A 72,089-nucleotide genomic window follows, 5' to 3' on the forward strand; every position below is an offset into this window, starting at 1 on the left:
AGTATGTTGATTTTATGCCGCCTGAATTACCAAAGAATTTACCATCAAGGAGGGATATCGATCATAAAATTGAGTTGCTGCCTGGTACGTTTGCTCCTGCACAGGCTCCTTATCGTATGACTCCTAAGGAATTGGCTGAATTGCGTAAACAATTGAACGAGTTGTTGGAGGCTGGATTGATTCAGCCATCTAAGGCTCCATATGGTGCCCCCGTTTTATTTTAAAAGAAACAGGATGGGACGATGCGAATGTGTGTAGACTACAGGGCGCTGAACAAAGCAACTGTAAATAATAAGTATCCGGTTCCATTGGTGCAGGATTTGATGGACAGGTTGAGTAATGCATGCTGGTTCACAAAACTTGATCTTAGCGCAGGCTACTGGAAGGTTAGGATAGCAGAAGGTGATGAACCAAAAACAACATGTTTAACTACATATGGTTCATATGAATTCCTTGCAATGCCATTTGGGCTAATTAATGCTCCGGCAATATTTTGCAACTTAATGAATAATGTACTGTTTGACTATCTTGATGACTTTGTTGTTGTCTATCTAGATGATATTGACATTAATAGTCGAACATTGGAGGAACATGTTAATCACTTAAGTCTGGTTCTGTCTCAGTTTAGAAAATACACACTTTATGTTAAGATGGAAAAGTGTGAGTTTGCTCAACAGGATATAAAATTTTTGGGGCATCTTTTTAGTAAAAACCAAGTTCGAATGGATCGTAAGAAAGTGCAAGCCATTATTGATTGGCAAGAACCTCGTCATGTGAAGGATTTGAGGTCGTTTCTTGGCTTGGCTAACTATTACAGATAATTCATTGCTGGTTACTCAAAAAAGGCAGCAGCTTTGACTGACTTGTTGAAGAAGGATACGAAGTGGGTTTGGTCTGAACGATGTGATGAAGCATTTTAGAATTTGAAAGAAGCTATTGCATCTGAACCAATACTCAAATTACCTGATTTTTAGTTACCATTTGAAGTGCACATTGATGCGTTAGACAAAGCAATTGGTGGCGTATTAGTGCAGGAAGGTCATCTTGTGACCTTTGAAAGTAGGAAATTGAATGATGTTGAACAGAGATACTCAACACATGAAAAAGAGATGGTTGAGGTGGTACACTGTCTGCAGGTTTGGAGATTTTATCTCGTAGATACTCGATTTGTAGTAAGAACTGATAATGTAGCAAATACATTTTTCAAGACAAAGAAAAAGTTGAGTCCTAAACAAGCAGGTGGCAAGAATTCCTGGTAGAATACGATTTGTGTGGGAACATAAACTAGGAAAACACCTCCAGGTTGGTGATGCGCTGAGTAGAAAAGAAGTATTTGTTGCAGTATATTCAATTCCAAAACTCAAAACTAATTTCTATGATCAAATCAGGTTGTGTGCTGCAAATGATTCATTGTATGTTAAATGTATGGGTCAAGTGCAAGATGGCACAATGAGACGGTAGTGGATCGAGGACGATCTGCTCTATTTTAAAGGGGGGAGGATCGTTGTACCAAATCAGGATGGATTGCGCAAAGACTTAATGAAAGAGGCGCATGATTCTTGCTTTGAACATCCAGGTGTTGAAAGGATGCTAGCCTTACTGTCTCGTGTTTATTTTTTGCCAAAGATGGAAGATGATATAGAGGCATACGTCAAGACTTGTCATGTTTGTCAAGTTGACAAGACTGAACGTAAGAAGGAAACAGGTTTGTTGCAACCTTTTCCTGTTCCTGAAAGGCAGTGTCTATCCGTAAGCATGGATTTCATTTCTGGATTCCCTAAGGTAGATGGCAAAGCATCTATCATGGTGGTAGTTGACAGGTTTTCAAAATATTTTGTTTTTGTTGCTGCACCTGAACTATGTTCATCTGAAGTTGCCGCTGATTTGTTCTACAAATATGTGGTTAAGTATTTTGGTGACCCGGCTGACATCGTGAGTGATAGAGATACAAGGTTCACTGGTAGGTTTTGGAAAGCTTTGTTCAATATGATGGGAACTGAGTTAAAATTTTCTACTGTGAATCACCCACAAACAGATGGACAGACGGAAAGAATTAATCACTTGTTGGAAAAATACTTGAGGCACTATGTGACAGAGAGTCAACGGAATTGGGTGACATTGTTAGACACTGCGCAGTTCTGCTATAATCTACACAAGTTGTCTGCAACAGAAATGAGCCCTTTTAAAATCGTTTTAGGCACACAACCTATGACGCCACTAGATGTTGCCAAATCTAAAAATCAGGGAAAGTGTCCAGCAGCATACAGGGTTGGAAGGGACAGACTTGAAATGTTATCTGAAGCACAGGATAGCTTGCGCAAGGCTCAGCGGCGCATGAAGAAGTATGCTAATCAACATCGTCGCTCAGTTGAGTTCAATGTGGGTGACAAAGTGTTACTAAAACTTACTCCACAAATCTAGAAACAGATTGTAAGTTAGAATAGACATCGGGGATTGATTCCTAAATATGATGGTCCATTCGAAGTGGTGAAACGAGTGGGCGAAGTTGCTTATAGATTAAAACTGCCAGAAAGGTTGAAAATTCATCCCACTTTCCATGTGAGTTTCTTGAAACCTTACTTTGCAGATGCAGATGATCCGGACAAAAACAGGTCAAAGACGGCTCCTCAATCAGTACCTACACAGTATGATGCTAAAATTGAGAAGATCCTTGATCACCGGGTTTTGGGCACAAGTAAGAAGACTACTAAGAAAAAATTCTTGGTTCATTGGAAAGTCAAGAGTGCAGCTAATGAAGTTTGGGAGAAGGTGATAGACTTATGGCAGTTTGATGCTCAAATCGAGGACTATCTTAAAACAGTCTTGATGAGGACATCTAGTTCAAGTGGTGCGGGTGGTTCGTTAGACCCGTAAACTACTTGATCTAACTACGTGCAGATATGTCAAGGACTTGGGCATTGATCTTGACATGAATGGGGGCAAAACAGTGCAACACAGGTTCAAGGTGCTTGGGTGTTGGCAAGGCAACCTGAACATGCAAGGCTTACGTGCGGGCTACAGTCATCTGCAAGGCAGTGTGTTGGCTTGACAAGGCAAAGATGTGAAGACTTGACGATGGCAGGAACAAAGGCATTTCAAGTGAATTGCTGAAATAAATTAAGTGTTGGAGGACAGCTAAAATATTCTAAGTATTGGAAGCTGACTGAAATATTCTATGTGTTGGAATGTAGCATGAAATAGTCTAAGTGTTAGAATATTAATATTTCATGTCGATAAGGATGTAATTAGAATTAGATTATATCTGTTAGAAATATAGTTGTTGGAAACTTAATTTGAATCATGTGATGACAAGTGTCAGACAGGTGTCATTTGTAACTGCCGCATGTAACTGCCATGTGCAGAAGTTTTATAAGGGTGGAAATTCCGTTTAAAGCTGGAGAGTGTGTTTCTGGCCTTAGACAAATTCGTGAAGCCTTCCCTTTGTATTAATTATAAGATTGATAAAGGTTGGTACGAGTTCATGTACATTCTGTCTGTTGTTTAACTTTGTTGTTAAAGTGTTTCTATACTTGGTCAAATTTGTTGGTGTAAGATAGGCTGAGTGTTGCATACGTTTGTAAGACTGCCTAGGGTGGTGTTCGCTAAAAATAAATCGACCCTCTTTCACAAGTCATATATATAGATGGAGATTGATATAGCACAAAATACAAAGTGTTCAAGCCCGTCTCTTGATCGGATTGTTGTAGGCTCGATGTCCTCACTGGTCGCTCGTGCTCGGAGCTGCATCACGAAAATTAATATAGAGTATAGTATGAGTATGAAAATAATAGGTACCTCGTAGGACGATTGAGCAAAAAAGCAAAGTAAATATGAAATTTGAGAAGCTAAAACATACCATAAACAGGTATGAGAAATCTAGAATGTATGCACACAAGTGTACTAACACAAAAAAGGAGAATAACTAACTAAATCTTCCCGGGCTCCAATAAATCCGAAGGTTACACTCGCGTGCAAGCTAAAAGTAAAACGCAAGCAGACTCCCATAAGCCTGACATGTACAAAGAAGAGTATAGAATGGATTCGGAGGACCCAACAAAGTTTCCATGATTTCAACAACTTTCTGTGGACTTGAATCGAAAAATTCATATGATTGAAGCTCATCCAGAACTTATAAGAGTTAAGGACTTGAACCGATTTGAAGATTGAGGATCAAGAACATGAACCCAGATTTGGAATAAGTGATTACTTGAACCACCATGAAGAAATCCAAGACTTGAAGGCGAGGACTTGAACCATGCCTTGTAGGGTGAATTTGGGGACTTGACCCAAGAAAAGTGGCAAATAATGTAGAAATAGGATGGGGGGCAACCGATCATCATGGGTAGTACCTTCATTCTGAGTTATATCGATAAATCATTCTAGAACAAATCATATCCAACAAGAACCAAATAGTCGCTTCCAGTCAAAGAATTAGAGACACCAGAATCCACAAAAAAAGAGGATTATGAATATATGGTTCTAAGAGAAAGTCACTTCCTATATAAGGCCAAAAATATTAGACTTAAATCTGGTACATCAATATACAGGGAGCTAAGTTGTCCTAAGCAACGTCGGGGAGATTATAAGGCCTAACGACACAAAAGGACGCGAGTCTACGAAAATTACTAGCCCAAGTTGAAACTAATGTGACACTTTGAAAGTCTATGACCTAATCTAGAGTCTCACATGTTGAAAAAAGACTTAGAACACTGTTTTAAGACCTAAACAAGGTATATAAATCATTTATGAAGTTTTAGAGTCAAAACGTCAAGGAACGTCCATGACATCAGGTGAATTATGAATTAGAGGTTAATGTGCCTTAGCATGTTTCATGGGGTTTTAGGAGTCAAAATTTAGTGAAATTTGGTAGAAAGGGTTAAAATATTTATTAGAGTGTGTTTAGGATCAAAAAGTCTTGGTAAGAGTCTCGAAGGACCACATTGAGGGTCCTTGGAGAGGACCCTTCCAAAATGCCTAACATCTATCAAATGACAGTGGCTACCTACGAGACCAAGCGATGGTCCGTCGTCTGGTCGACGAGGCATCGATAGCCTCCGTAGATAATTCCTTAGCCACTTTCAAAAAGTGTCCAAAAACAAAGTCTCTGACACCATCGATGGTGTGCTGTACATAGGTCAGGGCCTGGTTTTAGGCTTTCCAATTTAAAGTTAGTATATTAATTAGTTAGTTCCTTAGGTGGTTAATTAGGGGTTTCTTGAAGGTTAATTATGTTAGTTAAGGTAGTATACAAGAAATAACCCTCATTAAACTCACCTAACACCCCACCATTTCCAAACCCACATCTCTCTAACCTCTCTCTTCCCAAACTCAAAACCTCCATTGAAGAAACACTAGGGGTCCAATTTGAGGATAAATTCACCAAGTATTTCATTTTAAATTCGTTGCAAGATAAATACATGGTATGACTTGTTTCACTCTTGGGATTCCTTTAAATGGAAGCCCTTCCAAAGATGATTTTCAACTTCACCAAAACTAGGGTTTCAATCTAGACATGCTTTCTCTTTTCAAAATTAAATTGTTAATCAATTGTGATGAGTCATCGTCTTTTATCATTGTTTAACAAAGAACGAATGGTCAATTGTTGTTAATCAATCATGATTGCCCCTTCGAACCCTTGTCTGTTCCCACACTCATTATGTCTTGAAACTCTATAGAAATTATGAAGGATGATAACTATATGAATTGGTATAATAGAAATTGGTATGTATTACTTTTGAATTTACCGAAATTATGCATTTGCTATGTATTCCTTGGTAATTGAAGTATGGAGGCAATGAAACGGTGAGAAGGTATGAAGATTGTTCTTTCTTGAATCCAATTGTGGAGTATGAGTGACTTAGATTGTAATGCTTCTATATATAATGGGTGGTTCTTATGTTGATAGCAAGTATTCCTCATCCTAAACCCTAGACTATTGAATTGGTTATGTAGTATACAAGTATGTTATGATATGATTATCATATGATTGAAAGTAGTTTCTCATGATTATAATGAAGTTTTGAGTGAAAGGTTTACTCAATTGTATGTGGTTTCTAAATTGAAAGTATAGTTCTCACTTATGAATACTATGAGTTATTATGATGAGTTTTTCACATAAGGGTCTAGAAGAGACTAATGTGATCTTGTATGATGAGTATGATGATTACTAAAGGGAATGAATGCTTAGCACCAAAAGGGCGTGTAAATGAGATGGAGGTCTCACGTTTAGTAGTTCGGCCTCCCAAATGGGTTTCTTCACGTTTAGCATGTCCAGATTCCCACCATACGTGTTGTTTCAAGAGATGGAAACCTCCACGTTAGTAAGTCAAGGTTTTTGGTAACAATTTTCTTTACCCTTAACTATGTGCCCACATAGGACTATATCTTAGTGGATCCACCTAGATAGCTATGTAAGATTGGTTACACCTTAGGCTAGTGTTAACCCGCTCTTTTCGATGTGGGAAGAGAACACCAGATTCCATGTTGCTCACATGGTCTCATATCGGTTATTGCACTATCTTCCCTAATGTAATACGATAAATGAATAAGTCAAGTATGTGAACTGTTATTAGGACTTGTCTTATAGGTTACTACATAGGGTAAGGAAGGGTATGTGACCTCTCTTACTCATTGAACATGTGAGATCCTAAGGGATGTTCTTGGTAGTGGCATTATATGAGTTAGTTTAGTTAATGATATGTTAGTCAAGTTATATGTGAACTTATGAATGAAGTATGTTATGATAAAGTATGAGATTTTGTTGTATGCATGTAATAAATGACTTAAGGTGATGCTTTTTGTTTTAGGTTGCTTATGTGTTAGGTTAACATCATGTATAATTGACTTATAATGTTCCATATATCACTACAAGAAAAAAGCCATTTCGCAAAAAAAGTTTTATTGCAATAAATTGTATATTGTTGGTAAAAATACTTTTGGCAACAATAACAAAGTTGTTGCATGTTGTTACAATAAACGCTGATGTGAAATTTTTTTTGCAACAACAATATATATTGTTGCCAAACACTAACTTAATGCACCAAAAAGGGTTGTTGCCCTATTTTAGTAAAATTGTGGCCTATAAACTTTTTGCAACAAATTCTAGTGTTGCCATAAATTAAATATTTTATACCATCAACATTAGTTATTGCAAAAACATGGCAAAAAGTTAGTTATAAAAGCATTTAGCAAAAAATTATTTTATTGCCATAAATCAAATATTTATTTATACACCTTTGCCAATATTTATGATAGTTTCTACATACACAATACACATTTCTTTTTATTTTTTCTAAGTGATATATAAATAATTTAATTTAAAACTACTATACAAATCAGAAATGGTCAATATACATAATCGTTGCACTAGATACTTACTACATATGTCCTTACTTGTTAAAGAAAAGTGGAAAAAAATAAGCAAGGTTGTTATATTCTATTTTTTCTAGTATTTTTTTTTTAAAAAAAATCTTCTTCCAGTAGAACTTGTATTGTAACAAAGTTGAGTTATGCATGTTAATCCTGCAAATAGAAAAATAAATATAAATATGTTTCTACAAAATAAGTTATAAAATAAACAAAAATGAATTAAAAAACAGAACATATCACGTGATAAAACACACTACTAAACATTTCAAAATACTCAGAACTATAAGCATAACTCGAAAAGTTAGCCCCAATATATATGAACATCCCCAAACTATTAGGTGTTGTAATAATTAAAATAAGAAATTACCTGACAAATTCATGACTTATCCAACAAAAAAGAGTAACAGTCGACAATTTTAGAGGCATTACAAAAGAAGAGTCCAATAACAAAGCCAATAAAATATAAATCTAATTTTTACCAAGATTCACATATGTGGGGAAGTACGATAAGAATCATAATAGAAATTTGAAGCCTTAAATTAATAATCATGTTGAGAATTGTATCAAGAATGTAAGCAAGTTAACATAATGCAACTTAGAAATTTTATATGAAACAAATGCCTATAATACGACACTAAAAAAATCAATAACCTAAATATGATTCAGCTTATCTTTAAATAAGCTGCCAGAAGGAACCACGTTGTGCAAGGTAGCACAAATTTATTCTATCAAAATAGTATTAAGGAAAACATGTCAGTTATTAAAGAATCGACGGACCCAAATGGTGCGTGAAATTCAATCACATCCCTCTCTCCGCTGAAAACTTTTAATTAGTTTTGGTTGTCATCTGGCAATGAACACTGATAGCTTATATTATTTTTTATTTTAATTGAAAACTTATTTCTCCCTCGTTTAACTAAAGTTATGTAGTAACCTATTTGTAATTTCAAAAATAGCCAAACATATCATACATGTACTAAGAACAAATAAACGAACTTGAGTTTGGTATTAAGTATATGCAAAATCCAAATTCCAATCAAGAACACAAAACCAAAGTACCAAATACTCGTTCCTAACCAAAATAATACCATCAATAAACTAATGCAAGAAAAAAATTAAAAAATCCCTCCAATCCCACTGTAGGTTTGTCCTTAAGTAAAAGGACAAATTCAGTAAAAGTATGTATATTGTGTCTTCCTGTTGAATGAAAAGAAAAAATATACTACAGGTAATGTGGAAATCAAACCCCTAATCCAAGGGTAGTATACAATAAAGCTTTTATAGCCTCAAAACTTTTGCTTCAAAATTCCAAACAGATTTAAGAGAAATGCACTAAAGGAAGTTCTGAAGCCACATCCTATACAACACAATAAAGACGAAAAGCATACCTGATTAGCGCTTTAGGCTTATCTGACCTTATAGAATTCACATTGTTCCCCAGCATACGTATGTGCACCAATATACAAAGTAAACCAACACCGTAACTAGACAAATGGCAAACAAAATCTTTATTAACACCAAACATATGCATGTGCATGAAAGAATCAAGTGACCCAATATCGTAACTAGTCATTGAAACACAAAATATCTAATAATATGCACTAAGTATATATACTAGAATATTTGGTCATTGCATTGTATGAATGTGGTTATTTGTTCTTAACAATATCACTTTTTGAAGAAAAAAAGATCCAAGTAAGAGTTACTACGTTCACAAATATTATTAACATTAGAAACTACAGTAGACCAATATATTAATCAAAGGAAAGCTAGCTTAATAGATAAGGGTTACGTTAAACTGCAACATCACTTTATCAGATTATACATTAATCCCGAAGAGATCGAAAAGAACTATAACTTCTACAAAGACAACTAATTTACCGTGCTGCAATTTCATTAGAATAAGAGACAGGCTGAAACTATGCCGACACCACCAATCACAAGGGTGAGGAACTGTAATTTGTCATTCAAGTGTACATGAAAGAAACACAAATAATTTAGGAGTGTGAACTTTCACAAAGTCAAACAATCTTAATTGAGAGGAGTGACAAACAAGTGGGTCGAGTCGAATATGAGCCGATTAAAAATGATTTAAACAAAATATATTAAATACTTGACTCGACTCATTTTTTAAATAGATAAAATCATGCTACCCAATGGATACCCATATTATAATATGTATCTTATTGAAAGTTTGAGCTCCTTGCCATCCCACCCCAGCACCAGCCCCTACCCTCCACTTCTGAAAAAAATAACTTTTTAAATTTGCTTTTTTAAGAATACTGAAGTGCTGAAAACTTCAGCCCTTTTTTTTAGCCAACAAAGATGACAAATTGCCAATACACTGTAAAAAGGGCTTCTGATTGAATGGAGCTCCAGGTACTTGGCCATACTTATTCATAAGCTTTCAACATTTCATCTTCTTCCGCTTTCAATGGCTCTTTGTTATCAATGGACCGACTAGCAATGATGATCTTGTCCCTTCAATTTACAGTCAACCACTTATAATTCTCCTTATTGTGTTCGATCTTTTTTCTGCAGATTTGAAGTTCAATTTTTTCGAATACCACTGAATACATACAATTAACTATTGAGTTAATTTTTAGTACCCCAAATACTTGTATCAGAAGGAAGAATAATAGCTTTCTTTATTTCATTTGAGTTATATTAAATGTTAACCAAATGTTTTTTTCAATTTCTTTAAGACAATACCTCTAACTAGAACTTTCTTTTCGTGCAACAATTGACAACGAAAGAGTTTAGCATCCCTTTCGATAATTATGTTCATTTTTTTGAGTAAAGTCCCAGATAACTAAAGGTTATGTTCATGTCCATCATCTTTAGAGATTACTTAATCAGTTTGCTTATATTACTTAGTTGAACTCCATCTAAACACATAAAATAATATATTACTTTGAAGGCAGAGCAGTCTCATCCAATGCACGTATTATTAACTTGTTATTTTTGAAACCTAATTCTTAATAACAATTTCTGGATGCCTGAGATTACTACTCATAAAGGTTATGTTCATATCCATCATCTTTAGAGATTACTTAACCAGTTTGCTTATATTACTTAGTTGAACTCCATCTAAACACCTAAAATAATATATTACTTTGAAGGCAGAGCAGTCTCATCCAATGCACGTATTATTAACTTGTTATTTTCGAAACCTAATTCTTAATAACAATTTCTGGATGCCTAAGATAACTACTCATAAATTACAGAAATTTTAAATTCATCGTTGTACACTTGATAAACACACTATCATATTGATGGAAATCATGCTTCTCATTCTAGGTCTTACTAATTTAATTAACCACAAGAGATTTCAGATTTTCTTAATCTGCTTGTCTTGCCTATCATATCACCCAATTGAGTACATAATATACACGAATACATCTTGAATCAAACACAAAGGTGGTTGATTTCATACTTACCTCATCAAAACGAATATGAATGTAAATATTGATGTTGCAAGTTGAACGATTGCAACATAACTGATACTTCGAAAGTACATAATAAGACCCACATTATTACTATTGAAACTATTGAGGAAGGATCTTACAGTTTGAAGACATAATTCTCATTTGGAGAAGACATCACTCCTTCAGACCTAACTTGAAGCTCATGCGACTGGAACACTGAATCTAATGAGAGAACTAATGGTCGGCTTTGAATTTAAAAAAAAATAAAGGTTGTGCGAGAATAAGAGGGAAAAATATTTGGGGAAATACTGTAAAAGAATAAAAATGAGGGAATTTTTGCCGAGATAACGTTTGCTCAAATTTGAGAAAGAATAATTATTTTTGCGAACAATAGAAATATTTTTTATAATGATAAATATTGTTGTTTTTAATGTATTAATATCTTTACATTTAATTGTGTATATTACCAACTCAAAATATATAGCCATAAGATTAAAATATTTTGTGACAAGAACAAAACTTATTGTTACAAGTTTGATGTATCCCAACCAAAAAATTAAGGTGTTGCCGTTTATTAAATTTAGCCAACAACTTTATAGTTGTTGCTAGAAAGTTGTTGCCAATTTTATGTTTTCTTGTAGTGTATGTGCATGTTGTGTTATTGAACATAAATCATGGTTTTGACTAAATTGTGTCTTTTCTCACGCATTAATGATTTTATGCATAGTAGTCATACTTAGTACATGTGTTTTGTACCAACCCATATTTCTATGTTTTCTACAATTATGTAGGTTCCGATCATTGAGTTCTTAAAAGGCCAATCGAAGAAGACTTGGAATCTTTTCTCCAAGTGTTTCTAAGTCCTCATGTTCGGGGATGTCACCTATTTCTACATTCTAGCTTTGAAGTTGTACTGTCCAAAAGGCATTGTTCATCCCTATATAATTTGGATATTGATGTAAGCCTATATTGGCATGTTAACTTTCTATTTGCCATGCCAAGTATTTGTACTTGTTTAGATGGTTCAATATGAGATGTAGTATTAGACTAATTTTTATGTTTCGATTACGTTGTTTAAATGAGAAGCCTATGTATGCTTCATATGCGAGGAGTCTAAGTAAAATCCACATTTAGTATGTGAGAGGTCTATGTAAACCTCACTATATAACTTTATGTATAAATTTTTTTAATTTTCCGCACTTTTAACCTATGAAATGTAATGATGAATGCTAATAGGCTAGTCTTAGTCCTCTCCGAGGACAACGACGTTTGTTACGTCTAGGGGGTGCTCCCCAGTCATGACAAATTTTGTATCAGAGCATGAGGTTAAATGATCTTAGGAATGATGTCTTACTAAACCACGTCAAGTATAATCTTTTTCATGTTTGTGAAGCGCGCCACAATTATGAATGAAAGGTTATGTGATGTTTAGGAAAGTCTCACTTTGTTGGTATTCTTGAAGTCGTGCGTCTAGAGTTTTAACTCTACATTTCCTTCTCTTCTAATCTCTTTCTTGTGCTTATAGTAAACGAATACAAGAAGGAACAACTCTCGAAGGGTTGAAGATAATGAAAATGAGGTGGTTCCCCTCCAGCTCCTCAAAACCCTCAAATTCCTATCGAAGAAGGAGTTATGACTAATGTGGAAATTAGGGCGGCTACTTAAAGTTTGACCCAAGTTGTCCCCAATGCTAGCACAACTGTATCAATGATAAGGGATTTCACAATGATGAATCCCCTAAGTTCTTTGGATTCAAGGTGGAAGAGGATCCGCAAAGGCTCATTGATGAAGTGTTCAAGGTACTAGATGCTATAGGGGTTTCTTCTCAAGAAAAGGCGGAACTATCCTTCTACAAACTCAAGGATGTGTCTCAATTTTGGTATGAGCAATGGATGGATCAGAGGCCGGTTATAGAAAGCCGGATTACTTGGGGAGCTTTCAAGACAACTTTTATTGATAGGTTCTTTCCCTAGGAAGTTAAGGAGAGGAAGATGCAAGAATTCATCAACTTATGTTAAGGGGGTATGTGTGTGAATGAGTATAGTCTAAAGTTCACTCAACTATCCAAGTATGGTCCTACTATTGTGGAGGATTCTAGAGCCAAGATTAACAAATTTGTGTTGGGGGTGTCCGACCTTGTGTTGAATGAATGTAAGTGGGCTATGTTGATTCCTAGCATTTATATCTCTCGTCTAATGGGTCATGCCGAACAAATTGAGGAGCAAAAGCTTAAGCAAATTGGTAGGGAATCGAAGAGGACAAGGGTCGATGATGAAAATTCTTCTTGGAATTGAAGAGGACAAGGGTCGATGATAGAAATTCTTCTAAGGATAGATTTGAGGTACAAGATAGGACAAGGTTCAAGAAAGGTTCCCCAATAAAAATCCTTCTACCATTTCGAGCGTAAAAAAGGTAAAGTGTCTACACCCAAGCCTAAAGAGGATAAAGGCAGTGGTCCTTATGTGGATAAGTCTCCTTGTGGTAAATGTTTCAGGAAACATTAATACAATTGTCTAGTTTGTACAGAAAATTTCTATGGTTGTGGAAACAGTGGTCACATGAAGAGGGATTGTCGTATGATGAAGGCTCAAGGTAGAGAGAATGCTCAAGCACAAGAAAGTGCTCCCAATCCCGATGCTCTTAAGAAGAATCACTTCTACGCTCTCCGCTCTAGTTATTAAGAAGAGGAGCCTTGCGATGTCGTCACCGGTATGTTACAAGTGTTCTGTATTAATGTCTATGCTTTACTTGATCGTAGTGCTACATTTTCATATGTAACCCCTCTAGTAGCTAACAAATTTGATATTCTACCCTATGTTTAATTGTACTATTTTGCGGTTACAACCCTGGTGGGTGACTTCGTGGTGTCTAGAAGGGTCTTTAACAGTTGTCCTATATGTTTGCTTAATAGAGTTACTTGGGTGGATTCCGTAGAATTTGATATGGTCAATTTTGATGTTATTTCGGCAATGGATTGGTTTCATGCTTGTTTTGCTTTCATTGATTGTCAAACTAGATTGGTTTAGGGGGGTAACACAATTCCTAGAGGTTGTATAATTTCTTGTCTAAAAGCTTGTAAAATGATCTCTAAAGGGTGTTTTTATTATATTGTAAGATTCAAAGATCTTGAGTCCGACATCCCTCATATTAAGTCGGTCCCCTACTGAAGGACTTTTGGGAAGTCTTTCCCGATGACTTGCCTAGAATTCCTCCTGAACGGGAAATTATTTTTGTATTGACTTATTACCGGATACGAATCCCATTTAGATCCCTCCTTACCAGATGGCTCCGGAGGAATTAAAGGAGTTAAAGCTTAAACTCAAGGACTTCTTAGACAAGGGTTTCATTCAACCTAGTATTTCACCATGGGGAGATCCTGTGTTGTTTGTTAAATAGAAGGATGGGTCCCTTAGGATGTGTATTGATTATCGCTAACTCAATAAAGTCACCATTAAGAACATGTATCCTCTCCCTCAGATTGACGACTTGTTTGATCAACTCCAAGGGATAGCTACATTTCTAAGATTGACTTTAGGTCGGGTATCACCAATTTAAGGTGAGAGGTGAGGATGTACCTAAATCGGCATTTCGAACTAGATATGGGCACTATGAATTCCTAGTGATGTTGTTTGGTCTCACAAATGCCCCAACGTCTTTTATGGACCTAATGAATAGCGTATTTCGAAACTACGTAAATTTCTTTGTGATTGACTTCGTTGACGATATGTTGGTGTATTCGAAAAATAAGGGTGATCATATGGTCATTTGAAAGTGGTATTACATGTCTTGAAGGAATACCAACTATTTGCTAAGTATTGCAAGTGTGATTTTCGGCTAAGATCGGTTGCTTTCCTTGGTCATATAATCTCAAGAGAGGATATATAGGTTGATCCAAGAAAGACAGAGGTTGTTAATAATTGTCCTAGACCTTTGACTCCAACTGATATTAGAAGTTTCTTTAGTTTAGTTGGGTACTATAGGAGGTTTGTGGAAGGGTTTGCGTCCATTGCTTCTCCTTTGACTATCTTGAACCAAAATAGTGTTAAATTTGAGTGGTCGGAGGCATGTGAAAGAAGTTTCCAACTTATGAAAGATAGGCTTACCTCTACTCCAATGTTGACCTTATCGGAGGGTACCAAAGGCTTTGTGGAATGTTGTGATGCATCCCGAGTGGGTTTGGGTTGTGTCTTTATGCAAAATTGGAAGGTAGTAGCTTATTCCTCTAGACAACTCAAGGTGAATGAGAAGAATTACCCAACTCATAACCTTGAATTAGCAGCCGTGGTGTATGCCTTGAAAATATGGAGGCATTACTTGTATGGTGTCCACGTGGATGTATTTACCGACCAAAAAAATCCTTCAATATGCGTTCACCCAAAAGGAGTTGAATATCGGACAAAGAAGATGGTTGAAATTATTGAAGGATTACAACATTACTGTTCTATTTTCCCTCGGCAAGGCCAATGTGGTTGCAAATGCTTCAAGTCGTATGACAATGGGAATTGCATCTCATGTTTACAAGGGTAAGAAAGACCAAGTAAAAAATATTCATAGTTTGGCTCTGTTTGGTGTTGGTTTGAAGATTATTCAAATGGTGGTTTTGGGTCCACCATAACTCTAAATTGTCTTTATTGGTTGAAGTGAAGTCTAAGCAACATCTTGATTATTTATTGATGGATTAAAAGGAATTAGTTCTTACTAAGTTAAATGAGTCATTCTCCCAAGGAGCGGATGGTGTACTTAGGTACCAAGGAAGATTGTGTGTAGCAGATGTGGATAATTTTAGGAATAAAATTTTGGAAGAAGCACATGGTTCCCGATACTCTATACATCCGAGTGCCACCAAAATGTACAGTGATATTCAATTAGTGGGATGGTTTAAAAAGGGACATAGTGGAGTTCGTGGCCAGGTGTCCAAAATGCCAACAAGTACACGTCGAGCACGAAAATTCGTGTGGTTTCACTCAAGTAATGAACGTTCCTACTTGGTAGTGGGAAGAAATTAATATGGACTTTGTTGTTGGATTGCCTCGAACCTAGAGGCAAAATGACTCAATTTGGTTTATTGTGGATAGGTTGACAAAATCCGCTCACTTTAACCCCGTCAAGTCTACTTATTTGGTAGAGGATTATGCAAGAATATACATTGATGAGATTGTGAGTCTACATGGTATTCCTTTGTCCATCATATGGGATAGAGTTGCTCAATTCACATCTCAATTTGTTGAGATCTTTCCAAAAAGGTTTGGGCACATAAGTGAAACTTAGCACCGCTTTTCATCCCCAAACGGATGGTTAGGTGGAACATAATAATCAAACCCTAGAATACATGTGGAGAGCGTGTGTGATAGATTTCAAAGGAAATTGGGATGATCACCTACCGTTGATTGAGTCTCCAATAATAATATCTACTAGCCGAGTATTTCGATGGCACCTCTTGAAGCACTCTATGGTATGCGTTGTAGGTCTCCGGTTCGGCGATTCAAGTTTGGTGAGTCTTCGCTACTTAGTCCCGAAATAATTTATGAAGCCTTAGAGAAGGTTTGGATGATAAGGTATCGTTTGAAAACAGCCTATAGTCGGAAAAAGTCCTATGCCGACAATAGAAGAAGAGATCTAGAATTCATAGAAGGGGATAAGATGTGCTTGAAAATTTCACCTATGAAAGGGGTGATGAGATTCGGCAAAAAGAGGAAGCTAAGTCCCCGGTGTGTGTGTCCCTATGAAATATTGCAACATATCAGAAAGGTTGCATAGGAGTTGAGATTACCTACTGAACTAGCTTCGGTCCCATGTTTCCATGCTTAAGAAGTGCATTGGTGATCCCGTGTCCATACGTCCTATTGAAGGGTTAGGTGTGGATGAAATTTTTCCTTATGAGGATGTTCCGGTGGAGATCCTTGATAGACAAGTTAAGAAGTTGAGGAACAAGAAGGTGGCCTCCGTAAAGGTGTTATGGAGAAACCACCTAGTTGAGGAAGCAACGTGAGAGGACGAGACCGACATGAAGTCCCATTATCCTCATCTTTTCCCTAACTAAGGTTAGTTATTCCTAATAATAATGTAAATAATGAGTAAATATGAATTTGACTTGTTTCGCAAAAATATGTACATTTGTGGTAAAAGGTTCATGTTAAAATGAGTTTTCATGTGAAAATGCTCTTTTGCTTTATTTGCACTTAATTGTGTTTTGTGTATTTTTACATTTATGAAATAGTATTGATCATGTTAATATGTGGTAAGAAGTTTTGGAATAGGTGACTTGATGATCATTTTGAGCTCATGTTGATGTTGAGAAGGAAATTCATCATGTTCTGACGTTGAGCTCTTAGATGTATTAAATTGTCACTTGAGTTGTTATGTGTAAATGGCATGTTGTTAAGTTGATTTGAGTTGTGACTCATTTTATCATATTTTGTTGTTGGTTGGGCTTCTAGTATTGAGTCTATTATTTCCCTACAAGATATTTTAGTGTCATTCGTGGTTGAATGTTCGTAAGGGAGGGATAATGTAACACTCCGAAAGTCTAAGACCTAATCTAGAGCCTCAAATGTTGAACAAAGACTTAGAACACGGTTTTAAGACCTAAAACAATGTATATAATCATTTAACAAGTTTTAGAGTCAAAACATCAAGGAACGTCGATGACGTCCGATGAACTATGAAATAGAGGTTAGTGTGCCTTGGCATGCTTCATGGGGTTTTAGGAAACTGAATTAAGTTAATTTCGGTGGAAAGGTGTTAGACATGTATTAGAGTGTGTTTAGGGTTGAAAATTCAGGGTACAAATCCTAAGGATCTTTCAAAAATTCCTAAAAGTTGTCAAATGATTGTGGCTACCTACGAGACCAAGTGACGGTCCATCGTCTGGTCGATGAGACGTCGATGGAATTCGTAGGTAATGCCTTATAAAGTGTCCAAAAACCAAGTCTCTAACACCATTGATACTGTGCACTACAGGGGCATGGGCTGGCATCGACTTATCTACGGACTGTAGGTCGGGGTCTTGTAGGTCGGGCCTGGTTTTAGGATATCCAATTTTAAGTAAATCAATTAATTAGTTACTTACTTAGGTGGTTAATTTAGGGTTGGGGGAAGGTTAATTATATTATTTAATGGAGTATATAAGGCATAATCCTCATTAAACTCACCCAACACCCCACCATTCCCACCCCCACATCTCCCTAACCTCTCTCTTCCCAAACTCAAAACCTCCATTGAAGAAACACTAAGGCTCCAAGTTGAGGACGAATTCACCAAGGATTTCATACCAAATTCGTGGAAAGATCATCACAAAGGTATGGATTCTTTCACTCTTGGGATTCCTTTCCCCAAGAGGTCATCCCAAAGATGATTTTCAACATCCCCAAAACTAGGGTTTCAATATAGACATGGGTTCTCTTTTCAAAATGAAATTGTTAATCAATTGTGATGAGTTTTAGTCTTTTATTGTTGTATAACTAAGAAATAATGGTTAATTGTTGTTAATCAATAAAGATTTCCCCTTTGAACCCTTGTCTTTTCCTGCACTCATTATGTGTTGAAACTCTATAGAAATTGTGAAGGATGATAACTATATGAATGTGTAGAATAGTAATTGTTATGTATTAATTCTTGAATTTATCTTAATCATGCATTGGCTATGTATTCCTTGGTAATTGAAGTATAGAGGCAATGAATGGGCCAGAAGGTATAAAGATTGATTTTTCTTGAATTCAATTGTGGAGTATCAGTGACTTAGATTGCAATGCTTCTATGTCTAATGTGTAGTTGTGATGTTGATATCAAGTATTTCTCATCCTAAACCCAAGATTATTGAATTATGAGAAAAGACATAGTGACACCATCGAAGTTGTCCCATATTTGCATAAAGACGTCTAAACTTTTAAAGTGTCCTATCACCCCACTAAACAACTATATATAGTTGTAAATTGGCCATTTTTACCCATTAACTCATCTGGGTTGTTTACACGCACGTTAGGCGCATCATGGACCATTTTTTATTTTCATTTACATGTTTAAAACAGCCACATGTCGTTTTCTTTCTTTAATATTAATTATTTAATCAATTTTTGTATCTTCCCCAATTTAAACTCATAAATAGCCTACCGCTAGCCCTTAAATTTTGATTTCCATGGCAAGAACAATATTGGTACTCTCTTTTTGACGACTTCATCATCTTTCTCAAGAAAATAAGGTAGTAATTCATCTTTTTTCTTTTTAATTTCCAGTAGAAATGTTAATTTGAAGTTTTTCACGGTTGAATATATTCTCAATTTTGTGATTAGTTTTTGGTTGAAAATGTCAAATGCAATGTTGAATCGTTTTTGTAATGATGAGAATGATCCGATGTTGCGTGTGAAACTGCGATGCAAACATGGTGACTTACTATCAATGCAAACTTCATGGTCGGAGCATAACCTAGCTCTAAGATTTTGGTCTTGTCCACTTTATTGTGTATGTTTATTAATTCTTTTATGGAGATCTTTTGTTTATGTATTTTTCTTTAATTTGGGTTTTGCGTATTTTAGGAGGATGTGTGCAACTTCTTTAGATGGAGGGATCGAGAAGAAGTTGATATACGATCCAACTACGTTATTCCGAGATCAGCAAAGACAATTAAGGAGTTGGAAGAAGTATTGACATCTTATGAAAGTCATGTTGAAAGTAACCAAGTCATGATGAAGGATAAAAAGAAGGGCAAATGTTGTAACTTGAAGCTAATCGTCTTGATCATTATTATGTGTTTTCTATGTTTAAGTCTAACCAAGAATGTGAAGGATGGAAGTTGTAGGTGTGTGCAACCAAAATTGCCATAGACATCTTTAGTTACTTTCAAATCATTGAAATTGTAGGTGTGTGTACCTAGAAGCTAATTGTCTTGATCTTGCTAATTGTAGGTGTGTGTAACTTGAAGGATAGAATTTGTTGAATGTTTAAGTTATTGTTGTTCTTTGTTGTCGAAATTGTTATGATTTGAACAATTCATTAGTATATTTTGGTCTCTTATCTACATTATCGTGGCAACCATTTGAGAAACTTCACAAATATGTCAATTACAATTAAAAAGTCAATAACTGAACTAACTAAAAAGAAGACTTCATGACCGAGTTTGATTCCAAGCATTCAAGTTTGTTTGATTACATGCAAAACTGAATTTGTTTCCAATAAAAAACAACACAAAAATATGGATAGTTAAATTTTGTTTGTCAAAATAAATAAGACAACATGAAAATGACCTATTTCCATGGCACAAAAGTCTTTCTACTTGAAGTTGTTTGGCCTTGTCTATTAGCAGCATTAGCAGCAGCTACAGACCTAGTTTTGATAACCTTTTCATCCTTCATTCTTTCCAGGTTGCTACTGGTAATAGTTGTCTTCCCCTTCCATTTGAATCCACGTACTAGTGTGTAGCCAATATCACTAGTGACAACATCAGCCCTATTTGTAAAATTTGTACCAGTATTGATGACTCTTCTACTTGGTAATCCAGGATGCTTAGTCAAATAAATACACACTCTAATATTACACAATTAGGTTTGCAATGACAATTTTAAACTTGCATTGATAGTTGTAAACTTACATTGAGAGTTGTAAATCCTTCTTCAGCTTGGTATATGCCAACACCTACCAATCTTGGCCTTTTAAAGGTCTTGTTTGTCCTCCACTGGTGTCCTCATGTTCTTCTGGTCTCTTCCCTCTACCTAGGATTCCTCCACTGTAGTTTGCTTCAGAACTAGTTTTACTATGTTGAGTCATTTCTCTTCCTCTACTTAGTCCTTCATTCACATTTCTTTCTTCAGCCATTTCTCTCCCTGATCCTTCTCCTCTACCTCTACCACTACCTCTACCTATACCATTTACCTCTATGTTTGTAGTATTTTCATGTGATTGAGTTGGAACACCTCTGCCACTTGCTCTTCCTCTTGTTGCTCTTCCTGTGCCATTTCCTCTACCACTTTCAGTAGCCTGTATATTAATATATCAATACATATACATCTACACATATAACATACATTTGGGAGTAACAAATAAAAGTACATGTGTCTGAGAAGATGGTTCAGATGACTGACTTGGACCAGTACTTCTTGCCTTAGAACATGGTTTAGTTGATTGGCTTGAACCAACTTGGTTTCTTGCAGGACATCCTCTTTTATTGTGTCCTTGTGTGCCACATTTTCTACAAGTCATTACAACAGCTTTTTTGCTCAACTTTCGAGTTTTTCTGCCTTCATCTGCTTCCTTTCTTCTTACCTTACCTGGTCTTCCAGGCAATTTTCTGATCTTTGGTGGCTTTACAATTTGATTATTTGAGGTTGGAAACATTTTCATGTTATTCATTGGCTGAATAAAATGGGCATATGTGCTGAGGTAGGTTTCCTTGCTATAACAGTTAGCTACATAATGGATTGGTTCCAAGTTTTTGTAATGAAGGGCAGCAACACCATGAGGACAAGGAATTCCCCTGAGCTGCCAGGATCTGCAACTACGCCTCCTATTAACAATGTCCACAGTGTGTGTAATTCCATGGTGTTTAATCTCAAAACCTGTTTCTACATTCCAAGTCAAGTTACATTGCATAGACTTTTGAATGTTTTCTTGAAAAATCTTCAAAGACATAGGAGATATATCAGTGATCCAAGTGTTTGAGAACTCTCCCAATTCACCAATTCTTTTCATCATCTTCACCCTTATCTCCTCAAGCATTGTCATGATGGTTTTATACCTTGCAGGAACTATCCAAGCATTAAAGCTTTCTGTTATATTGTTGTCCACAACATCACATTTGCTATATTCTTCAAAATAGTTCTTGCACCATGTATTCAATTTATACCATAAAATACTATCCAAACCTTCTTGTCCTAATTTCCTCATTGTCTCTATATTGTCCTTCATCTCAGCTTCAAATGTGTATTTAGCAATCCTCCAAAACACTCTTTTTCTTTTAACACCTTTCAAATTTTTCGACCAATTTGCAAGAACATGTCATGCACATTTTCTATGTTCCAGAAGTGGCAATTAAGTATCCATAGCGATTTCTAGTCCCTAACAACCAAACATAACAGAAAAAGAATAAATTAAAGTGCAAAACTCAACAACAATAAAATAGTAAGATGGATATCAGTAATTACCTTTTGCATATCACTAATGATGGATAGTTGATGCCCTTCTCCAAGTTCAAGATCATTGTTCACTAGTTTAAGAAACCATGTCCAGGTATACTGATTCTCAACCAGAACAACTTCCCAAGCAATAGGGAGCATTTTGTTGTTTCCGTCTCGACAAACTGCCACTAACAACTGGCCTTTACACACACCTTTGAGAAAACACCCATCAAGACCAACCAACCTCCTAGCACCTCCAAAAAATGCTTTGTTTAAAGAATTGAAGCAAACATAAAATCCTTCAAAAATTTTCTGTCCAGTTTCAGAATCTTCTCCAACCTTCACTACACAATTAGTACCTAGATTACTCCTTAATATTACATCTCTATAATCAAAAATCCTACCATACTCCACAATGTGATCACCCATTTAGTCCTATCCCTTCTCACTGTTGTCCAACCAACATTAATATCAAACTCCTTTCTAATAATGTCATGCAACCAGACAATGCTGATGTTTGGCTGTTGAGTTATTCTTTCTTTGTATTTGGTCTCCAAAAAACTTTGAGTTGCACATGTAGTTATGAGTTGATGTCAATCATTTATGGATAGGGTTGTATGTTTAAACAATGAAATCTCCACTAGTTCTATCCTTACTTGCACAAAACAACCAAGGACAACACTCTTTACAACATCTCACTCTAACTCTGCCAAGCTCATTTACATATTTTTCAATTTGAATATGTTCTTGGATTGCATATCTTGTCACTGCCATTCTAAATTCTTCACAGTTCCAAAAACCAGTCCTAATTCCCAAACAATCTTTTCAGCAGTTGTATCAAACACAACTCTATTTGGGGTTTTCTTCCACTAAACAGGTTTATGCACTACTTGATCATCCTCTTCACCATCTCCCCCCACCTGTTTCATCATCTATTTCAAAGCTAGGAACTTGATCACTTAGATAATAAGGTTCATCACCTCCTAGCTTACCAACTAAGCTTTCCCGAATACCATTATTTGTCTCATCATACCCTATATCTGGACCTTTCTCATTAACACTAATATGATCTGAACTAGTTCCCCTACTTGTCCTTTGTGACCTTTTGAAATGCCTCTTGGTTGCCCTTATATCTAAATACTCTTGATGAACATCAGTGTCAACCTCAGTATCTTCACTACTATCCCCTTCAAATCCTAATTCATCTTCCACTTCATCATCAGTTGGATCATTATCTATTATAGGATAATTGGATGAAGGAGGAGGCACAGTAGAAGGATATGGTGGAGGCACAGTAGAAGAAGGAGACACAATAGAAGGAGATGCTGGAGGCACAGTAGAAGACTGAGCTTCAAATAGAGTGCTGGAAGTTTTAGAAGGACCAGTTGTAGGGATGGAAGGAAAAGTCAAAGTAGGAGGCTGATTATTAGGGTTAGAAGTCTCATTAAAAGATTCCTCACCTACCCCACTTTTAGTCACATGGGGCACAAACTCCAATTCAAGTGGGGCCTGATTAGCTTCACTAACCCCATGAAAAGCATACACCTCCACTGTATCCCCATAATTTATCATATTGAAAAGGTCAAATATAACCTTATCATTATCAACAAGGACCAATAACCCATCCCACTTGATGAAAAAATGACAATCTATTGCATAACCTAGTTCCTTTATGTAGTCCCTCAACTCAAAATAAGACATCCTATCAACATCTACATCTAGGAATTCTGTCACATGCCCCCCAATATATTTAGGCGGTGGACCAAATTCTATTACCCCCCCCCCCAATGATACCATCTTAAAGTTATCAGAGTAAAAGCCATGCTGAAAAAGCATGTAACAACAAACACAATTCAAACTGACATTTCTATAACTAACTCTAACAAGTTGTACACAACAAACATAATCACTAACAAATAACAACATCAGAAACACTATATAACAAAAGTAGAAAAAAGCACTAACATTTAGCTCTAACAGTAATAACAGAACAAAAACACTAACAATAGCAGTTGATAATGCATAAATTGAAGTCTACAAATGTATACGAGACAAATAATAAGATTCGAACTAAGTGGATAACATCTAACCCTAATCTAAAACACAATCACAAAACCCTAATCACTAACAGTCGCACTAAGTCAATAACACAATACCCTACACTAACTAAGTTGATTACCCAACATACTCAAAAATATCCTAACAATGGAAACTGTAGGAGGTCGATTCTAACACTTCTACACTATAATAATCCATAAAATCAGAATAATTGAAAAAAATTGAAGTTTTTATCATATGTTTTAGAACCCTAACATGTTAGACCTTCAATCTCCAAGAATCTTCACAAATACACATCAACAACGATCAACAATGATCAACAATGAGATCGTCAACAACAACACTATCGACAACCGAAACACTATGTATTTCATTTAATTTTAGGGAAAAGTTGAGAAATGAATTGAAAAGGAGTTCACGAATTTTCTTAAAAAAAGGGTTGGGTCAGGTTACCTAGAGAGTGAGCAACACGCGCACAACATAGACGATGGAATGGGTAAAAATGACCAATTTACGATGATATATAATTTTTTAGTGGGGTGATAGGACACTTCAAAAGTGTAGGTGTCTTTATGCAAATATGGGACAACTTCGATGGTGTCTTTATGTCTTTTCTCTTGAATTATTTATGAAGTATGCAAGTATGTTATGGTATGATTATTATATGATTTAAAGTAGTTTCTCATGATTATAATGAAGTGTATAGTGAAAGTTTTACTCACTTGTATGTGGTTTCTAATGTGAAAGGATATAACTTATATCACTTATGAGTTATTATGATGAGATGTTCACATAGGGGTCTAGAAGAGACTAATGTGATCTTGTTTGAGGAGTATGATGGTTACTAAAGGGAATGAATGCTTAGCACCGAAAGGGCATGTTAATGAGATGGAAGTCTCACGTTTAGCAAGTCCAGCCTCCAACATGGATTTTGTTCACGTTTAGCAAGTTTAGATTCCCACTATATGTGTTGTCTCTTGAGATGGAAACCTCCACGTTAGTAAGTAAAGGTTTCTAGTAACAATCTCTTTGACCCTTAACTATGTGCCCACATAGTACCATATCTTAGTGGATTCACCTAGATATCTATGTAAGATTGGTTACACCTTAGGCAAGTGGTATCCCCTCTTTTTGTTTGGTGTAGGAGGAGATCATTGGATTCCATGTAGCTCTCATGGTCTCATGTCGGTTATTGCACTATCTTCCCTAATGTAATATGATAAATGAATAAGTCAAGTATGTGAATTTTTATTAGGGCTTGTCTTAAAGGTTACTACATAGGGTGAGGGAGGGTATGAGACTTCTCTTACTCATTGCACATGTGGGATCCTAAGTGATGGTCTTAGTAGTGATATTATGACTAAGTTGACTTAATTATATGCAAGTCAAGTTATATGTGAACTTATGACTCAAGCATGTTATGATAACATATTAGATTTTGTTGTATGCTATAATAAGTGACTTAAGGTGATGCTTAACTTTTGGTAGGTTTATGGGTAACTATTCTTGGAATTGCATGTGTTTTTTACGTTGCTTATGCGTTAGGTTAACATCATGTTGAATTAACTTATAACATTCCATATATGTGCATGTTTGAGTTATTGAACATAAATCATTGTTTTGACTAAATTGTGTCTTTTCTTATGCATTAGTGATTTTATTCATAAGAGCCATAATTAGTACATGTGTTCTGTACTAACCCATATTTCTTATTTTCTACAATTATGTAGGTTCCGATCATTGAGTTCCTAGAAGGCCAATTGAAGAAGACTTGGACTCTTTTCTCCAAGTGGGTAGGTCCTCATGTACGGGGATGTTACCTATTTCTACATTCTAGCTTTGATGTTTTATTGTCCTAAAGACATTGTTCATCCCTTTATAATTTGGATACTGATGTATGCCTATATTGGCATGTTGACTTCGGTATTAGCTGCCCATGATTTGTACTCGTTCAGATGGTTCAATATGAGAAGAAGTATTAGACTAATTCCTATGTATTGATTATGTTGTTTAAATGAGAAGCCTATGTATGCTTCATATACGAGGAGTCTAAGTAAAGTCCACATGTAGTATTCGAGAGGATATGTAAACCTAAGTGTATAGCTACATATATAAAAAGTTCTAATTTTCCGCACTTTTAACCTATGAAATGTAAGGATGAATGCTAAGAGTCTAGTCTTAGTCCTCTCCGAAGACGCCGATACCGGTTATGTGTGTAGGTTCTCCCCTATCATGACAATTTAGGCCAAACATTCTCTAAAAATATCTAAAAATTACAAATAAGGTACAACACACGGTGAGCATGATAACCAAGTACAATAGACATGTTTCAACTGCCCGAAAACTCGATAAGTAGACTAAAACATGGTTTCTAGGAATTTAACATGATTAACCACCAATTAAAACGCAAATACAAACAAATCAACATACAATCACTTAATCATGTTCATTCAAATGAGAGATAAGTCGTAGTATACTTGCAGGCCAACCGCACGCGCTCCATATCACATTATCGGTGCTTTTCTCGTCCGCATGACTTCAAAACTCTACAACACAATAAAAAATAGAATCACAATGTCAATATGGTCGTTTTGACCCAATAATCATATTTTTCAGAATCAGATAAAAAATTTGATCCAAAACGGTATTATGGGACCTGCACTTGGGATTTAAAATTGAGTATATGAAAAGGTTCATTTTACTCCCACTAACCTGTCCCGAGGTGGAATAAAATTCAGGACTAAGAATAGCTCGGAATTAGCCCATGAATTTATATCATTATTAAAACTAAAGAAGAAGAGAGGACACAACTAAAACTCAAATTATTACCAGAAACGGAGGTCCCCACCCCACAGACCTCAAGCAATTCACTCTATAGACACACCAATTTCGAGTTACTAAGCCTTTCAATCACCCAAAATAGAGCTAAAATAAGAGAGAAATCGTGTTCAGTAAATGAGGGTTGAGTGCTTTTTATGACCAGTCCAAAGTTCATAAGAAGTGGAAGACACTAGTTTAGAAGGCAGTTTTTTCACTATGTAAGCCGCAGTTAATAATGCAACTCCCTAGAAAGGGATAGACAAATTCGTTGTGTCATCATTGATCTTTTCATGTATAATTATGTCCTATTCCTTGTTTTATTACACCATTTTGTTAAGGTTTATAAGGAGTATTTTATTGTCTGATAATACTCTTTCACTACACAATTCTTCAAATTGTTTTGACAAATATTCACATCCTCGATCAGTTCTTAATGCTTTCATGCTTTATCTAATTGATTTTCAACCTCATTCATATATCCTTTAAAGCACTCAAGTTCTTCAAATTTATGAGAAATCAAATAGACATAACCATAGCGCGTAAAATCATCAATTTATGTAATGAAATATCTAGCACCAGGCTTTGCCTTACATTAATTGGACCAAATATCAGAATGAATTAATTGAAGTGGGAACTCTACTCTCTTAGACTTCAAATGGTTTATGTGCTTAAGCAAAACAATTTTCACAAGTTGGAATTTCAATTTTGGTGAAAGAACCTAAATGTACTTCTTTTTACACTATATTCATTTGAAAATGTCCCTATGTGATCTAATCTTGATGTCATGTAATAAAATAAACATCATTGTTACTTGAATAACATGTCATTACACAACAGTCAACATAATCGTCATGAGTCGAAAGGATTACAATATAAAATGATAAAGTTATCATAACGTAGTCCAAAACTATATTAAATATTACGCAGAGTTTTTCTAACACCATTACGACTAAAAACAAATAAAAACCAACGTGTAAAAGCATAAACACAAATACTAAGTTTCACCGAATCTGAGGAGCATATAGGACGTAAGACAACATCAAGTAGCGACCACCATGCAAGTCCACTTTGCAAGGGCCTATACCTTTAACGTCAAGCATAGGATTATTTGTTACGTAGATCCACCTTTATTCAGATGAAACTCGACGAAACTCCATAAACGCCTCTCTATCATGACTCAAGTGGTCCGTAGATCATGAGTGTACAATCCACATAGGATTAGATTCCATTAGTAAAGAAGTTCTAGAAACATATATAGGACTAAATGATGCATTTAGAATTGTTACCTTTTTGGGCTCGGTACATTCATTAGCAAAATGCCCCAATTCTTTTAAATTGTATATTAAAAAAAAATCTAAAATTGCCAACATATTTTACTAACAACTTAATTTGGTCAGTATTCTGCTAAAAAATTATCAATATATTTCTAATTAAATTATATTTTATAGCTTAATAATGAAATTCTAACATATTAACAACCAAAATCTTACTAACTAAGTATTTTAGTTTGTAAATACTGCGGGAAAAATGGCTCCAAATTTAGCAACATTCTATCAAAGGATTACCAACTGAAATATTAATAACACACACCTTTTGTTTGTAATAATATCAAAGAAGTATATCGGTTGGTAACTATGAAAAAATTTATTTATATAATTTATTAACATACTACCAACGAATTACTAAACAAACATATACAAACGACAAAATTGTATTGCTAAATTTACCAACCAAAGATAAATATGATAGTAAATTAGTAACAAACAGTAATTTGTTGGTAATCTTGCCAACCAATACTTAATGAGTTGAAAATTTTGCCGACGAATAAAGATTGTAGTTAGTAAATTACTAACATAATTAAAATAGTTGGTAATTTAACTGTACATCATTAATTCATTTGTAAAATTTACAAACATATTAATTATGAATTGGTAATATTCCATATGAATGTTTAGTTGAATATTAACTATTACAAACTGTGATAAAATTTAATGCTAGATTATTAATTACTAACTTATATTTGAATAGTTGATAAATTTACCAATTGAAGTTAGTTTTTTTGGTAAATCAGCATCTAGTGTTGAGGCTTTCATATTCAGTTTGTGTCGTTAGACATTTTAACTTTTAATTTTTAGCCAAAACTTGACTTTGGTCACTATTTTTGGTAAATATGCTCAAATTAGAACTCTCTCAGTGTCATTAGCTTTGAAGGTCATTTTTTAATCTAACGGGAAGGTTGATTTAAGTTTTGAGCTTTTCGTTTCTTTTATGTACTGTTAAGTGTTTGAAATCTTATATTTTTGTTAAAAATTGACTTTGGTCAATATTTTTGTGAGCATGCTCAGATAGGCATTTCATTAGCGTAATTAACTCCAAAGGACATTTCTTTATCTAATAGAATGATTGGTTCGGATTTTGACGCTTTCATTCTAATGTATTTTGTTAGGTATTTTAACTTATAAATTTTGGTCAAATTAGGTCAATATATTTGATAAACATGCTCAGATGAGAATTTCGTTAGTGGAGTTAGATCCAGAAAGTCATTTTTGATGCAATAAGATAAAGTGTTCAGGTTTTGAGAATTCCATTTTTAATTTGTGTCGTTAGGTATTTTAACTTTGAAATTTTAGCCAAATGTTTACTTTAGTCAATATTTTTGGTAATCGTTCTCGACTTGAAATTTTTTCACCACGATTTTCCATATAAGTTAAGTTTTGATCTCATAAGATAGGTTGTTCTGGTTTTGATATTTTTAGTTTATGTTGCTAAAATTTTTACTTTAACTTTTGCCGAATATTTGAATTAGGTCATTTTCGGGAAACATTCTGAAATTTTAGTTTCGTTAGCGCGGTTAGCTCTGTAAGGTCATTTTCCATCATATAGAATTATTGGTTTGGATTTTGAGTTTTTATCTTAAGTTTGTACCGTTAGGCATTTTAACTTTTAACTTTTGACCAACATTTGACTTTGCTTAATATTTTTGTAAACATGCTTTGATGACAATTCTATTAGCGTGATTAGCTTTGGAACATCATTTTTTGTATATCATAGGATGGTTTGTTAAAGTTTTGATGCTTCCATTTTTAGGTTGTGTTGTTAGGTGTTTGAAGTTCTAAATTTTGTTCACAAAATAGATTTCGTCAATATTTTGATAAATGTGCTCAAATGAAATTTTTAGATTTAATGATATGTGTCGTAATGAGATTAATTTAACTTGTTATCATTGATTTGCACTGTTTCATTCAAATATGATTTAAAAAATTGATCTAAATATTTTTGGATTTATATTCATGCTCTTAGATTTTTAAAGGCAGTAACTTATTAAATATTTTACTATTGAATAATAATTTAGTTAATAATATTTTGAACAAATTGTCAATCAATTACTAACCTAACATTGAACTTGAATGGTGTATTACTAATAAACTAACATTCAATTAGTAAATTCATTTGAAAAATAAATAATAATACTAACATATTAAAAAAAATACCAATAAGGGTTGTGGTGGCGGTGTAAGTGCTCCTTCATCCTTAACCAAGAGGTCTCGGATTTTATTGCCCTTGGGTACATAGATTTCTTTTTAGCAAATGTGGGACCAAGATATATCAGGTTAGATTCCCCTTGGATACGGAGTAACCTTTGTAAGGGAATGTGGGACTTTTCGGGCTGAATTAGGATTTAGTTGGGCTCTAATGTGGGTTGATATATCGTAATTTCACTGTACTTTCAGTGCTTTTTCCTTAAATTTAGTTTGTGCCTAAGGCCTTGTTGTAGTAGTTTTAATGTATTTTTCTCTTTGTTTGCAGGAAAACTTTCTAGAATGAAAACGCGGAAGAACTGTGCTGAAATTGCACAAGTGATGACCTATGGAGCCATCGACGGTCCATCGACCCCTCGACGTTCCGTATGTGGCAACTGACGTTTGAAGAAAATGCTACTGTAGGAAGATCGGGTTATTCTGACCAGGTGTGGGGATACAGAAGCTATAGACGAACCGTCATCTCCATGACAGACCGTCCTGCATCCATCATTGCTAACAGAAAGTAGCCTAGTACCCGTGTTGAAAAGATTCTAAGTGTGGAGAAACGAAAGCCATTGACGGTTCGTCGTGCACTCAACGGACCGTCATCCTAGTCTATCGATGGTAATAGTGAGTTGGAGAAGAAAGCAGCTGAAAAAGATTCTAAGTGTGGAACGACGGGAGGCCTCGACTGTCCAGTTGTTGACTCATACGCATTTTTGCCCAGTTTTTGCTTAAATATATTTCCTTTTTATGTTAGGACTTATTTATTATAAATACTTGTAAAAAACTCATTTTGGGGTTAAAATTTTTGGTATTTTTCAGTTTTATTATCCTAGTTGTTGAACTTGAGATTTTGAGAAATATTCGACTTTCCTGAATTGTTTGTTACAAGACTTTGATTTGTTTAAGTAATTTTCTAAATTTTCTTCAATCTCATAAAAGTAGGTACAGAATTCTTGTCTAATCAATATGAATTGTGTGATTGTTAACACATGGGTAACTAAATCCATAACTAGGGTTGTGGGAATCATGGGTACATAACAAGGTAAAAACTAGCTAAAATAACATTTCTTGAATAGTGTCTTGCATGTATTTATAATTCTTTCGTTTAGAATTCTTTTTAACGAGTGCACGCGTTAGAAATTGCCTTGTTGCTACTTGCCGGACCAAGGAGGTATATAATAAGAAAAGAATTATCAACGTAGATTAAGTATATACTATTTAATAGGCTAGTGTCGATTGGTGCGAAGTAATAACTAAGCCATACATCGATTATGATGCTTAATATGAGGTAAAGGTAAGGTTTGGTAAAGCATACACGCGTAACCAGATCAAGGTGCGGACTGAAATTCCCTAGTTGCCGGACCAAGGAACTAGGGATACATAACTTACCACTTTGCATGCAAGATACTAGGAAAGGATTGTTATATCTAGAATTATTGCGTTAACCTATTGAAATACCTATGCCCAAGTTACTCTAATAACTTGATAAATATCAAATATTCATACTTGCTACTTGTTTACTTTGAAATATTAAATTCCTTTTGTTATTTAAAATCCCCATATTATTACATGTTTATGGAAAGGACTTGATTAAATAGAATCAATTATATCATTTTCCTCGTGGGATCGACCCCAACCTCATAGTTGGGTTCTTTACTTGATACGACCGCTTATACTTCTTTTCGAGAAATTAATTTGAACGTATCAAATTTTGACGGCGCTGCTGGGGAAAGTAAATTTTAGATTAAATTTAAGCACATTACCGAAGTTTAGTCAACAATTTCCTAATTCTACTTTTTCTCTTTGTTTTTTTTCTCTTTTAGCTCTAACTTCAATATATGCCAGATTCACAAAGTAGTGGAGAACCCATACTCTCACCCGACCCCGAACTGAATCGTACACTGCGCAGAATAAACCGAAATCTGGGTAATCTTGAAGATGAGTTCGATCGGGAAATTCCACCACCGATTGAAGCTCATGATCAATTATTAGTTTAAAATCATGTGGAAGGTGAAATAAGGAGGGAACCTCCCGCTCCACGCCCTCAAGAGTACTATAGGGGAAATGTAAACATCACTGACTCTGACGATCCACTTGTCCTACCTCATCTACAACAGTGTCATACTTTTGTGGTAACTAGTAGTCTTATGCAAATGTTCATAGCTAGAGGTTTGTTTTTAGGACTATCTTCTGAGGACCCACATGATCACATCACCAAAGTGTGGTCGGTGTGTAAGAGTTGTGTGAGGAGGCCTTATTTGAACATGGACATCATTGGGTTAAGAGTGTTCCCTCTCTCAGTGACGGGAGATGCTTCTATATGGTTTACCAAGCTCCCCTATAATTCAATCTATACTTGAAATTAATTGAGAGATGTGTTCTTCGCATGTTACTACACAATGTCTAAGAATCTAAACCACAAAGATAGGGTGAACAACTTTGTGGCACTACCGGGAGAATCAGTCAGTAGTTCTTGGGATAGGTTCACCTCGTTCTTGAGAAGTGTCCCCAATCACCTCATCGATGATGAGCCATTGAAATAGTACTTCTAACGGGGAGAAGATGATAATAATAAAGCAGTACTGGATACGATAGCCGGCGGTTCTTATGGGGAGTGTCCTTATGCTGAGACTGCTGAGAAATTAGAGAAAATCTCCCAAAATAATAAAGCTTGGAGCATTAGGAAGTCAGATACTGGGACAAATACTTTTGCAGTGCAACCCGCACACAACCTAGCTACATATGAGATTCGTGAAGAAATATGTCAAATGATAAATGAACTTGGGTTGGTGTTGATACATGTCATTGGGGGTGCAAAAAAGGTAAATGTGGTGAACTACTCGTCTAAACAACCACCGTCAACTGATGAGTATTACTATGAGGAGTAATTTTATGCAGTAAATGACCAGACGGGGGGTTCCCGACCAAATGACCAAGGCTCCAATTAGGAGAATTGGTGCTAGGGTCAAGGAAATCAAGGTCGAAACTATGGTAATTACAACTGAGAAGGTCATTATGTCTTAGATGGGAATTACAACTGCGACAACAAGTTCAATCAAAGTAACTATGGTAACAAAAATGATAGGAGTGGGCCTTATGTTCCACCTTAAAATCGTGAAGTTGCTACTACGGATGGTGGAGACAGTATGGCACGAGTTGAGGATATGTTGCAGAAGATGATGAGGAGGTTTGATGCTAGTAATGGGCACATTAAAGAGTTGAGGAGTGACTTAGCTTGTTTTGGGCAAAAATTTGATGCACATGCAATCTAGATCAAGAATTTTGAGTTGCAAATGGCCCAATTGTCTTCGACTGTGAACCCACGCCAACCAGGCACACTTCCTAGCATTGCTATCCAAAATCTAAAAAAAGATGGACATTCTATGGCAGTCACAACTCGAGGTGGTAAGCAAACAATTGACCCACCGATGTCGTCTGGTGTAGAAAATGTGAAAAATGGTTGTGATGAGGTAGTGGAGGTTAGCGGTGAGTCAGGAGACAAAACGAGTAAAAAAGATGAGGTACCCCAAAAGGTGACCCCCTTGGCTAGATCACCACCTCCATTCCTATAGAGGTTATTTAAAAAGACCGAGGATGGTAAATACCAGCGTTTTATCATTTTGCTGAAATAGCTTTCCATCAATGTCCCTTGGATAGAAGCTCTTGAACAAATGCCCAGTTATGCCAAATTCATGAAAGATATGGTCACTAAGAAAAGATCGGTCAATTTGAAGGATGATGATAGAATGCAACATTATAGTGCTATTGGTACAAGGTCTCTACTGCAAAAGAAAGAAGATTCGGGTGCCTTAACTATTCCACATACAATCGGGTTAGTACACTTTGCGAAAGCATTATGTGATCTTGGGGCAAGCATAAATCTAATGCCTCTCTCTATTTACAACAAGTTGGTTTTTGGTGACGAAAGCCCACTGCGATGTGGTTACTGATGGCTGATCAAACGGTGAAGAGTCCTATTGGGATTTTCCACGATGTGTTAATAAAGGTGGAGTCATTCATATTTTTGACTGATTTTGTGATTCTAGATTGTGAGGTTGATTTTGAGGTTCCTATTATTCTTGGGAGGCCATTCTTTGCTACAGGTAGACCCTTGGTTTATATAAAGAAAGGGAAAATGAAATTGCGGTTGAACAATGAAGAAGTGACTTTCAACATTTGTCCATGAGGCATAGTGGTGAGCTCCAATCGATATGTGCATATCTTACAGGGTTGAAAAGTCATCTGAGGTACAAATAGAAGAGCGTTTGGGTGTTGGAGAACTAGCGGCAGTGATCATGAATTTTGATAGTGATTGCATTGAAGAGTAAAGGTCATTGGTCGCGGCACTTGATCTAGGTGATGATCGATTTAAAGCAAAGAAGTTGGAGTTAGATATAAAGCATCACAAGTCTCCACCCGCGAAACAATCTATAAAAGAGGCTCCAAAAGTAGAACTTAAGACTCTACCCCCCAATCTGAGGTATGTATTCTTGGGAAAAGGTTACACTTTGACGGTAATTATTTCATCAATTAGAGAGTTTGATGGAGGTGTCAAAAAGGTTCAAAAGAGCTACTGGGTGAACTATTGCGGATATTATTGGTATCCCTCCCGGAATTTGTTCACATAAAATCCAACTCATGCCCGATCATAATCCAAGTATTGAGCACCAGAGATGTTTAAATCCACCTATGCAAAAGGTGGTAAAAAAGTAAATTATTAAGTGGTTAGATGCTGGAGTGATATATCCAATCGCCGATTAGTGGTTGGGCATACCATGTTCAGTGTGTACCTAATAAAGGGGAATGACTGTGGTCCCCAATGAGAAAAATTAGCTTGTCCCGATGAGACCGGTGATTGGATGGAGGGTGTGTATGGATTACCAGAAATTAATTGCATGGACCGAGAAGGACCATTTTCCTATGCCCTTCATGGATCAGATGTCTGATAGACTTGCAGAAAAGGGGTGGTAGTGTTTTCTTGATGGTTATTCAGGTTATAATCATATTTCTATTGCACCAGAAGATAAAAAAAACCACCTTTACTTGTCCTTATGGACCATCGCGTTCAAAAGAATATTGTTTGGGTTATGTAATGCACCGGCCACATTTCAGATATGTATGATGTCGATATTCTCTGATATGGTGGAGGACACTATTGAGGTGTTTATGGATGAATTTTCAATGGTTGGTGACTACTTTGAGCGGTGTTTGAGTCATTTGTCTGAGGTTCTTAAGAGTATGAAGATTGCCACCTTGTGCTAAATTATGAAAAATGTTACTTCATGGTGAAAGATGTATTGTATTGGGTCATAACATTTAAGAGAAGGGTATAGGGGTTGATCGAGCTAAGGTTGAGGTGATAGACACTTCCTCCACCCATCTCTGTAAAAGGTGTGAGAAGTTTTCTTGGGCATGCAGGATTTTACCGGAGGTTCATCAAGGATTTTTCAAAGACTGCACATCCTTTGTGCAAGTTTCTTGAGAAAGAGTGTAAGTTTTATTTTGATGAATCATGTCTTATGGTATTTGGTGAGTTGAAGAAAAAGTTGGTGTCTGCACCTATCATCATTTCTCCGGATTGGATCAAGCCATTTGAGGTGTTGTGTGATGCGAGTGGGATTGATCTTTGTGTGGTATTGGGAAAAAGAAGGGATAAAATTCTTCATCCTATTTACTATGCTAGTAAAGCCCTTAATGAAGCCCAAAAGAACTACACCGTGACTAAACAAGATCTCCTTGCAGTAGTCTTTCCTTTTGAGAAATTTTGCTCCTATTTGCTTGGCACGAGGGTTTTAGTGCATACTGATCATTCTGCTCTGAGATATTTGATGGCAAAGAAGGATGCAAAACAGAGGTTGATTCTTTGGATATTACTATTGCAAGGATTTGAGTTTGAGGTGAAAGATAAAAAAAGGGACCGAAAATCAAGTTGTTGATCACTTGTCCAAAGTAGAAGATGAAGCAATGAGGGAGTTAGGTGAAAAGGCTGAAATTGATGATACTTTCCCTGATGAGCATGAACTGGCTGCCTCCCAAGACACTATTTCATGGTTTTCAAATTTTGCGAATTATCTGGCCAGTGATATCATCCCATCAGACATCCTTTCATCAAAGGAAAAAGTTCATGCATGATGTGAAAAAGTTCTTTTGGGATGATCCATACTTATATAGGAGTTGTGCCGCTGGGATTATTCAGCGTTGTGTGCCGGGAGTTGAGATATTGAGTGTTTTGGAGGCATGCCATTCTTTGCGTGTAGGTGGGAATCATAGTGGTATTCGGACCCACAAAAGAATATAATGAACCATGTCTTCTAAAGAGTGTACTACTAAGGTTTAGTGGTGGTATGGGATGCTATCTATCCATTACATGAGTAGGCACTTGAAGGCGAGTCTTGGTATGCCTTTATATTCAATGTATAAATGAGTTATTATTTGATGTAAATGAGTTATGTGACTAAATTTATAATGTCAAGAAATCATTTTGAAGTTATGTCTTGGATGATAAAGTTTATGAATGATTAATGTTGTGTGCTTGATCTAAGGGAACCCTCGAGGAGCACTTGGTGGGAGTAGTAGTATGGGATGCTACTTTCACATTGTACTATGTGTAACTTGGAATTTTTATTGGAGAACTTCTCTTATGTGAAGTCATTAAATACCAGTATCTTTCTCTAGTGTCCAGTTATGGAATGTGAACTTGTTACCCGTGCGAAGTAAGCCTATGGTAGGTAGTCTTGAGGATCACTTAGGGGTGTATTGAAGGGATTGTATGGGTGATTCTGTTGTGTCTTTTCTTAGTGAGTCTTAGGATAAACTTGGTTAGGTAAACATCAATGGAAATTAGTTCACTGTGAATTCAAAAGAAATGAGTTTACTGTAAATGTTTTCTTGAGTTCCCCATAAAGTGCTTCTTTCTGCAAAAATTATGTAAGTCCTATTCTATGTTCTAAATGATGATTTTTATGTCATTTTACTTCTATATTCATGAAGGTTTAACTTAATAAGCATGAAAGCTTATTTCTACCAAAATGTCCTCTTTTGCATGTTTTTGCATAATTTCATACTTAGTACAATTTTTAGAGTAACCCTGTACTTTTCTATATTCTATAAGTATAGGTTTGAGGCAAGTTGAAGATTAGAAGGTAATCTTTTGAATTGACTCTCTCAAGATTTGGTATGTCCTCATATATTTAATATAATACCTAGAAAATAACATAGGTTAAGCTAGAGCCTAAAATGGTTGTCATGAAGGTGTAAATCCCTAAATTGGTCTAGAATGTGATATTGAGGCAGTGTGTAAGAGTTTAGGTTCATTGGAAGTCAAACGTCAAGGGATGACTAAGACGTTCGAGGACTAAGTCACCTATGTTCCTTATGTATGGTTATGTCCTTATATATGTGTTCCATGAGTTAATGACATCATAACCTGGGTTACTATAGTATTTGTAGACAGTGTGTAAAGTTTCATGAATTTTGGAGGTCAAATGTCCAAGAACGTTCATGACATTCGAAAGGGTTGCCTTGAAATGACCTTATGTGACTTGGCATGTTTCGTCAAGTTTTACGTGTTTGTTTTGGATGACATTCATGTGAGACGTCCTAAACTCGTATACGAGCATATTCGGGTTAGAAACATCAAGGAAAACATCCCCAAGGACCACCCAAGGGTCCTTGAGAAAGGACCCAACCAAAGAGCCAAAGTTTTCAAAGCCAGCCAAACCTACGGATGGCGGTCGACAACTCGTGGGTGAATCGACTCCCCGTAGATGAGGCGCGTAGGTTGACACTTAGGTCATGGAAAAGAATCAGTTATGGACCAGCCTCACTCCCAAACTATGGACCAATAGGACGTTCCGTTGGTTGGGAAACGAGCCGTCGTTTGCAACCGTCTGTGAGGACTGGTTCTGCACAGTTCACTGTAACTTCAAGGGGTGAATTGGTAAATTCACCCCACGTCCAAATAAGAGTGTGGGAGGTTTCCTAATGGTCTTTTGGGTATTTTAAATATGTTTATAAGTCTTAAACACTAAGATGAATTCATTTTTCAAAAAAAATCAAAACCCAAAATCTCTAAAGAATTCTCTAGAACTCCATTGAAGCATGAACGGAGATTGAAGCTTGAAGGTAGATTTATCCAGAAATTTCTCTCAAATTTCGTGGATTATCATAAATAAGGTATGGTTTTTTATTCTTGAAAACAGTATTCATGAAGGAGCCATTCTTCAAAGTGATTTTCAAAGATTAATCAAAATATGAGTTTTCTAAAGTGAAATCTATCAACAGGTTCTTGCATTAAAGTTTTTAAATAACTGAATATTAATTGAATTATTATTATTTTGATGGTTTTAACTTAATTAACCTATGAACCCATGTAATTAATAAACCTAGTTTTTGAGTACTTTATGGGTTAAGTGATATTGCCTTAATGCTTATGAATTCTACTGTAGTTTTCAATGGGCTATTGATTGATGTACTAATTCCATTAAAAATATATCTAGGCTGTCTAATATTCATGAATCTATATTTAATTAACCTAGTTTCATCAAATATCATAGTTTATATATTGAATTATTGGTTATGGCCATGGGTAAGGGCCTTATGATATTGAATTGGGTGATTTAGCTATATATTGAAGTGGTTAGAATGGATTGGTGGTACGCTGCCATAATTCACTTTATTTTATGTTTATTAGACTTGACTTATGAATTTTATGGTCCACTTATGGTGGCGGATCTATGTGCTTTACTTTCAATTGATGTGGCCTTGTCGGCAACTACTTGAAGTATTATCATGAGTTGTGTATTTGATTTAAGTGAAGTATGACGATATCTATATACATGATGATTTGGGTAATTAATTTATGTGGTGTTTGAGAATATCTATCTTCATGTGATTAAGTGAAGTATGAAATTTTCTATTGTGCTTAGGTGTTCATATTAGACTATGACTATGTCCTTATATGTGTAGTCTTAGAGTTGATGCATGGTTATCCTTAATTGATAATATGAGTCTATGATGGTTATATTAATGATTATATAAAAATATATAGGATTACACAATGATGATAAGGGTCATTTCTAAGTGATTCAAAGTATGATATGCTATAAATGATAAAGTAAAGTATGTTGTGTCTTGTTTTGGTAGACTTATGTCCCTTACATGATACATATATGAATGATATGTAAATATGAGATGTCTTGACTAGGAAGGCTTAGCGAACCTTTGTCATGGATGATTGAATGATATGTGAGACCTTAAATGATGTTAAGAAGGTCATGTACGTGGAACCTTAAACGTAGTGGTAACGTTATGTTATGAACTGGGAGTCGAGAGCCATAATTGTATCCTTCATGTAATGAACGATGCAACTAGGGTTGATTGACTGTAACGGCATCATATCATCCTTTGGAAAGTCATGATGAGCTATCTATGTCTAACAATCCAAAATGGACTATGCGAAGTAATGCCTACATTTCCCTAGAATGCCTAGATTAAGCCGGGATTACACGGCTTAATGCGGGTGGAACCAGACCTCAAAACCTATGCACCAGCCAAGCCTACTAACTTGGTGAGTTAGTTGAGCTAGGAAATGTTGGGTCCAGCCATGTAGGGCACCTAAATATTGAGATTTACCTGGATGAGTCTTAACTTTACTTAAAAGAAGTAATCTTAGCTTTGGAGGGTCCATGATAAAATGGTCTTTTACAGAATAATGGTACTATTGTAATTACCATAAGGATTTAATTAATTGATTAATTAATGCATTTTAGTGGACATTCAGGGTTGGGTCGACCCGGATTGACCCATTCGCGAGAAGAGCTTCACTCGGGTTTGATCATTGGTGGAAGAAATATTATATCAAATTAAATTGTATTTAATTATCTTATTAAAGTAAGGGGATAGCAGTAATTTTACTTAGACTTAGGAAAATCAAATTTTTAATTAAATAACAAAGAGTCCTAGTTTGAATAAGTCTTCACCTAAAACTCCTACTACTAAGCTACTCTCACGTCAAAACCCCTTTCACGTTCCACTATAAGTAAACGCAATCAAAAAAACAATTCAAAAAAGTTCATCACACTTGAAGAACTTGAACGCTAAATCTCAAAAAAGAATTAGTCTAAAAACAAAAAGCAAAAGAAAAGTTCTCCATGGGATCGTGTTTGAGGTTTCGATGGTGAAGCTTTGGTTTGTGGGAGTTGGAAGTGTGTTGGAAATGTTTGAAGCAGGTGTTGAACTACGAAAAGGTATGGCTTTTCTTCCTCTTGGTCCCATTCATAAGATACCCCTAAAATTCAGTCTATTCTAATCTGAAAACTAGGAAATTTTCCCCTTTGCATGTCCCTGTCACTAGCTCCCATCGATTGTTGTAATTTGGATATGTTTCCTAGTAGAAATTAGGGATATAACATGTTTTCATGATGATTATGTTCATGTATGTATGTTCGAATTTATGTGACTGATAATTATGTCTTTCCGAAACTATGTGATAAGTATGTGTATGCATTGTGTATGCCGTGACTCTTTGTCACAGATTGAAGTGTGAAAAAGGCATGCTAAATCTTGATATTTTATGTGAAAAAATTTGTAAAAATCTAGATGTTCATATGAGGTGTGATGTCGCTAAATTGAGTGAAAACTCTTGGCTATATGTAACTTCGAAAATGCACCTAATAATGTACGAAATGTTCCATAAATTTTCCTAAAATCTAATGTGGAAAATGTTGAGAAAATGAATTGGAAAACTTTATCACATTTCTAGATTTCTGGAAATTTTTTTTCGGATATGCAACTTGAAGAATTGGAGTTTTAGAAATCATTTTAAAATATGTGAGGTCATTAGGGATTGAACCCGAGATGTCACCATATGAAAGCTACTGAAAATTTAATAATAAATGTGAGGTTAGGGGGAACCGAACTCGGGTCTTAGCCGAGTAAGAGAACCTAGAAAATTAATTAAAAGAAATGAGGTACATGGAATTCGAACCTGTGTGTCCTTAGCCTAAATTAAGACCGGTCCATGCGAGCATAAAAATAAATAAAAAGGGGTTTATAGGAATTGAACCCACAACCTCTCCGATAGGTGAGGAAACTAATAGAACCAATTAAAGAAAAATAAAATGAGGTTGTGGGGGATTGATCCCTCATCCTCTTTGTCAAAAAAAGAAAAGTCAAGGAGATCTAGTTATTGGGATTCGATCTCGGGTCCCAAACCTGAAAATATTAAATTAAAATTTAATATATGACAGTGTTGCTTAAGGGTTTCGAAATAAGGTTCCCTTGCCCTATTCTTTATTGATACATAAGTCTTACATGAGAAAATATTTAATGAATGCTTCCTATAGGAATCAAACTCGAGACCTTGGCATAATTACAAGATGCATAAGTCTTGTACCATATAATCTTGGGCAAGTATAAGTCACTTAGACGAATTATGAACAAAGCCTCATGTTTTTTATGTATAGGTTCATATGTCCAGTGTACGTTGAAAAGTAAGTGAACCTAAGATGTATATGATAAAATGATGTGACCCCAGGAGGTTTAAGTAAGAGTATGAAACACACAAAAAGGCCAAATGCATTGACATATGACGAAATGAACATTCACTTAGTGGGGTGAGTAATTATGAAAAGCTAATATGCTGAAGTTAATGAATGTGATGACAACATGATAAGAAGTTAATATGAAACACGAGATCAATCTCAAATGAGCCTAATAAGTGTTACCACAAAACCGTACTCACCTATGAGAGTGTACAACTAGTAAAGAGACTAGTCTCTATGAAACACTCTAATGAATGTATTGAGATTAATGCACACTTAATACTAATGATGAAATGAGAAATCATCTAATGAGAAATGATTCCCTCATGCTAGAAGCCAACTCTTATGACGTATGAGATGAATGTAATGGAACTTTATACTGAGCACTGATAGGCAAGCTATGAGTTGTGATTCCTTCTTTATGGAAGGTAGAGGTTCATGTAAATCTCATTAGATGAGACTGCCTGTTTTTGCGGGTATGGGTCTCCTTATATCTCCTAGTCTTTGAACCTATGCTACGAACATAGGGTTCTAGCATGGTTCATTTTCCTATATACTCTAGCATGTTTTTGTTTAACTTTGACTAGTGATTCCACTTTTTTTCGGTGTTGGGGTAGACACTAGATTTCATGAAGCTCACATGCTCTATGTCGGTTAAAGTTTAACTTCTCAAAGAAAGAATTAGGCTAGCCTCATGTAATGCACACAATGAAATGAATGATACCAAAGGTGTTTGGATAGCATAATCAAGAGGTGAACTAGACTCAAGTAATGAGACTAGGTAATTCTTGGTCATTGCACAGTGAACCCGATGAGATTCCTAAACATTATCCTAGGTATATGAATGGATGAAAATGAAGTACGTATGAATGAATGTAGCAGGCTCTGTGTTTTCTAAAGAAGCTCCCTAGTTGAGGTCCCATATGTAGAGCCCTCATTTTGGAAGTCCTACTGTCAAGTGTCTTATTCCAAGGTTTCACGGCATATGAACGAAAGAGATGTGATATATGTATGAACTAAAGGAAATGTGTTATATGTTGTGCGCAATATGAAAAGACTGATGATGCGTGTTACTCTCATAGCATGACTTTCCTAATCTGATTTGGCAAGTCCAACTGACTTGGCTTTCCATAACTCAAATCATTAGGAGAGATCTTTTCATACTCATGCATGTCCTTGGTGTAAACTTGCATACACCCATACTTAGTACAAGTGCTACTAATCCCATACAACCCTTTACTTTTAGGTGCAAGTGTAGGTAGACGCTAGAGCTTACGAGACTACTTCGAAGCTATGCGGACGTGGAGCATTCATCCAAACTATGTAGGCCCTCATTCTTTCGAGGATGCTTATCTCATATATTCTAGCTTATACGTATGCATGAGCTAGTGGAGGATGTTCCACTAGTGTTTCTTTATTACTTATTTTCAATGGTTATATTGGTTCCATTTTGGCAACTTTATATTAATGCAGTTATGAACTATTTCCTTCATTCAAATATCTTACTATTAGATGGTTGTTGTGAACTGATGTGACATAATGAAATTTTGACTATGAATTCTATGTATTCTTCAAAGCAAACAAAAGTTTTAAATTTTCCCTTAGATCAAGCTATACAATGTAATGATGATGTATGAAGGCTTGTATGCGACCTCTGAGAGGTGAACGATGCCTGTTTTGGTTGGGGTCTAGACGTCGGTCGTGACAAATGTGGTACCAGAGCATTAGGTTTAATTCCATTGATAATAATGTTCACATCAACCACACCGTTAGTTTCTAAGTTATGGTAGTGAAATGCACTACTATCATAAATTAGAGACTCCATGATTCATAGGAAATTTCCCTTCTTCTGATCTTATCATGTTTTCCTTGATGTCTGATTTCTTGGTGTTATGACTGTATCTAACATCAACTCGTATTTTTTTTTCACAAAATGAACACAAGGGAGAATGCTGGTCGGGAAAGAGTAACAACACCTGCTGGAGGCAACCAAGTTCCACCCCAAACTCTTGTTGCAGGAGTGGCCATGCAAGTTAACCCTGCTGGGTTGACTGATGCAGAGGTGTAGACCACTTTGGCTCAGGTGGATCATGCCATGACTTTGCAGGCTAAGGCCAGGCCAACAGATAGGAGGTTCAGCCGGAGAACCCACCAGCCAACATCATGTAGAACAGGTTGCAGGATTTTATGAGGATGAATCCTCCAATCATTATAGGATCTAATACTGCATAGTATCTTCAGGAGTTCGTTGAGGAGGTCCAGAAGATCCTGGTGGCGATGGGGGCCATGGATATTGAGAAAGATGAGCTGGCCTCATACTATGTGAAGGATGTTGCACAGACCTAGTGCAAGAAGTGGCTAGATAGCAAGGAATTGGGCAGAGGTCTGATCACTTGGGAGCTGTTTAAGACAACCTTTCTGGAGAGGTTCTTCCCCAGGGAGATAAAAGAAGCTAGGGTTAAGGAGTTCATCAACCATATGCAGGGCACAATGACTGTCAAGGAGTTTTCTCTGAAATTCGTAAAATTTTCTAGGTATGCCACTTCCCTTGTGTCGAACAACATGGACGAGATGAGCAGGTTCCTTACAGGAATCTCAGAGGACTTGGAGGAGGAGTGTCGAGCTGCAATGCTCCATGGCAACATGGACTTGACCAGGATGGTAATACATGTCCAGCAGGATGAAAAAGGAGAATCCGTGAGGTCAGGAGGCCTAAACCTTCTGACTAAGCAGGTCCCAGCAGTGGTGGTGGCAGGATCACTTTTGGAGTTTGTGATAAGCCCAGATTTATGAAGCGGCAACAGAGTTCAGGGAACTCTAACTCTCAGAGGAGTGCAACACCTAGAGGAGGATAACTCTAGCCCAAGAAGGGCAATGCAGGTGATCTGCAGCGTCCCAAAAAGGAATTTGCCAAGTGTGGCCGTATTCAAAGTGGGGAGTGTAGACTAGGGACAAATGACTGCTTCAGTTGTGGGAAGAGCGGACATATGGTCAGGGATTGTCTACAAAATAGGGGTCAGGCTGGAGGTAATGCTCTGCCTAGGGCTAATCGCAAGAATGTTGCTGCAGCCGGGCCTCCTAAGAGGAATTTATTCTATGCCTTGAAGGGAAGGGAGGAGAAGAAGAAGTCTGTTGATGTGGTCAAAGGTATGCTGCAAGTTTTCTCAACCTCTGTATATGTTTTACTTGATCCAGGGTCTATGCTTTCTTTTGTGACTCCCTTGCTTGCTCTTACTTTTGAACCACTACCTGAGGTTTTTCATGATCCTATCGTAGTAATTACTCCCTTAGGAGAAAATGTAAGAGTTGATAGGGTTTATAAAGACTGGCCAATAGTAGTATGCAGTAAGACTATGTGTGCAGACCTTGTTGAGTTAACCATGAATGACTTCGATATTATACTTGGTATGGACTGACTCCAAAAATGTTATTCCTTCATGGATTGTTGTAGTAGGGTTGTGAGATTCCATTTCCTTAATGAAGTAAAGCTGGTCTGGGAGGGTACAATTCGAGTCATTCAATTCCCTTGATTTTGAACCTAAAATATGATAAAATTATATCCAAGGGATTGTTATGTGATCCTGTGAGTGTCAATGATCTAGATCATGATATTCCTTCCATAGACTCTGTGCCTGAAGTGAGTGAGTTCCAAGATGTTTTACCCGATGATTTGCCTGGAGTCCCTCACCCTCGAGAGAATGATTTTGGTATCGACCTAGATCCTGATACCAAATAAATTTCAATTCCTCCCTACAGAATTGCTCCAGCTGAAGTCAAAGAGTTGAAGCTGCAGTTAGAAAATCTCACTTATAAGTGTTTCATCAAGCTGAGCATATCCCCTTAGGGCGCTCCAGTGTTGCTTGTGAAAAAAAAAGATGGAACACTTAGGATGTTTATCGATAATCGCCAGCTTAACAAAGTCACAATAAATAACAAATATCTACTTCCCAAAATAGATGACTTATTCGATCAGCTCCAAAGGTCTAGTTTCTTCTCGAATACTGATTGCTCACAGATCTTGCAATGTTACTACTATTGGCTAACCATCCACCAAGATGCTCATGAGTTCGCCAAGGTATGTGATAGATGACAAAGAGATGGTGGCATTTCGAGAAAGCAAGAGCTCCCTTTAAATCTCATTCTTGTGATTGAATTGTTTGATGTGTGGGGCATTGACTTTATAAGACATTTTCTGAGTTCTCATGGGATGAAGTACATTATGTGGCAGTCGATTATGTATCAAAATAGGTAGAAGCTATCGCACTTGCGAATAATGAAGGGAAGAGTGTCACCGCGTTCTTGAAAAAGAACATATTTTCTAGATTTGGTACCCCAGGGCTGTTATCAGTAATGGGGGATCCCACTTTTCCAACGAGCTGTTTAAGGGATTATTGAAAAAATATGGAGTTCGGCATAATGTGGCCACTCCTTACCATCGTCAAACTAGTCGGCAAGTTGAGGTGTCAAACAGGGAGATTAAGAAGATTTTGCCAAAAACGGTGAATTCTAGTAGAACAGATTGGTCAAGGAGGCTTGATAATGCTATTTGGGCCTACCGGACAGCATACAAGAATTCCATAGGTATGTCACGATACCAACTTGTATATGGGATGTATTTGTCCCTTACTAGTTGAATTAGAGCATAAGGCCACGTGGGCAATGAAGAAATTGAAAATGGATGGGAATGAGGCTGCAGAATAGAGGTTAAACGAGTTGAATGCGCTTGATGAATTTCGCTTGAAGGCATATGAAAGTTCAGAACTCTACAAAAAAAAGATGAAGAATTACCATAACCAAAAGATTGAGAAACGCAATTTTTTTGTTGGGGATTTGGTTCTTTTGTTCAATTCTAGGTTGCGCTTGTTTCCGAGCAAACTCAAGTCCAAATGGACTGGTCCCTATTTGATCACCCAACTATTCCCTCATGGTGCGATTGAGTTGGAGAACAAGGAGGGTGTAAGTTTCAAGGTGAACGGTCAATGAGTCAAAATCTATCTAGGGCATGCCGAAACGTCGAATGAAGTGATTGAGGCATACCATCTTGATGAAGTCTGAGTAATCAAGCGTCCTCCGTCGTGCCGCGATGTTAAATCAAGCGCTGATTAGGAGGCAACCCAATACGTATCCTCTAGCCAACTATAGTTTTTTCATGATTTTTTAGGTATAGTTGCATTGTTTTTTCTTTTATTGCTTATGTCATGTATGAATGTTCATATATTTTTCTTTAGAAGTGTTGGCTAGAGCGTAGAGTAGGGTCCATGTCAAAAAAAGTGACCATAAAACACAAAATGATTAGATTAATATGTGTTAAATGTGCAGGGACCAAAGAACAAGAAATCTACAGAAAATTGGTCTGGTGCACCCATTAAGGACCCATCAACGAACCGTCGTCCCTTTGATGGACCGTCAGTAGGATCTGTCGTGCCTAAGTATGTTCTTTAATTTTTTCTATGTTAGGGCACTTTCGATGGAGGGGTCTACAGAACCTCGACCGACATATAGTTCGTTGACAGGGAATCGTTGATTCCTCACCCACCAACCCTACGCAACCCATCCGACAACATATTATAAGTTTTTAAACTTTTCAGTTACCACCTCTTCACATACCCCCCATAACCGTTTCTCCCTACTTCCTCTCATTTTCCCCCACTTCCTCACCCGTTAACTCCCATTCCATCATCATATTCCCACACTTCCCCCACTAACACAAACTTCATTCTCTCCCAAAATCCTCCATCTTCTTCAGTCTCATCATCGATCGGTGTTCGTTGTTGGTGTTGTTTCTGTTCAACTACAAGTTTTCATACTCCCTTTTCTTCCACTACAATTTCCAGGTCTGTTCTTATTATCTGCTAGATTAACTATAATTAATTTTTATGTTAACTTGATATCTTACTTTGTGGGTCTTGTATTAGGGACCCCTTTGCATGCTAAAAACTTACACCTAAAGTCCTAAGTCCCTTTGAACATTTATATTGAAAGGGATGGGGGTGCCTTGTTAAAAATGTGTTGTGTATGCATGTTGTGTTTCTGACATAAGGTTTTGATAGGTTGTAAAATCGAATGTTCAAAATATGATAATTCATGCCCTATGAATTATGAAATGCTGGGTTAAATGTTAGGAAACTTAAGGTTTCTACTGATACTCTGAATTAGTACGTTGCGGGAAACAAAATAGCTGCAAAATTTTGTCCCTGCATAACAGAACGAGACCCCGCCAACGGACCATCGGTCTCTCAATGAATCGTCATTGGGGTCTGCAACCCCAACATCCCTTTCTTAGTCTAAGTGTCCATCGACGGAATCCATTGACGAACTATCATCCCTTCGACGGTCCGTCCTACACAATCATTGACGCTGTCAGAACCTTTGTTTCTGATATTCTAAAAAATGGACCGTCGTCCCTTCGACGGTTCATCCTTCACAACTGTTGACACTATCACAACCTTTGTTTATGATGTTTTAATAATTTATTCTAAGTATCCCTTGATGGACCCCTTTTATGAACCGTCGTTCCTTCGACGGTCCATCCTGCAAAACCGTTTACGCTGTCAGAACCTTTGTTTTTGATTTTCTAAAAAAATATTTTGAGTGTCTGTCGACGGACTCCACTAATGGACTGTCGTTCTTTTGATGGTCCGTCCTGCACAACCATTGACATTATCAGAACCTCTGTTTATGATGGTTTCAAAATCCTTTCTAAGTGTCCCTCGACAGACCCCTATGACGGACCGTCGTCCCTTTGACGGACCATCGGTGGGTCCGTCAGGCAATGCTACACTTCTGCACTGCCATTCCATTATGTTTTTTACACTTGTGTTTGATGGTTTTTAATGTGTTACAGTCTTCTAATGGTACTAATAACTTCTCTTTGCAGGTACATATGGTACCCAAGCAGGACCATGTCTACTCGAGAGGGCGTTATAAGTCTGTCGCCCCGTCGAACCGGATGGTCATAGGCTCAGATGATGAGCGTGACCTAGAGTACGTGCAACCAGGCACCTCCAATACTACCCATGATGCCCGCACCACTAGAGCCACGCCCACGATGGTGGCGCCCGACAGAGTCACTACCTCCCATTCTGAAGAGGAGCGCATACTAATCATCACACCTTCCGGGTCGGCTGCACATTCTTAGAGAGCGTCTGGCTCCGAGGAGGATTTTGGTTCTAAGGAAGCGTCTGGATTTGTGGAGGCTTCCGGGTCTGCGGAGACCTCTACTTCTTCTAATGCCAATTCTCCAGCTTCTTCATTCCAGTCTGCCTCGTCTGATGAGGCTGATAGTGTTGTTTCTACTCCAGCACCGCAGACTACCGTCCCCGCTCCAGTTGCTGATCAGCCCAACCGGTGGTATATAGAGGGTCAATATCAAGTATATGTTGATGCCAAGGTGCCCAGCCATAAGGGGGTCATGACCCGGACCCTGATACTCGAGCGGCGGGTTCTCACTGGGAGTCTTCCAACTATGACGACCATCCATGCTATATTCACTGGACATCGGCTGGAGTGGACAGCTCGGAATGTAGGCCTCTATAGCAAAGAAATGGTTCGAGAGTTCTATGCCTCCCATGTGGCGACTCTCCGGTCTCAGTTGGATAGGTGGGCCACCCCAGCCAAACATGCACCTCTAGATGGTTCGTGATAGTGCTCATAGATGACAGTTTGGTGTATTCAAGATCGGGAGAGGATTATGATCACTTGTTGTAGGTTTTACAAATTCTCCGTGATCGTAAATTTTATGCAAAGTACTCTAAATGTGTGTTCTGGTTGAAATTTGTGGCAATCCTAGCTCATATTGTATCCGATGAAGGAATAAGGGTTGATAACCAGAAGAAAGAAGCCATGAAAACTGACTAAGACCTATAATGCCTACGGGGATCCATACATTTCTTGGATTGACATGTTATTACAGAAGGTTCGTTGAAGGATTCTCTTCCATTACTGCACCCTTATCGAAGCTAACACACAAAGAAACTAAGTTTCTGTGGAGTGATGAGAGTGAAAGAATATTTCAAGAGATGAAGAGTTAATTAACTTCTACACCTGTATTGGTACTTCCAGAAGGCACAAAAGAATATGCAGTGTATTGTGATGCTTCAGGAGTGGTCTTAGGTTGTGTATTGATGCAGCATGGTAAAGGTATAGCTTATGGCTCAAGGCAGCTGCAGCCACATGTGAAAAATTATCCAACCCATGATATAGAGCTAGAAGCAGTTGTGTTTGCTTTGATGATATGGCGCCACTACTTGTATGGAGTTCATGTTGACATATACACTGATGACAAAAGCTTGCAATATATCATTAAGAAAAAGGACTTAAATCTGAGGCAGTGAAGGTGGCTGGAGCTATTAAAAGGTTAGGACATTGACATCTTATATCATCCCGGTAAAGCTAATGTAGTAGCTGATGCTTCAAGACGTAAAATAATGGCAAGCACTTACGGGGAGTCTGTGGAAACAAAAGGAATGACTAAGGATTTGTCCCAAATAGCGAACTTGGATGTTCACCTTCTTGAATCTCAAAAAGAAGGGGTTATTGTGCAAAATGCGACAGAATTCTCATTAGTAGTGGAAGTGAAAGAGAAGCAGTACACTCTTAATCCAATTCTTTTACAACTTAAGGAGAATGTACTACATGGTACGACAAAGGCATTGGAACTTACGCAAGACAAAGTACTTCAATGTCAAAACAGATTGTGTGTATCTAATGTAGATGAACTAAGAAAGAGGATCATGATGGAAGCACATCATTCAAGATATACTGTTTATCCGAGGTCAACTAAGATGTATCATGACTTGAATTAAATGTATTGGTGGGGGGACATGAAGAAAAATATTGTAGAATTCATGGCTTAGTGTCGAAATTGTCAAAAGGTAAAAGTAGAACACCTGAAGCTCGGGGGTTACATGCAGCGTATAGAACTTCCGATTAGGAAATGGGACATGATAAACATGGATTTGGTCATTGGTTTGCCTCACTCATTCCGAAAGTTTGACTCCATATGGGTAATAGTTGACAGACTTACCAAAGCAGCACTCTTCTTGCCGGTGAAGACTACTTATACAGCAGAAGAGTATGCGAGGTTGTACATGAAAGAGAGTGTTTGACTACATGGAGTGACAATATCTATAATATATGATAGAGGAGATCAATTCACTGCAAATTTTTCAAAGTCGTTTCAAAAAGTTTTGAAACACAAACGAAATTAAGTACAACTTTTCACCCTAAAACGGATGACCAGGAAGAACGTACAATTCAGACACTTGAGTATACGTTGCGAACTTGTATATTAGATTTTAAGAGTTCCTGGGATGATCACCTACAACTTATTGAATTTTCTTATAACAATAACTACCATTCAAGCATTAAAATAACACCTTATGAAGTTTAATGTGGTCGAAAGTTTAGATTACCAATTGGCTGGTTCAAAACAGGTGAAACTGTCTTATTTGGGCCAGATCTTGTTCATCAAGCTGTGAAGAAAGTTGAAGTGATACAACAGGGGTTAAAAGTATCTCAAAGTCGACATATATCATATGTTGATATTAGAATGAGAGGAATAGAATTTTCTATAGGGGATTGGGTGTTCTTGAAGGTGTCTCCAATGAAAGAGGTAATGAGGTTCGGTAAAAAGGGAAACCTGAATCCACGCTATATAGGGACATATAAGATTATTCGAAAAGTAAGCCAAGTAGCATATGATTTGGAGCTACCACAAGATCTTTCATTAGTTCATCCGGTGTTTCATGTCTCAATGCTCCGAAAATGCATAGGTGACCCATCTCGTATTACTCCTACTGAAGATGTAAAAGTTGCAGAAGATCTCACTTATGAAGAAGTACCCATTGCTATTATGGATCGACAAGTTAGAAAGTTAAGAAATAAAGAATTAGCTTCTATGAAAGTACTATGGATAAACCAACAAGTAGAAGAAGTGACACGGGAAACAGAAGAAGCAATGAAATTTAAGTATCCTCACCTCTTCCACATTAGTGAGACGATCAAAATGATAGTGGAGGCATTGACAAGTAAGTATAAGTCTATATGTTCAATTTGATTAATAGTAGTACTAACTTAGGCTAAAACTTGTTTAGGCTAGAAAACCTTGCTAACATTCGAGAATGAATGTTTCAAGGGGTGAAGGATGTAACGGCCTGTATTCTATATATGCTAGTTCTATTAATGTTATACTTGACATAGACTTATAGTGTAGGTGAAGGATCATGTTTCTTACATAATTGGTGTTGGTTTAAACTATTTCTGAAGGTGATGTAATTCCTAGAACGGTTCAACATATGTATTGCAAGTTAACTCCGACAGAAAGTATTTAAGTAAATATAGTAAGGTGGTAATTGAGCTTAAAGTTGAAAATTAAGTGCAACGTTGAATAAAAGGGATTAACATTCAGAAAGTGAAAAAAATAATGAAGTTGTTTGCTCGGCATAATTAAGCTAGCAGTTGCATCACCTACTTGAGGTATAATATAGTTAAAAGGATCAAGTTTGATAGACAAGATTTAGGCTTATATTAATTGGCTCACATGAAGCCCAAACCTATTAAATGCAAAAAAAAAATAAAAATAAAGCCCAACAGCCAAATCTGCCAATTGGCCCATTATGGATAAAGCCAAGTGAAACTAAGTAGGTGCATCACCTACTAAGACTTTTTTTACCATGTGTTTGGGCTATGTGTGTACCAGCTACTTGCATAAATCTGGACCAAGATGAATAAAAGAACGAAGCGAAAATGGACATTCAATGCCCAATAATCTTAGGTCCAAAAAGTCCCAAGTTAAAAGGACAAGTAGGTGGGTCACCTACTTGACAATATATGGCCCAAAATTGGCCAAGAAAGTCGGCCATAGCTCCTCCCTCTTAAAAGGATAAAGATCAAGTATTTTTCTCCATTTTAAACTTGCAAAATTTCAGATTCCTTATGTTTCTTTCTTGTTCTCTCTTGGCTTCAACAAGAAACCCTAAAACACCTTAGGGTTCTTAAGTATTGTCTTATTTTCAAGTAAAACTTTGAAGGAAAGTTTGAATTCTTGAAGTATAAGTTTAGGGGATAAATTTCCAGAATTAAGGTAAGACTACAACCCATTTGTTTTCTTATCCTTGAAAACATGTTTGGAGTTGAAAATTTTGTATATATTTATCAACAAATCATAGAAAGTGATAAATCATAGAGTCAATATTCTCCTATTGTGCTGAAAGATTTGAGATTGATAGTGGCTGCCTTATGAATATTGTTGTTGAGGGCAGCTTGGGTATCTTGGGAGAGGATGTATAAAGTTGTATTGATGTGTAGAGGAAGGGTGTGGTGGTTCACCCTTTGTGTAATGGTTGTATGGTCCTGCTTTCTCTCAAATATTTTAGCTACTTTTTTCAAGTGCCTTAATGTGATTAGTTGTTGACGTTAGCTTAATCATGTGTTATGTTTTAGATTAGCACCCTAAAAGGAAGACTGAATCGTGATTGTGGTATTGGTGAGAATATAAGGTATGTAAGGCTATTCAATTCCATATTCCTTGGCATGAAATCTGACACCTGTAATTAATATCACTAAAGTGAATCTCCTAAGTTCTATTCCTAGTTAAAGAAACAATAACAATGTATTGACTCCAAAGAGCTAATTATATCCATCTCCCCATCCTATGTACATAAAACTACTTCATTATATTTTCACTACTCTATACTTGGGTAATTATCCCCCTTATGCTATTATAGAAATCGTATTTTTAAAAGAAAGCTGGTGAATCCTTCACCTAGTCAATTGAAGTCAATTGTGTCATTAAGATCTTAAAGTAATGTGTTGATGTTAAATAGATCCTTATGTCATTGTTACTGCCTCAAAGTATTATTTTTCATGTCTTCTACTACTGGTCCTTATTTCCATATCTCCAAGATCATTATGACCACCAAAACAACATCTCAAAATTGTTATGATTATCAAAAGAACAATCCCAAAAAAGTTCTGAACTAATAAACAACAATCTTAAATATTAGAAAATCTAAGTGAATTTTTTTTTATAATTACAGGTGACAGCCCAGGGGCGAAATCCTAGCATGGGTCGATCCCTATCGGTATAGAAGGGTGGCACCTTAGGGGAAAAATCCTAGCATGGGCCGATCCCAAATTGTGTAATTATCATAATCGCATCCCAGGGGTTAATATGCCTAGAATGGGTCATACTCTTATACCATTGATCAACTGGTCACTTGTATCACATGTAACGTACAGAAAAGTAAAGGAAAGAACGTAACTTACATTATCTCATAAGAGTAAATAAAAGTTGTCTTCTCTTCTGATCTATGCACTCATATGTTGGTAGTTGATTTCATTTGAGACCTCGTATTACATATTCTATTACATTACATATTCAGTACATTTTTTTGTACTGACGTCCCTCGCAAGGACGCTGCATTTCATGCTGCAGGCACAGGTACTGTAGCTAGTTGACCTCTTTTGTGGGAGCACAGATACACAACAACTTTTGATAAGCTCCAGGTTGAGTCAGAGCTTTACTGATTCATTTTTGGTATTGTATCACAGTTAAGGGTAAGGCGGGGTCAGTCACGACCTACTCTAGGTCTTTTATCTTCTTAGAGGCTTTGTAGACGTATGTACATAGTTTAGTTGTGTCTTAAGGAGTTGTGGCCTCTCGACCAAGTCTTGTATATTACATTTGAGTCTACTTATGTTGGTTGGTATCGCTGCGTCCTATGTGAACATGTCACAATTGTTATAGTTATATGCATAGTAAGAACATGTTAAAAGTTGGTTCTCCCGGACCTTTACGACATCGAGTGCCCGTCCGTCTTAATTGAATTTTAGGCATCACAATGAAATTAAGAGAACTTTTAAAGAACAAGCTATCTTTATTTAGGATACTACAATATCTAACACACAGTAAATATCCAAGGTTCAAGAAATCATATTTCTAAATATGTACGGGGAATTAAGGAACTAACTGATTTTAGGCACCTAGTGGGTGAAAGGAACCCACTAGAGAAATACCATATACTAGTTACAAAATTTATCGAGAAATCATTTGGATTTTTGGGTTTAAACTTGAAGAACAGTGTTGCTTGTGCTTGAAAGAAACTGGCGCCTCTTTCTCTTCTTCTAGTTCTAATTTGATGACTTTTGGAGAATGAGAGTTCGGTCAATGTTTGACTAGGTTATTAGGCTTAGACTGATAAAAACGATGTAGTTTACACATAAAACCATGTATTTTAAGTGCCTTATGCATAAGGGAAAAGACCAAAACGAACTTGAATTTAAACTGATGAGTGCCATATACTATAGGACTGACGGACCATCGTTGGACTACCAATCATCGTATACGGTCATCGTTATGGACTACCTGACAAGGCTTCAGTAATACGACTATAATTTTTTACTTTGAGCTAGTTTTCAATTATCTTTGATTTGATAGGACATGGGCCTCCTAATATATTTTGTCCTAAAAGATATGATCATTTGAAGTTGATCCGACAACCATTTTTATCCAATTTGTTTTTGACCCTCACCAACGGTCAAACCTACGGTATGTAAGTTCAACCACGTACTATACTGGTCAATCGTGGGTGGGATCAGATGCATCAAAATATGGACCTTAATGATTGAACCTTACCTACAGTCTATGGTTCTACCTACGATCCGTGGGTGGTTCCGTTGGTACTGGCACAAGTTTTGTGAAGACTAAGATTTGCTTCATTTTAAGATTCTAGGTGTTAAATTATGTCCCCCTTAGCAATATTCATTCTCGATTGATGTTTAAAGAAGCTGAGCGTGGGGGGAAGAAGCTGTAATCCCTACCACTAAGTGCTAGAAATTGATATCTGACTAATTTGAGTTCCATGAACATGCAAATATGTTGAAATACAACATTAACTTGTGGGACAAGTACAGAAGTTCAATTTCACACGAGGAAACTTAGATAAACGAGAGGAACTATTGCCTCAGGCTGAAACAAAATCACAAGGAAAGAGATGAGGGCACTTGACTATCATGGGTGCATCTGTTTCCTTAGTAGGTCCCTCTACTAACTGACTCCTCCACAAAACCTTTACAGAAGGCACTTCTTTATCTCTCAACCTAGGAACCTGACAATCCAGAATTTCAACTAGCATTTCTTCAAAAGTTAGACTATGCTTCACAACCACACTCCCAAATGGTAGTATTAATGTCAGAACACCCACAGACTTCTTCAACAAGTAGATGTGAAAGACTGGATGAACCACTACTAGTTCGGCTTGAAACTCTTACTTATAAGCCATATTACCATGCCTTTTCACGATTTTGTAAGGACATACATATTTGGGATTGAGCTTGCCATTCTTTCCAAATCTCATTATCCCCTTCAAAGGTGAAAATTAGAAAAACCCAATCATCGATTTCTAACTTTAAGTTCCTTCTCCTCACATCTTCATAAGACATATGATGACTTTGGATATTCTTTACTCGATCTCTGATAAGCTAAATAATTTGCTTAGCCTAATGAACTGAATTTGGCTAATATTTTCCATAGCCTCAGGAACATAATCTGGTCCAATAAAGGTTGTTCACATTTTTTAAACCATCCAATTAGGACCTTCATCTACACCCATATAGTGATTCATACAAAGCCATCTAAATTCAAGAAGAGAAGATATTATTATAGGAAAATTCTATGAGAGGTAGGTGATCATCCTTACTACCCTTTAATACAATCACTCAAGCTCTAAACATGTCCTCTAAGCTATGAATGGTACGCTCTGCCTGACGATCCTTCTATGGATGAAATGTTGTACTAGATTTAATTAAGTACCAAGACCTTTCTGAAACAATTTCCATAAATGAGAGGAAAACTAAGGACCTCTATCTGTGATGATAGACAAGGGAACCCATGCTACCTTACTATCCCATTGATGTAGAGTTTTGGCGTATTTCTCTGTTAAATCTATAGTCTTGAAATACAACATATGAGAGGACTTAGTAGCTCTATCCACAATCACCTAAATGGAGTCATGTTATCTACGAGTATGAGGTAAAACACTAATGAACTCCATGTTTATCACATCCCACATCCATGTAGCAATGTTAATCTCCTGATTAATACCTCTTGGTTTAATATGTTCTATCTTAACCTGATTGCAATTATGACACATAGCATGAAGTCTGTTATATCCCACTTTAAGCCGCTCCACCAAAATACTTCCCGTAGATCACGCTACATCTTAGTGGCCCTGGATGAATTGCATGCCTAAGTTATACCTCAACTCGCTCACATTTGGAATACACAAATGACCTTGGTAAACAAGTAAATGATCTACCCCTGGGATAAAACCTCAATTTTTCTGTTGATAATTCACCTCTCAACTTAAGTAATATAGGATAATTATCCTATTTTTCCTTAACCACCTCTACCAATGAAGATTCTGATCCATTCTGAACTATTACCCCACCATCTGATATGTCTGTAAGGCAGACTCCTAACCGTGCAAGACGGTGAACATCTTTGGATAGCTCTTTCATTTCTTCCTGTGCAACCTATTCAAATCATCCTCCACTACATTGGTGTAACAACACTATAAAATAGATATGCTAAGTAATGCTGAATGTGTTTAGAATGCCTACGATTAGACCGGGTTCACACGGATTGATGTGCGTAGAACCATACCTATGAACCCTTGTAACATCCAAGACAGTGGAGAGTTATTTGAGCTAGTAAAGTTTGGGTCCAGCCATTTAGGGCTCCCGAATATGAAAATTTACCCGAATGAGTCTTTACCAGATTTAAAAAGGGGAAATCTTAAGTTTGGAGGGTCTAAGGGTAAAATTGTCTTTTTCCAGGCTAAGGTAGTATCGTAATTACCTTAAATATATAATTAATTATTTAATTAGTAAGGTGGATGGGCATTACGGTGAGATAGGGCCAAAAATTGGCCTTTGAGTGAAGTCCTTCTCCACCCGGGTTCGAACCTAGGTGGATGCGATGAATTAAATTGTTTTCACTTAAAATTTGTAAATTAACTTAATTAATTAATATTTATTATCTGATTTAATAAAAATTAAAATCATATTTTTTAAAGTGTTGAAAGATTCCTAGTTTGACTAAGTCTATACCTAAGCCTAAACTATCTTTCACGTTTCACTTTCTCACGTCAATATCTCACCTTCACTATCATTCTCTCTTTTTTTTTCACATATATCTGCCAAGAAAAAGTAATAAAGTATAAAAATTACTACAAAAATTTCACACTTCAAGAATTTACATGAAAATATAAGAAAAACAAGCTAATAAAATGTTAGGCAAAAGGGAGGATTATTCCGTCGATTTGATGTTGAAATTGAGGGGATTTGGACGTGATTTTTGGAGAAGGTTTTGGGCAGAAAGTCAAGGTTTTAACTACATGATAGGTATGGGTTTTCTTACTTATGGTCCCTTTCCCAAGAGACCCTTAAGATTCAGTCAATTCTAACCCAAAAACTAGGATTGTTTCCCCGTTGCATGTCCCTATCACTAGCTCCCATTGATTCGTAGGTTGGGTATGTTTACTGGTAGATATTAGGCATGTAATGTGTTTTCATGATGAATATGTTCATGAATGTGTGTTTAGAATCGTATGAATGACAACCTATGTTTTCCGAAAGTATGTGTAGATGTGTGCAAAGTTAGCAGTGACTATTACCTTCGGTTTGAGGTTAAAAAATGATATGTTATGGTTGTATTTTTACGTTCACAAACTTATGTATGTTCACATGAAGTGTAGTGTGGATTATTTGAGTGAGAAACTCTTGGCTAAATTAATCCATGAAAATGCACCTAAGACGTTCTAAATGAACCATGAATTACCCTAAGAACTAGCGTGTAACATTGATGGAAAAGATGCTGAAAAACTACAAAACTTCCTGCTACATGTCGATGAGTTTCGATCAAGTTAAAGTTTTTCAAAATGCTATGAATAATGAATTAAATAAGTGAGATCACTGAGGATTGAACCCGTGACCTCACCTTGTTAAAAGTCATATAATAATGCATGTTAAAAAGAATGTGGTAAGGGGGATTTGAACCGTGACCTTGACTGGAAAATGAAACTATGAAAATAAAAAATGAGAGGAGTGGGATTCGAACCCATAACCTCTCGGCCAGACTTAAGGAATTAAAAGAAAATAAAGGGTGAGTTGTGTGGGAATCAAACCCACGACCTCTTGGCTGATTAAGGGAATTAAAGATAAAAATAAAGTTAGGCTGTGGGGATTCGATCCCATACCCTCACGGTAAACTCATATAAGTCATGAAAAAAGAAAATAAAAGAAATGATGATGTGGGCTCTATCTTGGGTCCCCAAGCCATGTGGATCAAATAGAATAAATAATAAAATGTAAGTGCTGTCTAAGGGATTCAAAATTGGGTTCGCTTACCCGATTTCGTATTCACACATAAGTCATACGTGAATAAATGTTCAAAATAATGCTGCCTACTCAAATCGAAATCAAGATCTTGGTATATGTACAAGATGCATAAGTCTTGTACCACATAATCTTAGGAAGACATAAATCATTTAAACGAACTATGAATGATGCATCATGGATTGTATGTATAGACCCATAAGTTTAGCATACGTTTAAAAGTAAGTGAACCTAAGATGTATGTAATGAAATGATTTAACCCTAGAAGGGTTAAGCACGAGTGTAAAACACACTAATTGACCAAGTGCATTGGCATATGATGAAATGAACACGTAAAAAGGGGTGAGTGATTATGAAAAGAAAATGTGCTAATGTTAATGAATGTGGTGATAACATGACAAGAGTCTAATGTGAAAGATGAGATCAATCTTAAATGAGCCTAAGTAAATGTTCCCAAAATGTACTCACTCACCTATGAGAGTGTAAAGCTAATGAAGAGACCAGTCTATATGTACACTCTAATGAAAGTATTGAGATTAATATATACTTAATACTAATGATGTGATGAGAAATCATCTACTGAGATATGATGTACTCATAGTAGAAGCCAGCTTCCATGACGTATGGGTTGAATGTAATGGAACTTTATACTGAGCACCGATAGACTAGCCAGAGCGGTGATGCCTTCTTTCCGGAATGGCGGAGGTTTAAGGTAACTCTCATGAGATGAGACTGTCTGGCATGCCGGGTATGGGTCTCCTTATATCTCCTAGTCTTCGAACCTATACTGCCAATATAGGGATCTGAGGGGTTCAATTTCCATGTATGCTAGCATGTTTTGGGTCAGTTTTGCCGGTGATTCCACCTCTTTTTGGTGTGGGGGAGACACTGGATTTCATGATGCTCACATGATCTATGTCGGTTAAAGTTAAAGTTCACCATGAATGAATGAGGCCAGCTTCAAATGATGCACTTAATTAAATGAATGATACCAAAGGTGTTAGGATAGGATAATCAAGAGGTGAGATAGACTTATGTAATGACACTAGGTCATTATTGATCATTGCACAACTAACCCGATGAAAATCTTAAACTACATTCTAGGTATAGCTGGTGTTTACACTAGCCTATGAACAAAATGAAATGAAGTTCATATGAATGAACGAAGAAGACTCTGTGTTCACTAAAGAAGGCTCCCTAGTTGAGGTCCCATATGTTGAGCACTCATTTTTGGGAAGTCTTGATGTCAAGTCCATTATTCCAAAGTTTCATGGCATATGAACGAATGATGTGAAAGATGTTATGTGCTATATACAATATGTTATGTGCTATATGTAAGACACTATGTGTTGTGTGCAATATGATACGTATGATGATGCATGTTACTCTCATGGCATGACTTTCCTAATCCAAATTTCGCAGGTCTACTAAGTTTCCTAATCAAAATTTGGAAACTCTACTGACTTGACTTTCCATAAATCGTGTTGTTAGGAAAGAGCTATTCTTACTCATGCATGTCCTTGGTGTGTTCTTGCATATACCCGTACTTAGTACAAGTGTGTACTAAACCCATACAATATCTACTTTTAGGTGCAGGCAAAGGTGGACGTTAGAGCTTACGGTACGACGTTGTAGCTATCCGGATGTGCTTACATCTGGACTTGGTATGCCCTCATGTTTTTAAGGATGGCTGCCGTTATTATATTACTTGGATGTAGGCTTTAGCCAGTGGAGCATGTTCCACTAGTGTTTCATTTCCCATTTCATTTTAGACTTTTTGTTCATGCCGTTTTGGCAAGCATACGTTTAGTGCAATTATGAACGGTTTCTTTCATTTGATTATCTCTATATTAGATGGTTCATTTGTGAAAGCCTATGATGTTAAGTATAATATGTTTTGCATGAAACAAGAAAACAAAAAATTTAAATTTTCTGCTAAAATTAACCTAGATGAAGTGAGTATGACATATGTAGGCTTGTCTGTGACCACTGAGAGGTCAACGACGCCGGTCTCGTCTGTGGTCTAGATTCTGGTTGTGACAATTGGCCTTACCAGGATTGTAAAGCACATTTCAGTCATAGTATTTGAGTAATTCAAGCCATCTATTCTGAAAAAGTTTCAACTATTCTAGGTGAATACATACTGGAGGATCTTATGGTATATGAATACATCAATATGAACACCATACAAGTAGTTTCTCTAAATTCATAGGGAAAATATTATGGCTCCAAGTTCGAGGTCATGAGTTGGGTAGTTCTTCTCATAGACCTTAATCTATATAGAGGAATAATCTTTGACCTAATCTCCCTCCATCAACACAAAACATAGTCCGACCCTATATGTATCACAATAAACCACAGAACTGTCTGAACCATCTATAGAGTCATGACTGGAGCAATAATCAACGTAGTCTTCAATTCTAAGAAACTTTTTCTCACAATCATCATTTGACCTTCTTCTAAGTCAAGTTTGTCAATGGGGAAGTTATGGATGAAAATACTTCAACAAATATCCTACAATAATCCATAAAACCCAAGATGCTCCTGATATTAGTTGAAGAGGTGGGTCTGAGACACTATTGTACAACCCTCAATTTTCTGTGAATCCACTCAGATCCCTTCACTAGATACCACATGACCGAGGAAACAAATAGATTCTAACAAGAACTCACATTTGGTGAACTTAGCTAATAATTGAAGATTTTTGAGAATTTGTAGAATAACTAGTAGACGAGTCGCATTCTCCTCCTCACTCCAAGAATAAATGTGTATATCATTTATGAAGACGATGACAAACAAGTCCAAATATTGTTTGTACACCTAATTCATTAAGTTCATTAAAGTTGTAGGAGCATTTGTTAGTCCAAAATGCTTAAATACAAATTCATAATGACAGTATTAAGTTTGTAAATCTATCTTGAAAATGTCATTGTTTTTACTCTAAGCCGACGATAGCCAGATTTGAGGTCTATCTTAGAAAAACGACTAACACCCTGAAGTTTGTCAAACAAGTGATCAATCCTGGAGATGAGATATCCATTCTTGATAGTGACGTTGTTCAACTGCTAATCGTCAATGAAAATTCTGAGAGAACCATATTTCTTTTTCATGAACAACAATAAAGCACGCCATGGAGAGATACTAGGTCTGATGAAGACATTATGTAGAAGGTCTTTCAACTACTCTTTAAATTGCTTAATCTCAATTTAAGCCATACAGTAAGGAGGAATCAAAATAGATTGGCTATCTGGAAGGAGATCTATCCCGCAGTTAATTTCTCTTTTGGGAGAAACTTTGGGAACTTTTCTAGGAATACTTTTGGAAATTCATTTACTAACAGGCCTACCCATGTGTTAAGGTTTCAGAGTTTTAATCCTTAACGCTAAAGAGATGATAGATACACCCTTTGGAAATCATTTTCCTGGCCTTAAGGTAAGATATAAATCGTCCTATAGGCACTAAGTCACTACCCTTCCTCTCTAAGAAAGGCTCATTTGGAACCTAAAACTCAACGATCCTACTTCATCAATTGATTGAGGCAAAACAAGAATGTAACCAATCCATGTATAGAATGATATAAAAATCTACCATTTCTAACTCTATAAGATCTTGTGTGGTGACTTTCTTTCAGACTATGACTAGACAATTTTTGTATACCCGTCTAACTATCACTAGGTCACCAACTAGGGTAGAGACTCAGAAGGATTCTAAGAGAGTTTTTGGACTGACATCGAAGTTTACTACAATATATAGGGTTTTATTAAATACAATGTAATCCCTTGATTTGAGAATTCATAAATAAATAAATGAAAGATGTGCAATGTACCAATGAACACATTAGGAGAATCTTCCTAATCCTGGCGAGCATACTGGCGAGCATACTACATATTTTAGCGCTAACATCCATATGTAAAAGATAAAACACCCTAATGAGTGTGGCGGACTGCTGCTGGAGCTGTAGACTAAGCCCAATTATTGTTGCGTCCTTTCCCTGGCTACTAGAAGGGGAATCGTTAAACTTATGGCCATACGAAAAACACCTAAATCGCACTTTGTTGCCTACAAGACACTCGCTAGGATTTCTCTTACCACACTTTGGACAATTTGGGAAAGTCATGCTATGTAAATTACTTCCCTGGACATAGAGCCTAGTTCCCTACCTTGTTTATCACGTCAAAAAACCTGTGGAATAGAGAACTAGTTGAGGAAGGTAATGAGGATGTAGAATTTTACTCAAACTATGAGTCATTCTCACTGCATGACTTTTTTTATGAGGATTCATACTTTCCTGGACTTTTTGTAATGCTTAGTCAATTCTCTAAACTTATCTAACTTAACATGCTTAGCATTAGTCATTAGTATTGAGATATCCATATCCCCTAGATGAATCTCATTACTGGACTCATTCTTCACCAGATCAGATATCCAAGCAAAAACATTCTCATTTGTGCCCTTGAATCGGCAAAAGTGTGTGAAACCTACCTGGAGATCTGGTTAAGCTTCAACCCTTACTATGAGACCGATATTGACCCATGCATGAAATTTATAAACTATTGTACCTTAGCTTCCCTCAATTCCCTTGGGAGGAATCTTTGTAGGAAAGCTCTAGTAAATCAATCTGAAGTCACATAAGCTATATCTGTACCCCTATTATATCTCTACTAGTTTTCAAGATCTGATCCATATCCTCAAGTTATTAGGATGTCAACTCAACATTCTAAGTACCAACCATTAGCATTATTCCAAGAATATTATCGAACTCATCAAAGAAGTTATATATGTCCTCATAAATATTCGACCCTAGAAAATTAAGAGGATTCATTCGAACAAAGACTCAAACCCTAGCTACAGCTGATCCACCATTTTGCATTAGTAGAAATAGGGACTTAGTGATTTTCTTATTGGCCATAGTTTGAGCCAAGAGTTGTATCATATTCCGAAATTTTGCATTCACTAACTCATGGTTCGGCAATGGAGGAATTGCCTTAACATTACATACATTATCATTTTTTATATTAACTCTACGAGAAGGAATTAATAAAAACATATAAATATGGAGTAGAAAGGAAAAGTTGGATCAAACCAACACAATATAAGAATAAGAAGAAAGTGAATTATTTCTTAAAGCACTTTGTAGCCTCCCCCTCGTAGATGTGGCACACTTCACACTCATGAAAGAGATTCTACTTAGTTCAACTTTTAGAAATCCTAGGAATCTCAAACCTAATGCTTTGATACCATTTTTCATGCCACAAGGCTACCCCATTGACATAAAGTTTTACGTAGGATCACCAGTGACGCCAAGTTAAACATGTATTTGACATAGATCAAGCATATTGACACTAAATGAATAAGACATGTACTATGCAAAAGCTAAAATAATGGATAACAGAAAGTGGGAAACCCCCAACTAGTCTAAATATGTAAAACCTACTAAGAGTTTCATATTAAATGAAAGATAAACTGAACAGTTCAAGCGGATTTTACTACTATGTTTTAAAAGCCTCAAAATGAGTTGAGTTTTTGGGAAATGCCCCTAGCTAACTCTAATAAAACAAAAAACTAAAATTAAAAGTGTGTTTATTATCCTCGAAGTATGACAAATCACCACTGAAGCTATTACCTACGTAACAAAAATCGATCGAAGTGTGATCTGACTGTTGAGTACATTAACCTACATCATAAAAGGATGTAGCACAAAATATGCATGTGTGAGTAGTTGGAACGTACTAAGCATGCAAGATATATATACTAAGCTGAAAAAAATTATATAAGCTGAATAAAGCATAAATCAACAATGACATAAATTTAGCAAGAATGTAAATTGTGAAAACATAGCTTAAAAGCCAAACTGAATGCAATGACCAATTTCTAATCATGATCATGACATGCTAAATTGAATACTGAAGTATATACTAAAAACCTGGTCAAATGCATTAGGAGTCTGAGTGTGCTAGCTACTATTCGCCAACATAAACCTCATGAGCTAAAATGATGTCTTATGTATATGCCCCATCAAGAGGACCCAATAAACCTTGACACGGGTATAAAGGCATGATTTTCATGATCACTAAATCTGATGCACAATAGATGGGACTTATACTCCTATGAGGGCACATAGTTCTGGAACTATGAGGGTACATTTAACCCTATCCAAATCTATGCTAAATCTACTCCTAACTAAATACGTATATGACACAAATTTAACTAAAATGTTGAATTATTTAATAGCTCAAATTATTAACATGCAGTCTAAAAATGCAACATTCATATGTAGAATTCAATATCTGAATCATGAGTATATGTTCAACTGATTTAGCAGTTCACGGAATAAGAGAATTTATACAAACTAGGGTTCTATGCTTCATTTGAGGAGCTAGGTAAGCTTTCCAACAACAAGTTATTTCTATTTAGGATACTAAAATAAATATGTCACAATAAAATTTAGAAACCCTATCTCTAAATAAGATATGGTGTATCATGGAATTGAGTGAATTATAGGGACCTAGTGGATGAAAGGAATCCAGCAGAGAAATACTACATACATAGTGGTGAAATTTACGGAGAAATCCTTTGAATTTTAGGGCTGATACATGAAGAACATTGTCAATTTTTTGCGTTCTAATTGATAAAGAGGTTTCTGGTTATGTCTGACTTTGTTACTAAGCTTAGATTGAGTAAAACAACATAGTTTAGATATCAAATGTCGTAGTTTAAGTGCCCAACACAACGTGGAAATGACCAAAATAACCCTAACTTAAAATCGATGAGTGTCATCTACTACATGACTGGCGGACCGTCGGTTGTACTACCAATTGTATTTTGGGCTCTTCGTTAATTATATTCCCGAAAAAACTTTACCGAAACAACAATAACTTCTTACTCTGTGCTTGGATTTTTGAAAATTCAGCGGCGTTGGAATGATTATTCAATTATCTTTAATTTTATAGGTAATTGACCACCTAATTCATTATTTCCTAAAAAAGTGTTTGAAGTTTACCCAACATCTATTTTCTTCGAAATGGCTGTTGACCCTCACCTGCGGTTAGGCCTACGTTCTGTAGGTCCAACCACCGACCATACTGGTTGATCATGGGTGGGATCAGAGACCATTAAAATTTGGACCTTAACAATGGAATCCTACCTACGCTCCTTGCTCTTACCTACGGTCCGTGGGTGGTTCCGTTGGCACTGGTACCTATTTTTTTCGAAAACTAGGATTTTCATCATTTTAATATTTGAGGTGTTATACTCTTAGTGTTTGTTTTTTTGGGAAGTAGTTATCCCAAGATATGTTATATTGTGGTTAGCTATCTAGGATAACTTATCCCACCATCAATATCAGATAACTTATCCCATCACTATGATATAAATAGTGGGATAAGTTATCTCAATTATGGAAACAAAACAAGATACAAAAAGTTTATCCTTTCACTATTTATCTCTATCCCGAACACCCAAGGACCCCTTTGTTCATGAATTATACTTTGTAGGTCAGTTAAATAGAAAATAATGCGCCAGATCTTGAATGTCAATTCTCCGTTAGAATATCAATATTTTGAGTTATTCAGTACTTAGTGCATTTTAGCTTCATATGTGCTCAGTTTGGATTAGAGTTAGCACCAATTTTAATTAGGGTTCAACGTACACTCATATTTCCAAAACTACGTGCCGGTGTAGTATTATAATCCCCCTATATTGGGATCAGTATTAGTGATCACACTAGTCATGCCTTTATACCCCTACAAAGGTATATTGGGTCCCATCGATGGGGCATATAGATCAGACTCCACGGTAAGCTCACGTGGTTTATGTCGAATAATAACAACTCCCATAGTCATAATCTTCGTGTATTGACTAGGTTTTTAGTAGAAACTTCAGTATACAGTTCAACATGTTATCTTTATGATTAATACTGGTCATTGCATTCAGTATAGTGTTCAATTATATTTCTGTATGTATATCCTTGTTCTGATACTATCAATGCTTAGTTACACATTCTTCAACTTCTATATTTTTTTCCAACTTAGTATATATACATCCTTCATGCTCAGTATTAAGTATTGATATATATATTCAGATTACTTGGGTTTTCCCCCTTTTAACATATCCATTGTTTTAGTTTCTGCGTAGTTTAAGTTTTTCTTCGGTATTTTTAGTATGTTCATAATATGCTAGATTCATGTGTGCAAAGCTGCAGGCCACATCTACGCAGGGAGGATACAAAGTGTTTTAACAAAGACTTCACTTTATTTGCTATTTTTATCGAGTGTGAGGTATGAATCAATTTCTCTTGTCTAATCCATTGCTATGCATTTTAGACAATGTCTCATTTTGGAGCTAACACATGGAGTGGTAACTCAATTTATCTAGTGCAGTTACGAATGCAGAATTTTAGAATGTGATCTAGCTCCTGGCTTAGAGTGTGTCCAATGAGAATAATCAGCAGGTCCTAGATCCTTCAAACACTAACGGTGGATCACTTGCAACTAGGGTTCGAGACTTTGTTCATATGAATCCCCCTAAGTCGATTGTAAAACTAGAATGTTCGGTTTCAATTTCGAAATGAGATAGTTGAGTGGAACGGCAGTAGCTCAGTGCCAATAGGTTGATTTATATCTTACCTTAAGGCCACAAAAATGATTTCCAAAAGGTATATATATATATTATATAGTTCCCCTTATGCATTCAATGTCTAAAACCTCAAGTCATGAGTCAGTCCCGCTACTAAACGTGTTTCCAGAAGTGTTCCTAAAAGATCTTCTCTGATTCCCTCGTGAAAGGGAAATCGACTTCGAAATAGATATCCTTCCAATTACCCAGCCTGTTTTGATTCCACCTTTTAGAATGATCTAGCCGAGCTCAAGGAATATAAAATATTGATAATGTCTTCATGTGAACCAGTAACACTCCATGGGTGCTCAGTGTTGTTCATGAAAAAGAAAGATGGTTCCCTCAGAATGGGCATTAACTGTCGTTAGTTCAACAAAGTCAAAATCAAGAATAAATATCCTATGCCTAGTATTGATGATGTATTCAAGAAACTTCAGGGACCTAGTTGCTTGTTAAAGGTAGACTTTAGATACGACTATCATCAGTTCAGAGTTAGCGATAGTGACATTTTGAAGATAACTTTCCAAACTCGGTATGATCATTATTCATTTTTAGTTATTTTTTTTGGACTAGCAAATGCTCTGTGGATTTCATGGACTTAATGAACAGGATGTTCAAACAACATTGGAACTTGTTCATCATCCTCTTTTTTCATGATATCCTCATTTATTCTCGAATTGAGGAGTAGCATGAACTCATCCGAGGCTTTCTCTGCAAATTCTCAAAGATAGAAAACTATTTGCTTAGTTTTACAAATGTAAATTCTTGTTACACTCCATTGATTTACTTGGTCATGTGGTATCCAGTGAAGGGATCTTAGTGGATTCTCAAATAAATATCAGAAGTTTTTGGTTTTCGCCTTTTATAAGAGGAGATTTTTTTTGTGATTTTCATCCATAAATTCCCCATTGACTAGTTGACTTAGAAGAAGTTACATTTTAGAAGTCAGATGAGTGTGAGAAAATCTTCTTAGGACTGAAGACTTGGTTGACTATAACTTTTTTCTTGACTATACTAGATGGTTCAGACATTTATTTGATTAATGCAATGCATCTAGGTTCGGCCTAGGTTGCGTGTTGATACAGCAACGTTAGGTCATAACTTATGCTTCTAGACAACTTAAGGTCCATGAGAAGAACAACCCGACTCATGACCTCGAGCTTGCACTTGAAGTATTTTCACTAAAGATTTAGACACACGACTTGTATGGTGTTCATGCTGATATCATCATTTGGATTATTTTGTGTTGCTTTTATAAAAAAGTACTCTTTGTTGTATCTGAAGTTATACTGATCCGTGCCTTAGTTTCGTGGAATTTTTTTCATGTTACGTAGCAATATCTTTAAATGTATTAGACCCATAAGATCCTCCAAAACTTTTATCCAACACAACTTTTCCATTGTCATCCAAACCTCTACACGAGTACTCCTTTAGTGACTCATCATTAATGTGGTGGTTTGGTACATTACTCATGAACCCTGTAAATTTATCCCAAGAATTACGAATCAACTTTCCTTCTAAAGCCACAAAGTTGTTAAGTTTATCTTTGATCTTAATCATCTTTGACAACGAGAAAATTTATCCAAGAATATTATGTGTAGCTCTACCCAAGTGGGGATTGAGTAATACGATATCTCAGACAACCATATTGTAGTGTCACCATTTAATGATAGTGGAACACCCTTAGATTGATCGCATCTATGTCAAAATATGGTAGTTGCATACTACTCATACAAACTCTTTGAACCTTTCTTAGCTGAGCATATGGGTCTTTAGATTTTAATCCCAAAAATAGCCCTTTAGATGCAAGCTTTTGCCCCAGGATGCTAGTCACTATAAATGTATGTGCAGGTGGTAATGGGGGAAAACTATGGAACACATTGATCCCACAACATAATGCTTAACAACTATGGCACACATTGATCCCACAACATAATGCTTTACCCTTTAATTATCACGCACATCAGGTGCTTGATAATTCCATACTCTTTCAGCATTGACAAATATAGGGTTACCTTGAAGTTTCTCATCACACCCTCTACTCATGAAGTTGAGCTCCGACAATAATCCGATGAACCTCTCTGATTGGATCATCATTGATTCCCTGATTTTCACCTCTTCAACCATTCTTCCCAAATTTATCTTAATTCAGGATCTTAGGAGGGGTCAGGGATTGCCTTTAATTAATGTATTTGGTATAGGATGAAAATAAGACATGTCAAAAAAAAAAAACAAACGTGTATTAAGAAATGATTGACTAAAGTACAATAACAAAATCAGTGTAATATAAAAGCCTTATGACCCTGAAGTGACCCTAACATTTGATACACCCAAATCACACCCTCTAAATAAGTATAAGTGTTCATTGTCAAATAAACAACCTAAGTAAGGTTAGGGTCGATTCCATATGTAATATGGTCTACACTTAGAATAATTTATTGTTGATTATACTTTTAGTTAGCTTATTTCCAGAAAAAGGGGGATCTATAATACAAAATAATGATTGATTGATTTTTAGTAACAACTAGCATGATTAAAAATTTATATTATCAATTTGAGATGAAACTACGGCACATTTGTTCCCCCACAAGTTCTTAAAACTATATTCCTAATAATAGTAACTCTTACCTAGTGTTTAACATGAAAATTCAGAAAGTTAGGTGTATCCTAAGTGATTAGTGTTGATGTACCGTGGTTTCACGGTACTTTGAATGTCTTTTTCTTAAGTTTAGTGCGTGTATAAAGCCTTTTTGTATTGATTTTTGATGTAGGTTTCTCTTTATTTTACAGGAAATCTGTCCAAAGGAGAACGCGGAGGATTTGAGCAGAAATTACAAAAGTAACCACCTACGGAGCCCACAACGGTCCATCGTGATTGTGACGGTCCGTAGGTGGCACCGTAGTGAGATGAAAATTGCTGCTGAGGAAGTTGTGGAAGTCTGACCAAGTGTGGGACTATGGAAGCTCCTGCATATTCATCGTGGTTGTCAGAGAGTAGTTCCAGTACACAATTTCAAGAAGTTTCTATGTGGTGTGGAACGGAACCCCTCGACGGACAGTCGTGCTTGCAACGCTGCATCATATCTATCCGTCGTGGGTAATAGAGAGTTGATGAAAAAAGCAGCAAAAAATTATGCCGTGTATGGAATAACGGAGCCCACGACGGTCCGTCGTGTCCATGACGGTCCCTCGCAGGGATCGTCGATTCATACGCGTTTTGGACAGATTTGCCTTAAATAGAGTCCTTCTTTTATTAGGTTTTATTTTATTATAAATAGTTCAAAAAACCTCGTTTTTGAGTAGACTTTTGGATATTTTTTAGGTCTCTTGTTTAAGTATTGAACTCATGATTTTGGTATTTGATCATACTTTCCCAGAATCAATTGTTGGTGTTTTGTGAATTATTCAAGTAAATTTCTGGATTTTCTTTATTCTCATAAAAGTAAGTGCATGAATTCTTATTTTATCAATATGAATTGTGTTATTATTAGCATGGGTAACTAATATACATAACTAGGGTTGTGGGAACAATGGGTAAATAACAAGGTTAAATCTAGCTAAAATAACAACTCTAGAATAGTGTCTTGCATGTATTGCTAATTCTTTCGCTTAGAATTCTTTTTAAGGGATGGTCAACGGTAGAACTCGCCTTATTGCTATTTTTCAGACAAAGGAGGTAGATAATAGGAAAAGAATTATCAACATAGATTTAAGTATACTATCTAATAGGCTAGTGATCGGTTGGTACGAAGTAACAAGTTAGTCAAATATCGAATATCATGCTTAATATGAGGTAAAGATAAGGTTTAGTAAATCAACACACATAGCCGGACCAAGGTGCGGAGTGAGATTTTCTAGATGCCGAATAAAGGATTTAACGATACCTAACTTATCACTTTGAATGCAAGATTTTAGTAAAGGATTGTTATAGCTAGAATTACCGAGTTAGGAGCTTGTGGGGAACACTTACGCCCTAGTTACTATCATTACTTGATTAAACTCCAATACTTGAACTTGTCACGTTTTACTTTACTTTAGCTAATTGCTTTTATTAATCAAAACCCCCTTTAGTTATTTATTTTTAGAAAATAATTGACTAAATAGAAGTAATAATAGAATAAAGTTAAGTCTGAACCATTTTTCTCGTGGGAACGATTCTAACCTCACTAATTGGGTTCTTTACTTGATGCGATCACTTTTATTTCTTTTCGAGAAGTAAATTTGAGTGTT

At 36.3% G+C, this 72,089-nt stretch overlaps 1 protein-coding gene and 1 pseudogene across 1 annotated transcript; both read right to left on the reverse strand.

Annotated features, from left to right (window-relative positions):
• Positions 1 to 20,035: 20,035 nt before the first annotated feature.
• Positions 20,036 to 20,603, reverse strand: LOC114077575 (annotated as a pseudogene).
• Positions 20,604 to 20,795: 192 nt separating this feature from the next.
• Positions 20,796 to 21,671, reverse strand: LOC114077597. Its single transcript, XM_027917905.1, has one exon. It carries the CDS (start codon positions 21,669 to 21,671, stop codon positions 20,796 to 20,798), a length of 876 nt encoding a protein of 291 aa, XP_027773706.1.
• Between the last annotated feature and the right edge of the window lie 50,418 nt (positions 21,672 to 72,089).

This window comes from Solanum pennellii, chromosome 6, assembly GCF_001406875.1.
Source record: "Solanum pennellii chromosome 6, SPENNV200".
NCBI classification, from domain to species: domain Eukaryota; kingdom Viridiplantae; phylum Streptophyta; class Magnoliopsida; order Solanales; family Solanaceae; genus Solanum; species Solanum pennellii.

Coding starts and splice junctions, on each gene's coding strand:
- LOC114077597 (XM_027917905.1), bottom strand. CDS start 21,671: ATGAGGAAATTAGGACAAGAAGGTTTGGATAGTATTTTATGGTATAAA.